This window comes from Phoenix dactylifera, unplaced genomic scaffold (genome assembly GCF_009389715.1).
Source record: "Phoenix dactylifera cultivar Barhee BC4 unplaced genomic scaffold, palm_55x_up_171113_PBpolish2nd_filt_p 000346F, whole genome shotgun sequence".
Classification (NCBI taxonomy): domain Eukaryota; kingdom Viridiplantae; phylum Streptophyta; class Magnoliopsida; order Arecales; family Arecaceae; genus Phoenix; species Phoenix dactylifera.
Window position 1 is genome coordinate 1 of NW_024067805.1, and position 72,089 is coordinate 72,089.

At 39.2% G+C, this 72,089-nt stretch overlaps 4 protein-coding genes and 1 pseudogene across 4 annotated transcripts; 3 read left to right on the forward strand and 2 right to left on the reverse strand.

The window, feature by feature from the left end:
- Positions 1 to 6: 6 nt before the first annotated feature.
- LOC103700679 (thaumatin-like protein 1) lies at positions 7 to 849 on the forward strand. Its single transcript, XM_008782574.3, has one exon. The coding sequence runs from the start codon at positions 110 to 112 to the stop codon at positions 617 to 619; it is 510 nt and encodes a 169-aa protein (XP_008780796.2). The 5' UTR covers positions 7 to 109; the 3' UTR covers positions 620 to 849.
- Positions 850 to 8,522: 7,673 nt separating this feature from the next.
- Positions 8,523 to 10,546, forward strand: LOC103715408 (annotated as a pseudogene).
- Positions 10,547 to 22,344: 11,798 nt separating this feature from the next.
- On the forward strand, positions 22,345 to 23,515 carry LOC103715407 (thaumatin-like protein 1b). Its single transcript, XM_039118417.1, has 2 exons — positions 22,345 to 22,497; positions 22,586 to 23,515. The coding sequence occupies exons 1-2, from the start codon at positions 22,443 to 22,445 to the stop codon at positions 23,254 to 23,256; spliced, it is 726 nt and encodes a 241-aa protein (XP_038974345.1). The 5' UTR covers positions 22,345 to 22,442; the 3' UTR covers positions 23,257 to 23,515.
- A 3,492-nt stretch (positions 23,516 to 27,007) lies between these two features.
- Positions 27,008 to 42,978, reverse strand: LOC103715388 (putative magnesium transporter MRS2-G). The gene is made up of 4 exons (XM_008802998.3): positions 42,423 to 42,978; positions 39,938 to 40,380; positions 33,687 to 33,974; positions 27,008 to 27,695 (listed from the first exon to the last, which is right to left on the reverse strand). Exons 1-4 carry the CDS (start codon positions 42,775 to 42,777, stop codon positions 27,411 to 27,413), a joined length of 1,371 nt encoding a protein of 456 aa, XP_008801220.2. The 5' UTR covers positions 42,778 to 42,978; the 3' UTR covers positions 27,008 to 27,410.
- Positions 42,979 to 67,813: 24,835 nt separating this feature from the next.
- On the reverse strand, positions 67,814 to 69,113 carry LOC103715387 (probable aquaporin TIP1-1). Its single transcript, XM_008802997.3, has 2 exons — positions 68,813 to 69,113; positions 67,814 to 68,713 (listed from the first exon to the last, which is right to left on the reverse strand). The coding sequence occupies exons 1-2, from the start codon at positions 68,943 to 68,945 to the stop codon at positions 68,094 to 68,096; spliced, it is 753 nt and encodes a 250-aa protein (XP_008801219.1). The 5' UTR covers positions 68,946 to 69,113; the 3' UTR covers positions 67,814 to 68,093.
- Between the last annotated feature and the right edge of the window lie 2,976 nt (positions 69,114 to 72,089).

Genomic DNA, 72,089 nt, shown 5'->3' on the forward strand with positions numbered 1-72,089 from the left:
GCCTGGCGTGCTGACCAACCCCAACGTCCCGGCGTTCCCATCGACGGGCTTCGAGCTCGCCGCCTCAGCCTCCAACTCGATAACCGCCCCGGCCAAGTGGGCCGGCCGGATGTGGGGCCGGACCAGTTGCTCCACCGACTCGTCGGGGAAATTTACATGCCAGACCGGTGACTGCGGCAGCGGGCAGGTCGCATGCAACGGCAACGGTGGTGCCCCACCCGCCTCGCTCGTCGAGTTCACGCTGCAGGGCGATGGTGGGAAGGATAACTACGACATTAGCTTGGTCGATGGCTTCAACTTGCCGGTTTCCATCACTCCACAGGGCGTGTCGGGCTGCACCGCCCCATCATGCTCGGCGAACATCAACGCCGATTGCCCGGCAGTGCTGCAGGACACGGTATCCGGTTCCGTCGTTGGCTGCAAGAGCGCTTGCCTGGAATTTAACCAGCCCCAGTACTGCTGCACTGGAGATCATAACACCGAGGCAACATGCCCGCCGACGAACTACTCGGAGTTCTTCAAGAATAAGTGCCCTCAGGCTTACAGTTACGCTTATGATGATAAAACCAGTCTCTTCACTTGCACTGGGGCTAATTACCTCATCACCTTCTGTCCTTGAGAACGTTTGGTGCATCACCGAGTCCTTGTTATCTACACTATAGTAATAATAGGAGAATAAAGCCCAAAATCATTGTTTGTTGAGGCTCCCACGTCGTGCGGTCATCCTCTGCACGACAAAATAATGCTTATTTCAAATAAATAAACTTCTTTTTTGCTCCTTACGTTTGAGGGAGAGCATCCTCCCAAATTGTATGAAGGGCAATAATTGGATTGCGACAATTTAGATAATTTATGTGCACTGCAACTGCCAAATTCTAGTTTCCCGGCCCATGTCAGTCGTCATCTACAGTTTTCGAACCCGATTCCATGCTCCAAAACTAACACCTGTCTGTAGTTATCTATAGATTCTATGTGTGCATATATGTGTGCTCATGTATATATTTATATATTTATATGTATATGTGTGTCTGTGCATGCATGCATGCTCTAATCAGTTCAAACTTTTGATTAGGAGAGAGGAATAATAAGAGGGTATAAGTTAAACGTAGGTGTATGATGGGAATCGCAACCGTCTGCACTTCCTCTAATGTCATAACATCCATCAAAGAGTTCCATCTTCACGCCCATTGCATCTGCCCACCAAAATTGCCTTTAGGTTCGAAAATCTAGTGTAGTGTTGAATGTGAAAGAGTTCCATATATCTTTATGTTTAAATTTTGATAGGCACGATAATTGATGTGTTAATCAGATTAAAATTGCTCTTTTCTTGTGGTTGCTTGTAGACCTTTCTTGGGTCATAGGATAAAGCTAAACAAACAAGCATGATGTGTAGATCCGACAAGCACGGTGCTGATGTCACACACCACCCACCCAAATCCTGGTCTCCGTGTGAATTCGATATGGGGCTGCTATCATGATAGGCACTCTTTCTGTTTTAACTGAGTTGGGATTCCTATGTCCGTATATGCGTTTTTGATATTATCAAAGATTGCCACTCAGGCTGATTTATATAATAAATTAGAAATCACTCTGGAGGGAGAGACTTGTTTTTTTTTTTCTTGCTGGAAAAAGGAGGGGGGGGGGGGGGGGGGGGGGGGGGGTGGGAATGACTGTGTATTGGGCACGCCGAAAAGAGAGACTTATTCAACCAAGTATAGTATAACATGAGATCAATCTAAATATTCGATTAGATTTTTTTTCCGCTTTTTTGAAAAAAGTGTTTGGGAAAAATAATCCTTTTGGCTAAAACACTAAAATGTTATAAAAGACACGATGAGAACGAGAAAAGTAAGAATGCTGGCTAAAACACTAAAATGTTATAAGAGACACGGTGAGAACGAGAGAAGTAAGAATGTAGGAATTCCAAAAGGATAATAGGGGGAGAAAAAAAAGGGGGTGAGAAGGGAACGGTGAAATTACAATGGTGATTTAGGAAGCAATAAGGAAAAAAAAAAGAAAAAAAAAGAAACTTAACTTGCCCCTAACAACAGACAAGGCCGACCCGAGCGGCCGGTCTGGCTCGGGCTGGTCGCCTCAGGCCTCGGCCCAAAGAAGGCCTCCGAGAGGCGAAGAGAAGATAACCACAGAAGAAAGGGAGAAAGGCAAAAAGGTACCGACTTGCAATGAAATAAAGAGAGGAGAGGAGAGGAGAGAAAGAGATTGAGAGAAAGAGAGAGGGGGGGGAGAGGGAGGTTCCTTGCTTTGTTTTCTATGTCTGATCATGACCAAAAGGAAGCAAAGCCCCATATAAAACGGGAACAGGAGCTGGCTACGAGTCATCCCCCTTGATGGAAGGGAGGTGGAGAGTTTCCTGGCCTGCAGAGGGGCAATTTGGGAAGCTGGGGACAGTAGTTTTGTTTTGGGTGGAGAGAAAGAGAGAGGAGGGATTTAGTTGGCTTGATACACGTCTGAAGCCACTCATCTTTCGTCCCTTCTCTTTTTTGGTTTTGGTCTTGGTTTTCCTTCCCTCACATTACTCCTGATCCAGCTGGGCCATCAGGAAGAAAGATAGGGGGATTGGAGATGAACTTCTTGGAGGGTGGAGAGTCTTTTAATTTTCTCCTCTCTGTTTCTTCTCCCCTCTTGGGTGGTAGAGAGAGAAAAGGAGGGAGGGGGTTGAATGGCTGCTGTGCTGTGATGTTGCAGTTGTTGCTTGGGTACTCACTTGAAGGGGAGATGGTGGGATGGGACTTTTATTAATTAGATGGAGTGAATTTTCCATAATGCCCCTACTTTCTCTCATGGGGAGGTCCCTTTCTGGACAAACTCTTTCCTTTAACTTGAACCATGAAGTGCCATGGGATAACCATTTCCTATTCTGCTCTTGCTTGACATGGTAAACAGTATTGTCAAGCATCATCCCAGTTATTTAATTAGTTTCATGAGCCTTCTTTTAGAGTAATTACTTTTCTATGCTTCCATTCAAGAATTATATTAAACTAAAGAGGCTTTTTGTCTACCTTTGCTAGAATCATGCATTTTTGTTGAAATAGTATACTTAACAGCTATCTATTTTCATATTATTTTTTAAAGTATTTTGTACTTATTAAAATTTTTTATTATTAAAAAAAATGAGGTTTCATTCACTGAATTTGTCTTAGGCCTCCAAATATATTGGGCCGTCCGTGAATGAGAGGATGTAGGACTAAAGTTTTAGGCTCCGATTTCATGCGTGCAAGTTCCTCCTAAATGGCATTAGAGGATTGGTGTCTTCTAACATAATTTTTTTTATTAGAAAGTATGAATCATAACAACAAACTTTATGTACTATTATTACTTTCCACGAGCCAACAACTTCCCACTAATTAGTCCAAGTCCGTAGGATGACTTAGAAATTCATAAAATTGTATACTGTGTCTAGTCTTTCCAACCAGTATAAGTGTGAACCATTTTTTGTTCCATTACTTTCACAATCCGATTTAGTCCAAGTTAGTGAGATGCAAATGGCCCGCTACCCAAGCCTGGACTCCTCTCTCTTGGTGGAGAGAAAAAAATTCCACAACTCAATAGTCTCAAACCTGGACATCTCTTTTCCCTTCCATGCACATACTCCATCTTCTTCACGAGGCTCCTGTAAATGTTGAGTCTAGGAAACGTCAGATATATGCAGCGTTTCCACACGCCAAGAGAGTGTCTTCTGTATTTCGAAACCCATGAGCTCTAGGTGAGCAAGCTTTATGTTATACCAAGGCTCGCCCTCTAACCACATAGTCAAGCAGTATCCCCTATAAATACTCCTCACAGACCTCAGAGTATTAGCCCTCTACATAGTGTTTAGTCCATAAACTCGACATGCTATGAACCTAATAGCCTGACAAGTTCCACTTCTCAATGCCCTTGATTATTCTGGCAGTACCAGCCATGTTGCTTGGAACAAGCTTCATTCAAGGACCAAGCAACTTCTTCCATCTGGCATAGCCTAGCATTCGCAGGAACATCAAGAAACAGCCTGCCGATGTCCCTCCAACAAAGGGAAAAAAGAAGGGCTGGTACTTGGGAGCATCCAATTGACATGGAATGTTCATTGCAAATATCCCGACTATTAGTGTGTTAATAGCTATGACAAAGGATGCAGTGGTCAATATCAGCTGGAGCTGGATGAGGTCATTTCGTTTGGTTGTCGAGTTGGATGTTCACATAATCCTGTGTGTCATCTATGTATTCTTGCACCTGTTTAATTTTTTTAAATATATATATATGGGGGTTGATAACCTACTCTCTGTTATGGTAGGCTATTAATCTACCCATTTTTCATTAGACAAAAAGTACCCTTACTTTTTATAACTTTTAAGGGCACTTTATGTCTTTTTACAATCTCACATTTACTCATCCTCTTAACCCCTCCAATTAATGCTCTCTCTCCCTCTCTCTCTCTCTCACACACATACATATACATATAAATATACATACATACATACATACATACATATATACATACATACATACATACATATATACATACATACACATACATACATACATACACATACATCCATACATGCATACACATACATACATACATACACATACATACGTACATACATACACATACATACATACATACATACATACACATACATACATACATACACACATATACATACATACATACATACATACATATATAGACATACATACATACATATACATACATGCATACATATGTATGTACATACATAAATACACACACACCGGAGAGAGAGAGAGAGAGAGAGGGAGAGAGCATTAATTGGGGGTTGAGAGGGTGAGTTATGGTGAGATTATAAAAAGACATAAAGCATCCTTAAGAGTTACAAAAAATAAGGGTATTTTTTGTCCAATGAAAAATGGGTAGATTGATAACCTACCATAACAGAGAGTAGGTTATCAATCCCCTATATATATATATATATATATATATATATATATATATATATATATATATATATATATATATATATATATATATATATATATATATATATATATATATATATATATATATATATATATATATATATTATTAACAAAACGTTACAATAACATAAGGTCATCAGGAAAAAAGACTCGCCATCAAGAGAACATAAGATCTGCAGTTATCCAGCAAACAATAATTTTCTAGCTATAATCAGCTGTAGGTAGCCCTCCATAAGCAGTCCACTTGCTATGATACAGATTATTGCACGTACAATCATGCATGAATATCCGAAAAAACACAAGTAATAAGGGTTTTCCCATGTTATTGGCCCTGGATATATTAGTTTTTCATCATTTTATTGCTCTCAAGGCCTCAAAACACCACCATTGGTCCAACAAGGGCAAAGGATTTAAGGAAACAAGGAAGCATGTTTAAATGCATAGGTCAAACATTTGGCTAATGGTGCAGAAAGATAAGCACCGAATTGCATCAACAGTTAAGATGAACACTAGAAATAATCAAGCTAGATACCTACTTTTCAAATGTTTTGTACAGATGAGTTTGGTACAACTATTCCCTGTTGGTAACTGTTGCTTCATCCTGAATCAGGTGCTAGCAATGCTGATCAAAGAAAAAATAGAGAGCGGCATAGGTTTAGGTACCTTAATCTTTATGGATTTTCATCATCATCACACCACTATTCAATAAAAATAGATTTCGACAGATATAGATATAGTACTGAGCTATAGTAATAAAAATCTAAGTTATATTACTTCTACTCCTTGGATAGAAACTACTATAAATTAAGATAAGATAAAATGTATTGATTTGGAATATTGAAGAATTCTTTTGTAGACTACAAATATATTATTTATAATAAAATATAATAACTTGCCACTTTGATAGTTTTTACTTATGTTTAGCCTTTACTTCTAGTAATTTTAAGAACTGATGCCAGCTGGCCTTCCACCATGCATATTCTTTAGCATGATCCTTCTGCATCAACTATCAGATCGATAATCAAATTATATCAGCCTTAGCTTATCCTGACATAGCTCATATTGGGCATCTCTCTTTATTCAGCCTACCATATAGTCTTCTGCACTTAGGAATATCTTTGAGACCACTTTATCTACCTCGGTCTATTCTTTCTACTGGTCATCATGGTGGTTATGTACATCCTGTCTTAAAACTTTGAGCACCTTATCTAATTCTTCTTCAATACTGCCACATTTATGGTGATCCTTATATGTTAGAATGTGGTGTAAACAAATTCAAAACACTCTAAACAAGTGTCAATAATAAGTTATCAGCTATCATTTTAAAAAACTGTGTCTACATTATTTCAACAATAGCTACATGAGTTACCACTAGCCAAAGCGCATTATTTAAAAAAAAACATGATAAACTCTTTTTAGATTATATTCTCTTTTAATGAATCTTCCGATTTGGTATTTATATTGTGGCATAAATAATATATAAATTAAAATCCAAATTTATTCATTCATTTAATTGTTATAATCTTTCTAATCAAATAAATTTTGATTTGATAGAGAGGCTATACGTCCGGTTTGACTATTGTAAGTTATATCCATTTTCTAGGAATTTAATTTAGTTTAACAACAAATAATTATTCAATTATATAAGCTACACATATTTTTTCACATATTTATACCATTTATTAATTAAATTATTATCAAGGAGAATATATATATATATATATATATATATATATATATATAGTTTACATTTTACATCTATTTTATTTTTTTTACTTTAAACTATTTTTTCTATTGCACATACATAAGCATGTGTATTATAACTAGCTCTATATAATTGTCTAAATCCTCTTTAGATTTTTTTTGCTAACTCTTTATTATTTTCTTTAAAAGTACAAAAAATTAAAGTAATGTTGCAATATGGCGAAATTAATATAAACATATTGCAATTGACATAGTTGGATGTGATCTTTGACTATAAAACATTTCTTGCTTTTTAACATGATGAAATACACTTAATAAATAAGATGAAATAGAGATATCTAGTTTAAACAAATTATGATTTTGCCAACTAAAATAGCTAGTGAAATGTTTTAGCTTTTGAGATATTAACTAACTTGAAAAACTCTTCTTCCTACAAGAATGACCACATTAGCACATTTAGAATGGAATAACTTTACACATGAATTAAAATATATTTTCTTTCCATAGTTTCCAAGAAAAAGATAGGTGACCCATCAAAGGAGATGCCTCAAAAAGAGGAGTGACAACTTGAGGTTTTCTGGGTAACATGAATTAGCTGAGGATATTAACTAAGTAGACAATATCGGGATGTGTAACGAATGATATCATAACAATTTATTATATTAGCATATTTCATTTCAAAAATAGCTAGAAAAAGGAGCTAAAACTCATACCCAATGTATCATTTAAGAGAAGTATTAATGGTGGAAATTCATGCATATAGGCTCAATTTATGTAGAGCTCTCTATTCACCATATGAATCTCGGTATTAATAATGCTGATAAAAATAGCCGAAGTTTCATATTAGCAATTATTAAAATTTATTTCCTATTGTATAATATAAATTTGTCTATTTAAGCCTTCGATTTATTATAATTATTATGCTACTATATTGCATTTTAAGAATAATTAAAAAAAAGAAAAAATTATACCTCATGCATCGCTCAAGTTATATGCAAGTATTATGTAAATTTATGCTGGGTCGACTGGGCTTGCAAACTAGTCCTGATTCCTACTTGGGCCAAAAAAGTATGACCTAAGCTCAGCTTCTCCTACAGAACTATTTTGCGCCAACTAACAATACGAGCTGAGCTGAGTGGGCCATGGGCTGGTTTGGTTGCATCCCCAGTGATCCCCTGTACTTCGCATTGTCTTAAGAGTGGGCTATGGGCTGGCCTAGACCGGTCAATATAGCAAGGAGGGGGATTCGAGTACGGCAGTCTCTTGGATTAATGGCACCGAGCTTTTTCAACATCGAATATCAGTCTTCTTTATTCAACCATTTCGGAATTCTCATGCATTCATGTTCTTTAGGAAGTTAATTACATTGCAGATTGGCCGACCAATTTTGCAAGCATTAAACGGGCTAAAAGGATCGGGATTGAAGGATTTCCATGTATTTTGGCGTTCTTCATCAATGCGGATTTAGGGGGCACCTCTATCATCCGCCTGTAATGAGTTATCCTCAATCTCTGTTTACCAAAAAAAATAATAATAACAATTATAGAATGGTCTGGAAGGGGATTGGCTATGAATTCACTCGATAATGTAATCTCCACCCGGTCAACAACTTCCCGCTTTTGTAGGCGTTTCAATAAAATTTTAATAATGGTCTTTCCAACCGAGCCCAACCGAGCCCACTCCCTTTTCCTTTCCAAGATGCAAGCACTCCCACAGCCTTTATGCAACTCCCTCTCCTACAAATCTCTCCAAAGGACTCAGCCTCCCACCCGCTCCCCTCCTACTCTCTTGCCTTTTTTTTTTGTGGTAAAATTACTCTCTCCTTCAGAAGCCCATTAGAGCACTCCAAGCCCTTCTCGGCCATGGCCATGCAAACTCTTCTCTTCGTCGTCTTCTTCATCGCCCTCCTCGTTCAAGGTTTGTTTCTATATCCATCTAAAAGTCTCTAAGCTTTTCTCTTTTTTTCTTTTTTTCATCGTTTAATCTTTGTGAGTAACGACTGCATGTGTTAAAAAAATATATATAACTATATTTCAGGTGGCCACTCAACAACATTCACCTTCAAGATCAGCTGCCGCCAAACGGTGTGGCCTGCCACGCTGACCAACCCCACCGCCCCGGCCCTCTCGAAGACCGGCTTCGAGCTCGCCCCCTCGGCCTCCCTCTCGGTCACCATCCGGCCAAGTGGGCAGGCCGCGTGTGGGCCCGGACACTTTGCTCCACCGCTGCCTCGGGAAAATTCTCATGCGTCGTCGGAGACGACGGCACCGGGCTGGTATCCTGCCTTGGCTCCGGGGGAGCCCCACCCGCCACTCTCGTCGAGTTCACCCTGCAAGGAGACCACGGAAACGATTTCTGTGACATCAGCTGCGTGGATGGCTTCAATTTGCCCGTCTCGGTGGTAGGGCTGTCAACGGGCCGAGCTGCTCGGGCTCGGCTCGGGCCTGGCTCGATAAAAGCCCGGCTCGAGCTCGGCTCGTTAGTTAAACGAGCCCGAGCCCGAGCCCAAAATAAGACCCGTTTAAATCCGAGCCCGAGCCCGAGCAGCTCGCGAGCCCAAACGAGCCTTAACAATTTAATTGGGTCCCAATTAAATTTGGACTCAACCCAATTAAATTTTATTTGGCTTAATCAATTTCAATCCCAATCTGATTGAACCCAGTTGGATTTAGATCAGACCCAACCCGAGCTAACCCAAATCTATTTAATTTCTTTAAATCGGATTGGACTAGTTCGGGTTCGGACTCAACTCGTTAACCCAAATCCAACCCAATCCGTTAAATTCCCTCCACCGCTCGTCCGCTCCACAGTTCTTCTCTTTTCTCGGTTTCTCCACTCTCCAGAACCTTCCAGGCTCCAGCACCACCGACCACACCACCACCAGCGAGGCCCCTCCCCCTCTTTCTTCTCCATTTCCAGTTTCTCCACCAGTGAGGCCCCTCCCCCTCTTTCTTCTAGCGAGGCGACAGAGGACAGTGCTCGCGGCCGAAGTCGGCGGCCGCCGCACGCGACAACAAGGGGGGGAGGAGAGGCCCTCCTCCACCAGCGACACTGTGACAGAGGAGGGGAGGAGAAGCCCTCTTCCACCGGTGACACTGCGATAGAGGAGGGGAGGAGAAGCCCGCGGCCGACGCCCGTGCCGGCGGTGATCGCGGCCGAAATCGGTGTCTTTTCTCTTTTCTTTCCTTCTTTCTTCTCTTCTTCTTTTCTTTCTTTCTTTCTTTGCTTCGTTCTTCTCTGTCTCCGACGATGAACCGAGCTCTGCTTGGGGATGGCCGGATGGGAATGGGGTGAGGCGGGCTCGGGCTCGCTCTCAGGCTCGGGCTTGCTCTCAGGCTCTCGGGCTCTGGCAAACGAGCTTTACCGAGCCCAAGCCCGAGCCGGGCTGTGCCAATCGAGCCTGAGCCCGAGCCCAATACAATGCTCGGTACCGAGCCCGAGCCTGGGATTTTATGAAACGAGCCGAGCCGAGCCTGCGGAGGCTCGGGCTCGGCTCGGCTCGTTAACTGCCCTACTCGGTGGCTCCGCCCTCCGCAGGCTCGGCTCGGCTCGTTAACAGCCCTACTCGGTGGCTCCGCAGGCCGGAGCGATGGGATATTGTAATGCCATCGCCTGCTCGGCTAATATCAATGCGTTGTGCCCGCTGGTGCTGCAGGAGAAGGCGCAGAATGGCAGCGTGGTGGGATGCAAGAGTGCTTGTTTAGCTTTTAATACGGATCAGTACTACTGCAGGGAAGCCTATGGGGGTCCAGACGCATGCGAACCCACGAACTACTCCCAGCTATTCAAGAAAGCATGTCCTCAGGCTTATAGTTATGCCTACGACGATCTTACCAGCACCTTCACTTGTGTGGAGGCTGATTATCTCATTACATTTTGTCCTTGAGATTGGTGACTTAATATATTGAGGAATGCGAGTAGGAATGAAATCGTTGTGAAGCATTGAGAAATAAGAATACAAGAATCAATAATTCAATTATCCAGCTATCCCTTATATACAATCTTTGTCTATTTCATTTTAGAAATGGTCACATGATTTTCGACTTGTGAAAACCCATTAAAGAAATCGAAAAGCTATTTCAATTATGTTCCTCTTTAATCTATCTTCTGATTTATTTAGCTATATTATTAAACATAATATATGTAATTTAAAAATTGAGATTTATTTGTTTATTTAACTACTATAATCTTTCTAATAAATATATTCTAGGTTGATGGAGCGCCTAGGTTTGGTTTGACTATTATAAGATATATGTATTTTATTGGCATTTAATGAAGTTTGGCAAAATAAATTATGCAATTTTATGCTTTCGTTTTATGCCTACAAAGACTCATCCAGTTGGGTTGGCATACAATTGATTAAATATAATGTTCATTTGATCAAAATATTTCTCCTCGTCTGATGTATAATTTGCACCATTTATTTTCTTTCAGTGCAAAGGGCTAGTTTTGTCCATGCAGCATGTTTAATAGTCTTTTTTCTCTTATGATTTTTGGAGATCTTTTCTTACTGCTATATAAAAATCTCAATATTTCTTATACATAAAATTTTCATGTAATTCAAAGAATCACTATATTAAATTTACATTTGAAAAATAACTATAGATTTTTATTTTCTTGCATCCAAAATGTACAATCCTAGAAGAGCCAACAATTGCCGGCCCAACTTATAATGCTATGTTTATTTTTTAATTCTAAAGTTTTACTATATTATGCCTAAGATACATTAATGAGTTGAGCTAGAAATTAACATTATTCCATCATAACATTTTTGTTGTACCATGGGTGATTGGCCTAACTGAGTGGGAAAGAGAACACTCTCAACAAGAGCCAATAGTAAGTTATCGGCTATCCTATAAAACTTTATTTCTCCTATTTCAGCAATAGTTACATGAGCCGGCACTTGTCAAAGCCCATTATTTGAAGGAAATTGATAAATTCTGTTTCAATTCTGTTCTTTTTTAATTAATCTTCAGATTTTTCTATATTGATACATAAATAATATATAAATTGTCCCAAATTTATTTGTTCATTAGTTTTTTATAATCTTTCCAATCAAATAAATTCTTATTTGATAGAGAGCCTACATGTTCGCTTTGACTACTATAAGCTATATATATTTTCAAGGAATTTAATTAAGTTTGGAAAAAAAATAATTATTCAATTATGTGAGTCACATATATTTTCTCAAATTCACATACCATTCATTATGTATCAATGCATATATACTTTACAATTTACATCAATTAGAAATTTTTATTACTTTAAACTATTGTATTTATTGCACATGCATAAGCATGTACATTATAATGTAACTAGTTCTATATAATTTGCTAAATCATCTTTAGATATTTTGATAATTATTTTGATATTTAGATGAATTAAAATAGAATAAGTGAAGTAATGCAATTTTTTCCATTTAATCATCATTTAACCTAATCAAATGTGACTTTAGATTTATATTTTCATATTTTTTTATTGACATATATTTATCATAATACCCTCATAGTTATAGCACCACAAGAATTAAAATTGGCGATAAAGATATTATTTAATAACTAATTACAAATTGAACAACTCTTTACAACTAGCCAAGTTTTTCTAGTTTTAAAGCTTGAGCACCCTTGATTTGTTAGTCACCAGACCAAGGATCTTCTCTAGATTTCTAATCTTAACTAGACAATCCAATTAGAAAGGGGCCTATAAATAATCTGCAACTACTAGCTTTATCTTACATCTAGCAAAATCCATATATAAGATATTATCATTCCTCCTCTACTCTCTCTCTATATATGTATCAAAGCTAGTATGTAGGTGCCCGCACAATAATCACAATAAGGCTGGTTCTAACTAGATGACCAAGGTCTGACTCAAATAATCTAGGCCGTTGTATATAATCTACCCTCTCTAAATTACTTAGTGCCAAAAAATCATGTGATCAGAGATCGTTAGTTTATACATCCTATAGTCAAAAAATATGAATTGTTTATAACATTTAAATTGTTCATTTTGACCAGTGGAGAGATAAACTAGGGATCTCCAAATTACATAATTTTTTGATAGTAAGTATTTAGAGATAATAAATCATATCCAACGACTCAGATTATCAGTATCTTGCTTCTAGTTATCCAAGTAGGACCAACCTTATTTAGGTAGTTGTTTGGATGCCTATATATAAAATCTTCTAAGGCATGTTTGGTTAGAGAGAGTTAGAGTTAGAAATGAAAATAGAAATGAGTAACTCCAATTCCAGCCTTTCGGTTAAAAGAATTCTTATTCCCATTTCGATTCTGGGGAGGGACGAGAATTCTCCATTCCTCTAAAATTCTATCCTTGCTATCCCCTAGTATTCAAATTTTGTTCCGATTCTAATTCGAATTGTGGTCACAAGCCAAACATGTCGGAGAATTTTGCCATTTCGATTTTCATTTCAGTCCATTCCAATTTTTATTCCAGACGCGAACCAAATATGCTCCTAATATGATTGTATATATGTATGTGTATGTTTGTATGCACGCTTATGTATATACATACACGAATGTATATGCTAGATAACCAAATGATCTCAAAAACTTAAGCTTAAAGTAAGTCAGGCTTAAAACATCGACTCACGAGTTATCCACAGCGCACGGAGATTTAAATGGGAACAAAATGACAGCTATGTAATTAGAGAAGAAATTAGCTTAGAGGATTTGTTAGTATCATATTAACTAGCCACTAGACTCTAATAGCTTAAACAAGTAAAGACTGGATTATCGATGCCATCAGGCTTAACAATATCTATGTCTAGATATGCATTCATGTATAAACACTGATGTATACACACTTAAAACTACAAATAGCAGGCCATCTCATGCAAAATAAATAGATAACAAAGGTTTTCCTCTTTTCAACTTTATGTTTAATAAAATATCTAGATTTTTGCATTTCCAATCAACCCAAAATACTTTTTGATGCAACAAGTAACTTAAGCTTTATCCCACTACTTGTGAGGGTTGGGTTTGATTTATGCATGTAAAGGCCTATACCCTTAATTGTGGCAACAAGTTGGCAGGCATAGACCCAAAATGCATAAGTTTCATTACAGAAGACCTGAAAAATTTATAATGGTAGATTACAGATAAAATTTTCAGACGGATCTTGATAGCTTGTTTCTTTATTTGGCCGTATAAGTATAAACACATTAAACAAATGTTGATGCATCTTAACTAAATTAACTAAAATGTCACAAACTCTGCCGCCCATAATTTAATAGCTTTGTAGGATGATTTTTGCTTTCTTCCTCTGTTATTGAGAATTATAGGAGTGACACGAGGAGCATAAGCACACTTTGGGCTGTGAATCAGACCCCTTTAAAATCCATGAGAGGGAGGAGAGAGAATAAGAACTTCTTGAGGGATAATTGGTTTGGATTCAAAAATAGTTTATCTCATTCATTAAATGGCTTAGTTATATAGTATAGATGCATGCTCCCATGTGACATCAATGACGAACAACTCTCAGGATAGTCATCATAACAACTCTCAATTATCCCAAGTTTCTAAGAGTGACTTAACTATAGGCCCATCTACCAATTGGACATTCAAATATTAAAATTCATGGGATAGATTTCATGCATGGGCTCATAACTTGGACTTGTCTTGTATGCTTCTTCTTGGGCGTCTAAGAGATCGTAACAATCAGTAGCCTAATAGCTACATTGGTTTGGGTGAGGATTTTTTTTATGAGTTACTTAGCAATGGGAATAATTTAGTGAAAAGAAAAATGAACTTGACAAATTTAAAATCATAATTATAATTTGTTGTAAATCATGTCCACATTTTTATTTCATAAAACAATTGAAATATGGAAAATATATAAAATTTCTACAAATTTCTCCCTTTTTTTTGGTACATTACAAATTTCTCTTTACTACTATAATTCTTGGAATGAAATTCATTGCTACGCCGAAAAATTCCGATTTAAGATCTTTAAAACTAGGAAGAGGATTACTGCACCTCAAAAATAAGAAGAGGTCCATGTGCATTCCCCCTGCTAATTCTTGGGTACCTTTGATTCACATAAGATGAGGTGTGGTTGTTGTCTTTAGACTAATCCAACTAAAGATATTTTATTATTTGAGTTAACTAATAATTGTGCTTTTATATTTGCTTGATTCATGTCTCTTAAAGGAGTGAACCAGCGCTTGTCTCGGCAGTCACACCTTTCTTTATTTTTGGTAATAAAAAAATTCTGGATCCAATTTTTGGACTGCGCATCTTACAAAATTAAAATTACGATAATTATGAGTGAGTCTTTCTTTTTCTCTTCCTTCAGGAAAAAATTATCTTTTGAAGGACATCGGATGGGGGAGAAGGACATATTCAAGAAGGGAAGATCCGAGGACGTGAAAAAGTTTTAGGCTCCAGTTTCATGCATATGAGTTCCTCCTATACGGCATTAGGGGATTGGTGTCTTCTAACAAAAATGTTGTGATGCAAAACAGCATTAAAGAATCTAAGCAGGTGTTTGTGCACATGAAAATGAGCACCTGAAGCTTTTTGTTTTATTATTGCAGAAAGTATGCATCATAACAACAAATTTTATAACTGATTATTACTTTCCACAAGCCAACACTTCTTGCTAATTAGTCTAGTCCTTGGGATGACTTTGGAATTCATAAAAAAGCAGAACAATTTAGTCCAAATCCATGCGATGGCTGCAAATGGGGACAAAGAATTCCACCGCAAGTAGCCCACGCGCGCATTAGCCCAATGGAGGTCCAAGCCAAAATTGGCGAATCCGATCCGGAAACGTTTAACCGGGCGCGTTGCGATTATCACGCGCAGGGGGACCCTGAGTCAGGTTTCTTTTTGCCGTTTTATTTTTTGAATTGTTTTGATAAAACGTCGCGTCTTTAAAACGTCGCACCTCTTTCGTAAAACGATATGTCTTTTAAATACGCCTCTTCATTTCTTTTTAAACCCTATCAGATCCGATAGAGTTAATCAATCAAAAAGCCTCTCTCTCTCACTGTTCCTCTGTTCTGTTCCCGAGAGGATACTCTCCTCTGTTCTGTTTCCGAGAGGATACTCTCCTCTGTTCTGAGCGCTTCTGGGCTGTTCGACAAGATCACTGCATCTGCGAGTGTGCGCTTGGAGTGATCCAGTTGTTGTATCCTGGAGGATAGGCCGCCATTACCTGCTACACCGAGATTCAATCTCCGAGGGGCGCGATCTATTCTTAAGGACAGTGGGAACCACCTGGACATCTCCGTATTGATGAAGCGAAAAAAAGTCCACAACGCAACGTCTCGAACCTGGAAGTCTCTCATCCCTTCAATGCACGCGTACCCCATCTTCTTCATCTTCTTCCCCCAACCCTATCCAATGACTACAAAGTCAATAAGGATGGCCTAGCGCACAAGGTTTTTGCAATTGTAGAGATATACGTAGCCTTTCCATACAACAGGGCAATTGCATGGTCATGTCAAGACTCACCCTCTAACCATATAGTCAAGTAGTATCCTGTATAAATACTCTCCATGGACCTCAGCCTCTCTTAACACCTCTTCTCCGACCTTTGGAATCCAACAAACCCAAGCTTTCCTCATAAAAATATTCAACAACCAGTGCCTATAGCGGAGTTGTAGACGGCGATGCTAGGGGCATTGTAGGCTTTGACGCTTGTAACCCAGATCAATGTTGTTGTAGAAGAGCCTATGGAATCCCAAAAACATACAAGTCAATGAACTACCTATGCAGATCTCCAAGAAGACACGTGTCTATACTTAGCTATGGAAATCGCAACCATCAATGCTTTGTATGATTCATCCAAGCTTTTCTTCACATGTATTGGATATATCCAGCATCATTGATTCAATCAGAGAGAATTTTTTTTTTTTAACCTATTCAACTTAAATCTCTCTAAAGAAAACTAAAAGAAAATGGAGGAATATTGAAAGAAGGGCTTTAAGTCTCACTTTCTTTCATTGATCTTTCATACTTCTTAAATTAATTAGCTACATAGCCTCTATTTATAATACTAGTGAGGTCCCTCCTTTCACAATTTAAGTTGGATTCCTCTTCTAGTTCGAATAGGATTAGATATCCTAAAATAAATATGATTAATAAAAATATTCTAAAAAAGGCTAAAATTTTTTAGAAAGATTTTCATTTCTACATCAACTCCGCTTTCTATTGCTCTATCTAATTCTTTTCAGATAGAGAGCTACGCCCAATCAAAGTCTTATCCGAAAAGAAAAGTTTGATTTGACCAGAACATTTCAGAGTCTGAATGTTAAAATATTGGCCCAATTCAACTTTCTAGATGTCGGCCAAAAGTTGTAGATCTCGAAAATATACCCAATTTTAAAAAAGAAGATCATCTCAATCGGGCATCTTATAATCAAATTATGGCATCCAAAAGTTTGGCATTCGACTTGGCTTTTTGACGTGGTAGATCTCGCTTCTGAACTAGTTCTGCTCGTAGTAGCCAAAGTATTCCACATCGAGTTTAGTGACCCTCTTAGATATCTATAGTGGCCAAAGAATTTCACATCGAGTTTGATGATCCTTTTGGATACTCGTAGTTGCCATAGTGATTCACATCAGTTTGGTGATTCTCCTAAATGCACATAATGGTCAAAGTGGGCCACATCAAATTTAGTGATCCTTCTCGATCAATTATTGTCTATACATTTGAAAATTTAGTGAAATATTGAGAAAATTTTTATCTTTCTCGGTAATAGCTAGACACAATAATTCATATGTCAAATATAAGAAAGCATTTCTTTTCTTGCGATTGTTTCTTGACCTTTTGCTTAAGTCCCGAGGAAAAGCCAGGCATACATCCATGCATTTGTAGATTTATACCACCCACAAGCAGTGCTATTTGCATCTCGCCCACCCAAAACCTAGTCTCCATGTGAATTGAACTTGGAAGCAGATATTAGAAGGGGGCTATTTATGGTCGCTGCTTCGAGTAGGTTCATTCTTTCTTGCCCTAGATAATCCAATGATCGCCGTGTAAATTGTGCCTGTAATTCTCTACATGATCGGCATGTCACATGACTTAAACTACTGAATTATCCATGTCTGGTGATAGTTTAAGAAAGAAACCAAAATGAATATGTTAAAAATCCCCACTTCATGAGGATTGGCAGGGTTAGTAAAATCTCTTTTTTTGATACAAGAGATCTGGGTTAGATTTGTTTACACTTAACATTATCCCCAAAAAGACATATGTCCTATTTGTTGACAATTAGAAAACATAGGGATGAACATGAACATAGAAAAATGACCGTCATCTTGGCCTTCACATCATGATGGGGAAAGCCCCTTTACTAGTTGCTCCTTCATAAAAATGATGAAAGTGGATTACCTTCTGCTTATCTTTGCTTGAGATGCATCACATCTCGAAGCTTCTGGGTATGACAAACACCATTGAATTTGTTGCACTTGTCTTCTTGGTATTTTGAGCATGATGTAATGAACACTAGATTCAATAACCACCTAAGCTAGCTCCTATGTCAAAACTAGTAGATTGAACGCCAAGTTTGAGGTAACAAGGTAGCACAAGGAAAATCCACATAAACGATCTTTACCTATCGGAAATCAAGCAAATAAATCTGAGCAAGAAGATCAAAGGAGAACTCTTTTACAAAGTCAAAATCTTTAATCAAAATAATAAGATGCTTCATCGTACATGATATAATGATTATGCAGCATGGATAATGGAACAAGTTTGCACCTCTATGCATTAAGTATTAAGAAAATCAAAAAGTCATTTGAAATTTCAAAGAGAAACGTCATAGAACCATAAACCCAACATTCAACCATCGGACTGATAGCTCTGATATTAAATGCAACCCTACGAACTGATGGCTACATAATAGCTCCTAGCATTGGGTTTCTCATGTAGACTTTATATTCAAATTTTTGTTTCTTGGACTAACACCATTTTGGGCCGAGCTAGAGAGCTCCAGTTTCTTACGAGACAGCCCGTAATTGAGCGGGACACACTTGTTCTGCAACATGAAGAGTGGATCACCTCATAATTTTTTTAAGAAAAGAGGGAGGAGATAGGAGGTTTTAACCCAATATATTAAGATGCAAGGTATAATAGCATACAAAATGAAGGGGAAGAACGTTGAGCTCCACCACTACAGAAAAAGTGGTCTTTTCCGACATTTTTTACATCCTTTACCAACGCTTATAAGCGTCGTAAAGACCCGCCCCACGCTATCCAAAGCGTCGCCGACACCTGAGTGGGAAAAGTTTTTTCCGACGCTAACGCTTAAAAGCGTCCCTAAAAACCTCAAAGCCGACACTTATAACCATCGGCGTTAGCCTCCATTTTTTTAAAAAAAATATTTTCTTCACTGGCTGAACCTGGAGACCGCGTGATTTAATAATAATAATATTTCTTAGCGTGGGCTGCAGGACTGATTGAGTTGTCTAAACTTTTCAAGGCTGAATTGTTGTTCAAAACAACAAAAAAAAAAATTCAGATCGAGTATGCGGTACATTATTTCAAAGCAACAACCAAATAATCTTGCAACGTCTTACATACCACCTAAAGAATTGATTAAACTCCAGCTGTAGGTATACTATCAGCTCATTATACCACTTGTCTCCTCATAACAACAAACTCTACTATGAATCCGTCAGAACAGTAAGGAACATAATATCAAACCAAATCAGAACTCAATAGAGAACGGAGAGATGAAAACCAACCAAAGATTAAAACGGGAGGGAAAACAGGATTGGAACAAGGAGTAAGAAGGATAAGGGGAGGGGCAGGATAAGATTACATGCATGTCGGCAACGGCGAAGGAGAGGCCGGTCAAGGGATGGGGGGCGGGCTGAGGGGGAGGGAGGAGCTCGAACCGCTCGACGAACAGCCCCGAAATCCTGTTTGATGGCATGCTTCAGCCGCTGCGTAATGAGGATGATGCCGGCGAAGCCCAGCCCGAGGAGAACCCATAGGTTGGTCGACGCAGACATGGCCTGTCTCTCTCTCTCTGTTTCTCTTGCCCTTCTTATTCGGTGCCTTCTGGTGGTTCAAAAAATGCAAGGGGGAAGAGGAGATGGATGCCGCCGCGGAGAGTGGGGCAAGGGAGCGATGTAACGCCAGCAGCCTTTCGCCTCTTTAAACTAAAAATATGCGACGCTTATCAGCTTCATCTCCGTCTTCCCCCTCACCATCTTCCCTCCTCCTTTTCCTCCTCCTCTTCACCTGGAGTCAAGTTTCCAAAAATAGAAAGAAAAATAAATAAACAAGGAGAGGGGAAGAGATCTGAACACCTGGAGTCATCTTTCCTCCTCCTCGCTTGCCTCCAGATCGGGGCTCGAGATGGAGGTAAGAGAGCAGGAGGAGGCGGTGGATTATCGGTGCTAGAGGAAGGAGGAGAGGAGAGGAGAGGCTTATAAGAGCTAAGGCATCGATGAGAGGGGGTTGATATTTGATTGGATTTGGCCTCCGACGACACTTATAAGCGTCGTCGTAGGTCCTTCCTTTCAACGACGTTTTTTAAACATTATTGATTCTCAAGATTTACCGACGCTTTTTAAAAGTGTCGGCAAAGTTTAGCGCTAAACCAAACTTTCCGAAAAAAGCATCGCTAAAAGTCCCTTTTCCTGTAGTGCACTAAGTCACAACTGCTTGCAATATATGGATCGCCTATGATTCAAAACTAGGTCTCTCCATATATTTTTTAGCTCCAAAGCAAAAAGGATATGATCTCAACCCTCAAAACCTTGATTAGCTCAAAATAGAAAAAATGTCTATTCATGTTTTCGAGAAAACTTCCCTTATATCTCACAAAATTATACTAGTATAGGGTTGAAATTACTGTTCTAGCCTTATGGACATGAAATTGACATGGAGCGGATACCCTCCATTCTACTTTATTCAAGCAGGCCGACTAGCTTCAATCTCACTCCCACAATCATCTTGTTGCTAAATTTCTAGACCTAGTTGGCCATCTTGATGTGAGCCTAAACATAATGCACAACTAACATGTGAGAAAAATTCTTGAGCCTCTCTAGGGATTATGGAATGTGATACCTGAAATGCCTACAATAGCACAGGTGGCACCATGATAGCAATGCCAATGGTAAAGATGAGCCAAAATTCTCTTATGCGCGCACGAGAGAAGACTATATGAAGTGATTTTTTCTTTTTTTTTCACATAGCTTATCGCATCCATGAAAACCAAAGAGTTAAAGCCACGAAACTTGGGGAGCAGGAAAGAGGCTTCATGGACAGACGCGAGAGACAGACACCTTCATGAGGAACAAGATTCAAAGGAGGAGAAAGGGACTCAAAGAGAATGAGAAAGGGCTAATGGATGGATAAAGAGGGAAGGATGGATTGATGAGGAAGAATAGAGGGATCTGGGTGGATGGCCTCACAGACAATACTTCATTTTTTTTCTTTTTTTCAAAGTCAAGGGACAGACAGACTTCATTAGTATGAAGAGTTTCGTCACACTTTCACTCTTATGTATCCACCTTAAGATGGATGTGATAGGATATATATCAAACAAAGGAAGACTACTCTTTCTGATCTTCTCACGTGCATACACAAGAGAAATTTTATTTTAAGATGATGCTATACGTAGGTGTACTTGTAGATTTGAAAATAATGTGAGGCATTGAGTGTAACAATTTCATAGTTAATAGAAAAAATGATTCCTTTTTTTTTGAGAAGCATATAATTTCAATGAAGAATAATAATTTAAGTTTCTTGACCCTATATAAGTACTCAAGTTCTATCTATCAATATGGGACTAAACATATGTCCGCATGGTTCTCACACTTTCCCCGTTCACTTAATTAAGCTTATCAAGCAAGCAAATGATGAGCTTATTCCCATTCTCGCTCTCGAATAAAACCATGATCGTCGTAGCTTTACCCTTCGTATGATCCTACAATACATGTTGAATGAGTTCTTGGAGTTTTTAATAATTATGATCACTCCTAGTAGCGACATTAAGTGACTTCGGCTTCAAGCCCCAAGAACAAAATTCTCTATTCCTTCTAATTAGTGCTCGGTGGGCTTTCTTTAATAAAATTTTCGAATCCATAAAATATTGGATGCAATTTAGTGAAAGACAGGAACATGATTATTTTTAAGTATATAATATTTAATTTCATTTAGATAATCTTTATAATTTATTCTATTATTTTCGTAAAACATTCAAAATAGATAAATCTATAAAATAGATAATAGTGCATTCTTATTCTTCCACTTCTCCTAAAAAGAAAAATTGATCAATCGTCCAAAGAATACAAGTTTTTAGGCATGCTTTGTCGAAAACCAAACAAATGAGAACTCAACCATTAAGGTTCTCCCTCTTTCAAGTAAGTGACAAAAGCGCATACGACACGACACACCCGACCCAAGGACTTCCCGCTAGATTAGGAACGCACGAAACTTCTTTTTTCTCCCAACGCAACTTCCGGTTCCTTTACTCTTCCCTAATGCGACATAATCCAGGTCCCCAGGCTACGTACGTAGCCGGAGCAAGAATTCCACTAAGCAGGCCAGGGCTCTCTCTGTTTATAATCGCAGCCGGTGGGAAAGACCTCCACCAGTCGAAAAAGAATTCTACAAATCAAACAAGGACTTTTCGCCTCCCTTCCATGCACGTAGCCAAACTTCTCCATCTTATCATCCCCGTTCCATCTACGGAGTCAAAAAATATCCCCTATGAATACCCCCACAAACCTCAGACGCTCTCACCAACTCCTCTCTTGCATTCGAAATCCATCCAGTGCAAGCCTTCCTAGTCCTCAATGGCCAACCCATCGCTTCTCCTTGCCATTTTCTTTGCTGCCCTCTACGTCCAAGGTTTGCTTCATGATCCATTTTTAAAGCCTCCGAGCCTTGTTTTCGTCTCCCTTCTTATAACATCTGGCTAACCTCTAAAATTTTTCAGGTGGGCTTTCAACTACGTTCACCGTCAAGAACAACTGCGCCAAAACGATCTGGCCTGGCGTGCAGACCAACCCCAACGTCCCGGCGTTCCCGTCGACGGGCTTCCAGCTCGCCGCCTCGGCCTCCAAATCGATGAACGCCCCGGCCACGTGGGCCGGCCGGATGTGGGGCCGGACCGGTTGCTCCACCGACTCGTCGGGGAAATTTACATGCCAGACCGGTGACTGCGGCAGCGGGCAGGTCGCATGCAACGGCAAAGGTGGTACCCCACCCGCCTCGCTCGTCGAGTTCACGCTCAAGGGCGATGGTGGGAAGGATAACTACGACATTAGCTTGGTCGATGGCTTCAACTTGCCGGTTTCCATCACTCCACAGGGCGTGTCGGGCTGCACCGCCCCATCATGCTCGGCGAACATCAACGCCGTTTGCCCGGCAGTGCTGCAGGACAAGGTATCCGGTTCCGTCGTCGGCTGCAAGAGCGCTTGCCTGGAATTTAACCAGCCCAAGTACTGCTGCACTGGAGCCTATAACACCTCGGCAACATGCAAGCCGACGACCTACTCCGAGTTCTTCAAGAAAGAGTGCCCTCAGGCTTACAGTTACGCTTATGATGATAAAACCAGTCTCTTCACTTGCACTGGGGCTAATTACCTCATCACCTTCTGTCCTTAAGAACGTTTGGTGCATCACCGAGTCCTTGTTATCTACACTATAGTAATAATAGGAGAATAAAGCCCAAAATCCGGAGAGGGAGAGCATGCTCTCCGAATCATCGTTTGTTGAGGCTCTCACGTCGTGCGGTCATCCACCTGCACGACAAAATAATGCTTATTTCAAATAAATAAACTTCTTTTTTGCTCCTTACGTTTGAGGGAGAGCATCCTCCCAAATTGTATGAAGGGCAATAATTGGATTGCGACAATTTAGATAATTTATGTGCGCTGCAACTGCCAAATTCTGGTTTCCCGCCCCATGTCAGTCGTCATCTACAGTTTTCGAACCCGATTCCATGCTCCAAAACTAACACCTGTCTGTAGTTATCTATAGATTCTATGTGTGCATATATGTGTGCTTATGTATATATTTATATATTTATATGTATATGTGTGTGTGTGCATGCATGCATGCATGCTCTAATCAGTTCAAACTCTTGATTAGGAGAGAGGAATAATAAGAGGGTATAAGTTAAACGTAGGTGTATGATGGCAATCGCAACCGTCTGTACTCCCTCTAATGTCATAACATCCATCAAAGAGTTCCATCTTCAGGCCCATTGCATCTGCCCACCAAAATTGCCTTTAGGTTCGAAAATCTAGTTTAGTGTTGAATGTAAAAGAGTTCCATATATCTTTATGGTTAAATTTTGATAGGCACGATAATTGATATGTTAATCAGATTAAAATTGCTCTTTTCTTGTGGTTGCTTGTAGACCTTTCTTGGGTCATAGGATATAGCTAAACAAACAAGCATGATGTGTAGATCCGACAAGCACGGTGCTAATGTCACACACCACCCACCCAAATACTGGTCTCTGTATGAATTGGGTATGGAGCTGATTATCACGACAAGCACTCTTTCTGTTTTAACTCATGAGTTGTGATGCCTATGTCCGTATATGCTTTTTTGATATTATCAAAGATTGCTATTCAGGCTGACTTATATAATAAATTAGAAATCACCCTGAAAAGAGAGACTTTTTCAAGTATAGTATAACATCATATCAATATGAATATTCGGTTAGATTTTTTTTCCAATTTTTTTGAGAAAAGAGTTTGGGAAAAATAATCCTTTTGGCTAAAACACTAAAATGTTATAAGAGACACATGGGAACGAGAGAAGTAAGATGGGTAAAACAATAAAATGTTATAAGAGACACGGTGAGAACGAGAGAAGTAGGAATGCAGGAATTTCAAAAGGACAATAGGAGGAGGAAAAGAAGGGGGTGAGAAGGGAACGCTGAAATTACAATGGTGATTTAGGAAGCAATAAGAAGAAAAAAAAGGAAAAAAAAAACTTAACTTGCCCCTAACAACAAATAACCAATTACATAGGAAGAAATAGTAAGAAAAGGATGTGCTAAATAGTTTGTCCTGTAGGTGGTAGTATTAGCAATTCCCCAAGTTGTCCAACGGCTATAAAATTGTCTGCCAGATTAGATATATTGGGTTTTTGTGTTAGAACCAATTTGAAGCGGTGTGATTGCACTACAAAGACAAATGATTCACCAATTCCTCTTCCAAATTCTTTTTTGGAGATTGTTAGCTATCAGAATTTTATTATTGCATTCTAGTCAAATGAAGATTTCAACCTTCTTATGATTTGGAAGCTTTCATATGATTTTCAAAATAAGATAAGATGCCACTCTTAACAAAGAAGTTGCAGCAGTTTCTGACTGAGAAGGTTTAAGTAGAATACCATTCCACTAGGGCCGGCTGGTGTTGGAGAGGTAGGATCCTTGCAGAAGAGTAAAGAAGGATTTGATGTTGATTGGATTGTCTTTAGTGGAAGGCTGTCTGGATTTTGTAGCCAATTGTCATTGATCAGCCCTTTAGACTAGCTAGGTTTGGCCAAGTTGTGAAGCTTGAGCACCCTTGCTTCCAGCGACGAGACAAACGATGCTTCCATATATTTCCAATCAAACCAGTATACAGTTTGATTGGAAAAAAGACCCATACGTAGATAACCCGCAACTGCTACAACATATTATCTTTTATCTTACATCTAGCCAAGATATTACCACATTCTCCCTCTACTCTCTATATATGTACAGCAAAGCTAGCATGTAGGTGCCCACACAACAATCCAAATAAGATTGGTCCTGACAGGAAGACCAGAGTTCGGACAAACAATCTTGGTGCTGGATGTAATCTACTATCTCTAAATTATTTAGTAGCAAAAAATCATATAATTAAGAGATCCCAAGCTCATGCATCTAGTAGTCAAAATGTATACATTGTTTATATATTTAAGCTATTCAATTTGACCGATGAAGGTATAGATTAGGAATCTCCAAATCACATAATTTTTTAAAAGTAAGCAATTAGATATTGTAAATCATATCCAACCATTCAAATTATCGATACATGGTTCTTAGTTGCCCAATTGGGACCGACCTTATTAAAACTGTTACATGGACGCCCATATATTGACTTATATGTATGCATGCATCATCATCAAATGTATGACACTTTTTTTTTCTTTTTTGTTATGAACAATGTTGTCACACAGCCTATAATCCTTTTGATGATGAGTTTGTTTACATCACTATAGTTCAATCTTAGTAAAAAAAAATATCCTTTATGGATGAAATTGTTTTATTTTTTATGATAGAAAATATTGTCACAACAATATAATCTCTTTGACGATAAGTTTTTTATGTCACAATGGATTAATCTTTAGTGACGAAAAATTTCATATTGTGATAAACTTGTCAATTACTTATGACGGAAATTATCTTCACCAAATACTTTACCATTTAGTGACGAATATATTTTTATCATAATTAATTTATATTTGTTGATAAAATATTTCTATCATCACCATCTACCTTTAGCAATGCACTTTTCATAAGGAGCATGAAGATTTTTTTGTTACCAAAATTTTTTTATGACGAAATTAATTTTTCTGATGATGCTAGGCTCTAATAGCTTAAGCTAATAAGGAATGAGTTGTCAATACTTTCAAGCTTAACAATATCTATGTCTAGACATGCATGCATATATAAACACTTATATACACACCTAAAACTTAATATAGGAAGTCATCTCATGCAAAATAATTAGATGGGAAACTTTTTCCTCCCTTCAACTTCATGTTTAGTAAAAGATCAAGATATTTGCATTCTTAATTGACCCTAACCGCTTTCTGATGCAACAAGTCACTTAGATTAGATGCTTTCTCCAGCTCCTTGCCAGGCTTGAGTTTTATTTAAAGGCCCTATACCTCTAATTCAGGTTGACGAGTATAGACCCAAAAGACATAAGTTTCCTTATATATAGAAAACTTAAAAATTTAAAGTAATGGATTAATTACATAAGATTTTAAGGTGAATCTTTGATAACTTGTTACTTCACTTGGCCCATATAAGTATAATCATCATTGGCAAACAGAGACCAGAAAGGCTCCCTTAGATGATTCACAATGGTCAGACCAGCATCTCGTAGTGAAGGAAATTATGATATCCTGAAAAAGAAAATGATAGCAAATAAATGACAACGTATTTCAAGGTGTCCCATTCTTTACAACAGCCTGTGTTTCAAAATAATCCCCCCATGCATAGCTGGAGAGCTGTTTGATCCCAGTCACCCTCAAACAAACAAGACCTGACCCATCATGGCTTCCACAGCCAACTAGCAGTCCCTTGAACAAGTGCCATGCTAAAGGCCTAAAGCATCAAATATGAAAAACAGAAACAAAATACACATGATGCGAGTAAAAGTTTAATATTCCAATTAGCAGCCCCTACGATCTTGATATCGCACGGAAAAGCACAAGGTACATGACATGGTTCACATATGCAAGTACCCCTACTTAACAATTAAGAAAGATATAAACATAACATGAACCACTAAATGGTAATACAGCTAGAAAGAAAATCTGATTCAACTGATGGTAATATAGCAGAAAAAACACGTTCTTGTATATGGACGTTAAAAAGAACAAAATAAAATAAGTCCGGAAGAACATCGTTTATTCACTTCGATCCACCCAGGACTTCTCATGTTAACCATGCAGCAGACTGAGAAAGTCGTAGCTGACCATATTTGCTTCTCAATGCCCTTGATTATTCTGGCAGTACCAGCCATGTTGCTTGAAACAAGCTTCATTCAAGGACCAAGCAACTTCTTCCATCTGGCATAGCCTAGCATTAGCAGGAACATCAAGAAACAGGCTGCCGATGTCCCTCCAACAAAGGGAAAAAAGAAGGGCTGGTACTTGGGAGCATACAATTGACATGGAATGTTCATTGCAAATATCCCGGCTATTAGTGTGTTGATAGCTATGACAAAGGATGCAGTGGTCAATATCAGCTGGAGCTGGATGAGTTCATTTCGTTGGTTGTCGAGTTGGATGTTGACATAGTCCTCTGTGTCATCTATGTATTCTCGCACCTGTTTAATTTTTTTAAAAATATATATATTATAAACATAAGGTTACAATAACGTAAGGTCATCAGGAAAAAAGACTCGCCATCAAGAGAACATAAGATCTCTAGTTATCCAGCAAACAATAATTTTCTAGCTATAATCAGCTGTAGGTAGCCCTCCATAAGCAGTCCACTTGCTATGACACGGATTATTGCATGTACAATCATGCATGAATATCCGAAAAGACACAAGTAATAAGGGTTTTCCCATGTTATTGGACCTGGATATATTAGTTTTTCATCATTTTATTGCTCTCAAGGCCCCAAAACACCACCATTGGTCCAACAAGGGCAAAGGATTCAAGGAAACAAGGAAGCATGTTTAAATGCATAGGTCAAACATTTGGCTAATGGTGCAGAAAGATAGGCACTGAATTGCAACAACAGTTAAGATGAACACTAGAAATAATCAAGCTAGATACCTACTTTTCAAATGTTTTGTAGAGATGAGTTTGGTACAACTATTCCCTGCTGGTAACTGTTGCTTCATCCTGAATCAGGTGCTAGCAATGCGGAATGCAATAAGACTAGATTCAGCTAGAACTATCATATTTGAGATTGATGGTTTGATCAGGCAGATAAAACTAAAAATAGCTTCAACATGGAAGATGCTCCACCACAAGGCAAAAAGAATCATTGACTTAGCTCTTGCAAGGTCAAATATTGCTGCCCATTACCAAATAACACATCTTTTTCTCTGGCTATAAAATTATCACTAGCAAACATGTACCAGATAAAGAGAATCACTAAAGAATAGCAACTTCTTTTTTAAAGCAAATTCTATGTCAATTCTTTTGAGACTGTCCTTGCGATTGCTTGACTGACAAAAAGGCTTGCTTTTAACCCAAGTCCCCTTGTTAGGTCAATCAGAGAATTTTCTTATGAATTACGTATAGCAAACAAGCAAATTCATTTCCTATGACAAATGGATGCTCATAAGATGGTTCTGAAAGGTTTTCTTTCAGATTATGAACAAGAGATGGCCCTTTTTCTTTGTTCATAATTTAAAGGCTTAATATTTACTCATAACATAAAGATTGCATATGAAATCCTAACAAGGAGCTCATTTTATGGGATAAACCATTATTAGAACTAGGATATCTATGCTCCCTTGGTCAGCTAGACATTCTGCCACTTTGTCCACTGATCACCTTATCGTTGAAATAAAAAGAACCTAAAATGATTTCTTACCTTTCATATGCGCTCTATAAATGGCCTAGGAATTCCATTTCACTATCGGCTTATGGAGTTAGCATCTATCACTAGCAATCACCTTTATCCCTCAAACATCACCAGTATTCCCTTCATAACTACATTGTCTGCTTCCTTCATGCCAGTAATGAAGAAAGAACATAGGGCATCTCCCTCAACAAGAACCATCCTTGCTCAGGTTTGTATTATTATATTCAGGAGCTTCGCACTGCATGTCCTACTTATCAGTTCTTTGTATGATCTCCACCTCAATGCCCAATCTCTTCAGGAAACCTGCTTCCTTTTAATCTTAAGTCTTGCACTGCATAAACTAAGTGGCAAGCAGGAATGCTTCCCTAAGCACTCTCTTCTTCGTTTTTCAGCTTCTACAATGGAAAACATAGACATGTTCTTAAAAGATGGCCAAATGCCAAACATCAGATCTGGTGCATGATAGCCAATCTAACAAACTGCTTTAAACATTTTCATTCACATTATAATGGGACAAAATCAGACCTCCTTCCAAAGATGACCCTTGATAAAGAAAAGACATGAGAAAAGGATCTTATTAAAAAACTTCAGAGCAAAATGTTACGAAATGTTTCTTGCCTTAATCTAGATGAGGAACTTTAGGCAGGCAATAAAAATTCAACACCTTGGTTTGCCAATGACACCTTCATTCTTTATGATGATAATAAAAGACATTGCTGTCTTGTAATCTATTCTGAGAATCTTGAGTTAATGGCCAGTCTCAGAATTGTCTGATTTCGAGTATCTGGCAGCTGATGGGGGTGCATGGACTTGTTAACCATCTACTGCTGTTGTGCATGACATGTCCTATTGATGGGCCAGACTGTCAACACCCTTCTTTATTCATTATCTCACCCAATAGAAACATTCTACGATGCCATTATGAAACCATTATACAATTTCTCTCGAAATAAGCTGCATGCCACCAATGCTGATAGCATAGTAACAATAATCAACATCCCCAAATGAGAGATAACAATATTCAACATTCCCAAATGAGAGCAAATCAATCTTCTCAGGACACTCTTACCTCACAATAGATATTTCATCAAACCAACAATGAGGCCAATCACTGAATAATGGCCCACACTACAATGGAGGCATGTGGCATCTCCTCTAATCTGGGTAACCCATTGCTGTTCCACACCTTTACATTATGAAAACTGATGCTCACACTGCCAAAATCCAAATTTCCACAAGAAGATGGGCATCACGATTGATAGATACTACAATTAGACATTCAGTCCACTAGAATCTCACAATTGCTTGCTACTACAACCAGACATCCAATCACCTAGAATCTTAAAACACTTCATAAGGACTCATCCTTCCTCATGCTTCTAGTATACCAAGAAAACACGAGAGTGAAATGTTGACCATAAATAGTTGTATAGCCCATGTATGAACACCTTATTTTATGGCTGTAACCTGTTCAAATCACTCACCCAGGATGTCGCCCCTTGTTGCAGAATATTTTATCTGTCAATGACTTCAGAGTTTCTTCTCAACTATAAAGCTAAGATTGATTTTTATTGAGTTGTACATTTAAAGCAGACGCCGAAAACAATACTAATGTTTGTGTTCGCAGAAAATCATTTTGTTTACATCTGCATCTAATTTACCAATAATAGAGCATGAATTAACAAGGATATTGTTTTAGAATTTGCTTCCTTCCAGTTGAAAAAATATCCAACATTACTTGAAAATGAGCAGGTGATAGAATATATGCATTCTCGTGTGAAGGCATGTAGTGGATATATGAAGTTACAGGACTTGCACCCATGAGCATGTCAACACACAAGAGGTGCTAGTTTAATCATCGGCATACATAAACACATACAACACCATGCCCTAAAAAGTTATGGTGAAAGATATTCTGCAATCATGGATAGAACTATAGTTATTCTAACATAAAAAGAGGACAGTAAACTAGAAGAGTAACTATGCTTGAGGATGCACAATCAACAAAATGGGATCCTAAGGGTTTCAAAGCACCCAAACAGGATAGGCCCGTGCAAAAGGAGGGGCCAGCAGCCAGCACCCATTTAGAGAAAGGATTGGAGGCGGCTTAGGACTTAGGTTTTAGTAATTTAGTAAATCAAACCTAAAGCCACTGGATCACTCAAATCATATCAAATTTCAAATATCTTATATGATATTTAATTTTTATAATTAGGGATCTTTGAACCAATAGTTTGAGGACCTTCAACCTAAACCCAATCTGACCAATTGGATGGCTTAAGCAACCACGAAAAAAGTCAGACAGGTCCAAGTTAGATCTGATTGATTGAATGGGTCAGGGTCATATTTGCCACCCCTAGCCATGATTTTCAATCTTGACCCGACCATATCTTTAGTCATCAACCATCATAGCAACCTTCATTGTTGCCTTCCCATTGCACCAGTAGTTATTCTCAATTCTCGATGTCTTATTGATTTAGCAAGACACCAAACTGTCATCGCACTTAAGCTCATAGCCTCGTACACTTCAAACATAATATCCCACACTATCATCAAAGAATCCTTCATGCCAGCCCTTACCCCATGATATAAATGTCCATGCCATCTCCCCTTAGCTCCTTACTCTCTCCTCCTCCCTCAAACATGGTGAGCCAACCTAGTTGAGCCTGAGGTAGCTCATGTTTCTATAAACCGAGCTCTGAGTTGAGCTCATGCTGAGTTCAAGTAAGGAAAGTAGGATAGCCAAGCCATAACTTTTTATGAAATAAACCAAGTAACACCAAATGAGCAAAGAAAAAGTTGAATTCAATAAATAAAAGGCAGGAAAGAGAGTTTTGAACCCTACATAGTTAATTGTTTAGAACTATACCGGTTTTCAAGACTAAAGCCATCAACCTCTTGGCTGTCTCTCCCAAAGGTAACCTCTACTTTATTCCTATGAATAGAACATGACTCGAGCCAAGCTCGAGGCAAGGCTAGGTCGATCATGTTTGACTCATTTAAATCTATATGTCACGAGGTCTGGCCAAGGAAAGGAGCCTAGACTAGATGCTGACAGCGAACAGATCCACCAGACATGACAATGGCAGTAGGAACTACAAATTAAAAGGCTAACAAGGGATGCTGGAAATAGGATATGCTGGTTAACAAAGTTCACTTGCAGTAAAACAAATAGGCTAGTGAAGTTGCTAGAAGTAAAAAGACTAGTATAGCAATAGATAGTAGCTATTACTGACAGGAGAGGGCTTTAGAGGCCGCAATGATAGATCAAATAAGATCTAATGAAGGCTACGAAGCAAGGTCCACAATCTCGGTACTTTATTGATTCAGTTCGGTTCAGTACGGTATACTTCTACACCGAAATAGCTCTCTATCCATTTTTTTTAATTTTTATATCGGTACACCTCGGTACAGGTCGGTACGCCTTGATACGAGGTAGTACGCCTCGATGCGGGTAGTACGCCTCAATACGGGATAGTACGCCTCGACACAGGACGGTACAAAGCTTGTACCGATTTGAAGCTAAGTTTCGTACCGATTTTCATCCGGTACGGTACAGTATGGTACGCTTCGTACCTGATGGTACGGCAGACCATGCTATGGACATTAAATGAGAACGATGTAGGGTGTAAAAGGAATGAGACTAGAGGAACTCATGTTTACTATAGATTTAGCTATTCATGAATAATATTAACAATTCAATTATGACAAAAGCAAAAAAAATGGCAGGAAATGACAAAAGTGGAACAAATACAACATTACTACTCTGAAATAAAAAAGGGAGAAATGAAGAGAAAACATCATGAGGCTTTTCCAACTAGCTGAAAGTAAATGGAGATTGATATTTGTTAGACTTAATTCATGTCAAATTCAACCAAATAAATGGCAGTTGGAACACACATATGCATGTTGCTCCCATAAGGTGTCACAAACATATTACAAGCCAAAATAGTGAAAGTGAAGGTTCATATGAATCATTTAGAGGTGACAATAGGTGTTTAGCAGCGAAATGAAAAAGGCTGAAAGGTGTTACAAATAAATGTAGAATAGGTCAAAATTGCAAAATTCCATCAGCTTCTGGATAATCACACAAACCCAAAACCTCGATATGAGACAACAAAGAGACAAATTTTGGAAGTGAGGAGCTTTTTTAGTGTTTTCAATGGTAGGTTCACCAGATCTGGTGATAGCTTGGCAGTCATTGCTTGCTTCACTAGAAAAGGATCCTCTGATTGTGATACAATCTAATGTCAAGAATCTTACAAAGATAATATGGTCTTCCACTGCAAGATCTCTGAAGATTCAACAGTGGATGAGGATAACAATTTGAAGCTCTGATATATAAAGCTTGGGAAGTAACAATTGGTGTGAATGCATTCTTTCATCAGGATGTCAAAGCATATAGACTATCTACAATACTACCAAAATATAAATAACTGAAAAAATAATGAGCAACCTATCACACTAGGATGCTTGTTCTTCTTTATACAGACTGTACACATGTCGATATAGATCATGTGCAGATTCATAAAGATAATAAAAGAATAAATCAACTGGACCATAAGAAACTGGAATATGCTGTCATACTTAAGATGGAATAACAGGCTACTATGCTACCTGTTTTCATAATAGATACTACTTTTCTACGACAAATAAAGTAAATATTCAAAATTGTTCTACATGTTTCAAAATGAATGACAAAAATAATAATATCATGCATTTTGTAAAGATAGCAATGTATTCTATCACCAAAAAGAAACATGTATATACTAACCGACAAGATTTTATTACGGGTGCCATCCAGTTGCATGAAATAAGCCTCAAGCAGCATCTCTAAATCCTCAACATTATTATCATCTGAATAAATACTGGTAACCATGCTTGCATTCCCAAGGATATTGGAGCTGAGTCTTGCAAGGTTTGGTCCTGCAGCAACAATACTATTTGAAGCTGCAGAAGCCATCAAAGCTTCACATTGTTGATTCTGGATCTGCTTTCTTGTTAAATACAAATGTGCCATATCTTCATTGTCATCTAAAAGATGTTCGATTTCATCCCTAACCTGGTAAAAGAGAAGAGTACCACTTACTCTTGTGAAAACAATTACAGCATACATTACAAGCACTGACCAAAACACTAGATAAGTTCTAATACCAGTGGATCCAATAAGATCACAGTAAATCAAATAGATTTGCAAAGATCTATAAAAATTCAGAGAAAGATTACAACGCACAAAAGATGATGTGATTAAAAAAAAATCTTATACCAGTACATTCAAGTGTACAATCTATAAGAAGTAACACGTCACATGTGCAAATTCTTCATTTTGTGATATGCAGCATTTCTTGAGGACCAGGATAAAGTAAGGATTGATTAGATATTTAGCTCAATCTGCAGAGCAGATGCATCTTCTGATGTCAAAAACATAGATCTGATGGAACACTTCAGAGCAGCAAGCCTCCTTCAAGCTCATGATGCTTATGCCTAATTATTGATGATGAATCCTGTTCAATTCAGAAAGCCATTGAGATAGATCCTTTAAAATCCTGCCTATTTCCATTCTAGTTTAACAGAGGTGCTTAAACAATGATGAAATCCTAAGAAAAAAGGGCTTTGTTGACTTAAGAACCTATCTTAAAGCTCGTTTGTGATTAATAAATTGAGGGTTTTTTTGTGGGGGTACCTCCCCCTTTTTTTCAAAATCTCCTCAATCTATAGATTCAATGTTATGGTATTATACCCCCCTTCGGCCTCCGGCCTCGTCCCCCTCGGGAGGAGTTGTTCAAAGTGAAAGTTTCTCCGACACAACTCCGATCGGAGAAACTTCCCTACAGTTTATAGTCCGATATTGGCCATTACAGATCATGTCCCTCCAATCCTTTCCAAAATCTCATTACTATATGTATGAACAAACATGTCTCATGAAAGGTAGTCAGGATGGTAACCAAGTTTTCCAATATAAGAGTACAGAAACTTTCCAAAACATGCAGCAGTGTAGTCTAAATTATCTGAATAAAATAAGTAAAGCAGCTAGTTATTTGAAACCACCATGCTCTTCTAGCTATGGGAAAATGTAAAAATCAGTCAGCAAACTAGTCCTATAACAACGGCATCATCAAGAAAGCCAAACAAAAAATATCACAATTATAATTTGTAATAGGATAAAATTTCTGAATCCAGCCTAATTCCCAGTATGCCAGTTTCCATTATCCAGCAAGGAAAAGAAGATGACAGATGAGGCTATATGAGTATATGCAAAAGTTCTTTTGAACAGTTTTACCATTGAATGCCAAAATAATATCCAATAAATTCCAAGATGCAGTTAATCGTGTGACTACATTTATGGTTTCAGGATACCATAATTTTCTGAATGAACCCACAATGTCGTCAGGGAGATAAGGAAGCTGAGACTTTGAAGCAATTATAAATTATTTGGAGAAAGATTCGTCGTCTCGGTACTAGACCCCGTACCAGTGCCACACTAGCACATTGTCGGTACGGTATGAAATTTTTTTTGGCGTACCGATACTCGGTATGCCACCCGTACCAGGTACCGGTACGGAATATTCCATACCGCCTAATTCGGGCCGGTACGGCATACCATGATTTACAGAGTTTTATTAATTGATTGTCCATCAATTTTGGTTGCTTTTACCCATTAGGTTACCTACACAAATTCCCCGTGTGCCATTCTCTCTCTATTGAGACATGAAAAAAGATGAAGGATGCAAGATTTTAGTAGCAAGAAATTTCTATGTAGGGTGACTTACCCATTTTGGAAACATCACAAAAACTCAAACCCACATCCACTCCCTTACTTTAGATAATGTTAAAATATTAGCCTCCATGCACCCAAACCTGAACCCACTCCCACATCCACTCCTGAGATTTAAAATTTTGATAGGTCATTTTTCCTCCCATTGGAAATAAAAACAAGTATCACTTGCTGCTTGACCATTTTCACTAAGAGTATATGTTTTCTGCATTTTTCCTTTCTTTAAAGATAATCACAATCCTTTCACATGTCACTTGACCATGGAAGTCATAAGGCCTGCAACTGAACAAGCATCCTTGCCAAAATGCTTCTAAGGACCTGTTTGGTTATTTTGGATACTTACCCAAAATGTTGCCACATGAAATGATGCTTGACATCCTATGAGTGAGGATTCTTTGAGTTTAGCAATCCCAACAAGTGTTTGGATACTGAAGAAAAAATTTACCTAGCCAGTTAATATCAATAGATCATATAAGATGTATGTTATATAAATTTGAGATTGTATATCTTCTTACTTTCTTTACTAAATTAAGCATTTTCCTCAAATCAAAACTCAGATCCAGATTATCCTTTTCTTCCACTGTTTCTGAGAGGTGGCAATGGTGGTGGGGCTCCGGCAGTGAAGCAGAGGGTAGTGGTGATGGAGCTCCAGCAATGGGTGCATCACGATGAGGCTTTGGTGGACACAGAGGTGCATGCAAGAGAGAGCTAGAGAGAGACAATGGTTGTGGGGCTCCAGTGAAGGAAGGTTGCAATTACCATGATGGATCTCCAATAGCCGCCGAAACGAGAGAGAGCAAGAGATAGGCAGACAAACAGTGGTGGTGCAGCTCTGATGAAAGAAAGCAGAAGTTGTTGTGACAGGTCTCAAGCGGCCGCTGAGACCATGGAGAGAGAGGTGGTGGCTAAACTAGGTGGTGAAACCAGCTACTGGAGAAATGCTAGCAAGCTTAGGAGTCCTGAAGGCCAGCAACAAGGCAGAAGAGAACATGCCCTAATTTCCTCTCACCTCCTATTTTTTATGTTTTCTCTCCCTCAAGCCCTCGCACCCAGCACTCAAAAGCATCAAACAAAAAAAAAAAACAGGCTGCAACCTCTTTTTTCTGTTTGACATGACCAGGTGGATCCAACAAGGCTGGACCTCCAATTCAGGCATCCAAGCACTTGATCCGATCCAACACATGCTGTTGATCCAGATCCTCTACTTTCTTGTGTGATCAATGCCTATCCAAACAAGCCCTAATACGGTGATTTTTCCTAAAGGCCTCCATCAGGACAATCCCCTTTCCACATTCCACAAGTGCCAACTTCCATATTTAGTTACTAAAAGAAAATACTGCTACTTAAGCAATAAAGGAATTTAGCATCACTCAAGCAATAGACACAAATTGTGGCCAAAATGACACTAGTGATCTGGCTAACATATTGCATAAACTACTTATGGAGGGCGTGTGTCAAATAAATCTACACCCATTTTTTTCCCTCCTTGTTTCTAAGGTATACATGCTAACTTCATCAAATTGTTATTATCTTTTTCCACCAAACAACAGACCTCCCTCCTCAATATGATTGATAATTCAACTGTTGAGATAACATTTCAAGCAATTCCCATCACTCCAGTATCTGGCAACAAAACATGCCACTCACATCTGTGAATGATCCTTGAAACCACGATGAACTAGTCTTCCACCTTTTGCTGTATCTATCCAACAACAATGTATGTGTGTACATATGATCTATTCATTCTTCTACATTTTCATATTCAAATGATACATATTCCATATCATCTCAATTGGACAATAAGCTCTTGGTATCAATGTTGGACACACAACATGGGTGCTAAGTATTCAAGTGTCCAAGCATCCAGAGTAATCCGACACAGGAATTTATTAGCAGTCATACATGTGGACACATCTTATCTTATATATGATGAACACACAGTATCTACTGATATATGTATATAATTAGGCCTGAAAATGGATTGAATATTGGTATATTAATATTTCTATCCATATTTTTCAACAAACATAAATATGGATACAAATATTAAACGGATACCAAAATTAGTATCCATATTTGTTCTAAATGAATGATCTAAACATGTACAACAAGATCGAGGGATGCACCGGTCCGAAGGAATAATTAGATAGATGTAAAAGATAGACCAAAAATCATATAGGATGAACTAGTACGGAAGGACCTAATATTGCTACATCTTTTAGAAAGTTTGGCCTTAAATAGAATGGAATGAAAGAAAAGGATTCATCTAACTGACCATAAGTAGTTTGGCACTAAGGCTTGTTGAATTGAGTTGAGTTGTTATTTTTTCTAAAGAGATACGAATATATTAAGTATATCCATATTTGTTCTGAACGGATACAGATGCAAGTATGTTAGCTATATCTATATTTTTTTGTCCAAACATGAATATGTGTCAGATACTATGTGCATATAAATTGAATTTAGCAAAATTCAATGGTAAAAACTAACATTAATTATATAATTACAAAGGATGGAAAAGAAAATTCACCATGTAGATCGCACATGATACACAGGTAACTAAATATCTAAGGCGTAGTTACTAAACCAACACGAAGACCAACTTGGTCAAGGGTCCAGGTCACTATTCCGATCTAATTTGTATTAAAATATTAAAAATCAAAAATTATTTAAAATAAAAATAAAATATAAAAATATTAATAATTTTTTTCATCAAATACCATCGTTATCCTTTCATTACAGCATAAATAAAAAAGAATCATTAATTAACTATTTTAAGAGAGAATAAGAAAAACTATATACAAATGTAAGAATACATAGAAGTTATTAATATTTATAAATAATTTTGACAATACAATTCTGAAAATATCATAAAGAATAAAATAAAGTATATTATATTTATTTTTATCAAAAAGTATTTTTTACAAAAAATAATGATTAAAATATGAAATATCATAACATACATCAGATTATTATTTAGTGACTTGAATAGATATAAATAAGAAAAATAAACTACTTATATAAAACAAATATGCATGTAGCTTAGTGGTAGAGCACTTGTAATCTAAGTGAAAGGTCACTAGTTCGTAAAAAACAAGACATATAAGTCGATATCTGATTTTATATATCTGATCAGGTACCAGAATTTCTATCCCAATCTGATCATAATCAAATATGAAAATAGATAAGGTTGAATTTTACTAGACCCATTTTCAGCCCCATATATAACAAATAATAAGCTAGATCCATGCTCCTTAAGTTCATAACCTTTAATAAAAGGGTTTCTAAATTGTATGTTAGAATTAAAAACTTTCATATAGAAGTGCCGAAAGCAGACACATAATGATGATACATTATAACTTCTTGTATGAAATCTCAAAGAGTCTCATAAAGTGTCCCAATTGTCCGACACATTAAAAATCCAAAATTTGGAGTTTCCAGGAAACAATACTCAGTATATTAAACAATATGTAAATCACTACACTAAAATGTAAGTACTAGATGAGCATGAAGTGGTCAGGTTAAGTGAACTGATAATTTGAATTTCACCTTGCATAGTTTCTAAGAGTGCTCAAAAAGTTCAAAATGCATGACGGAGAACACATCAAATTAATGGACTTCATGACTAAAGAAAGAAACGGAATAACTGATAGGCAATTTCACAAATAATATTTCAGATATTTTGAGAAAAACAACATTAAAAATTAATGCTACCCTGGTGCAAATCAATATCAATCATTAATCACAATGTTCCATACTATGGTACAGCCCCATACCGACACACAGTTCAGTTGGCACGAACAATGCCTCGTAGTGTTACGGGTCAGTACAGGGTAGATACAAGCCATATGGGCAGTACATATCAATTCTATATCCTGATACTTCAATCTTTTCTTTATATTAATGAATTATATGCCCAAGATTCGTCATATCGGCCGGCACCATACTGTACCAAATGTACTGTACCATATTGGTACCGAATCGATACGCAATCTCGTACCGTACCAACACTTGGTATGTCTCATCGTCTCATATCGTACCGCATACAGACACTGTAATAGAATGGTACTAGTACGGAATCCGATACCAAAATGGCAAACCTTGGATATGCCTTTCTCCAAGAAGATGAGAATAAAAGGAAGCAAGTGGTAAAACAATAGAAATGTCATCAACTTACAAATTCTTCAACACCAATAGACAAAGATTATATAGAGAACATATCTTAAGAGCTTAGGCACAAGATCGGATACCTTTTGAACACGTGCAAGCAAACGAGTAAGATTGCTTTTTAAACTTCGTACACGCTCTAGATTCTTGGTGCTAACGTTCATGGCTAGTTCGTCCAGCACAGGATAAGCAACTCTCTCAAGATCAGCAACATTAGAGTCCAAATATGAACAGACTACTTCTAGCGCAATCTCCAATACCTGAAACTCAAATGGAAGCTCACATTCACCTTCAGATGCTTCATTAACATGCAGCCATTGTCCATCAACTGAACACATTTCTTTAGTTTGTTTGTCTGTATGGTCAGGCTCATGAATTCGAAATGGACTCTTAAGAGGGAGTTGTCGCCTTAATTGATCCACAAAAGGAAGAACTTCCTGAGACAGAGGATCCAGTAGCAGGACTTCTTCAGCAGTAACAATGGCCTTAATAAATTCTAGGTTGACAACCATTGCTTTTTCCCTGGCTGGAATGTAACCCAAAGCACCAAAGGTGAATAATTTAACAAAAGCAATTCAGTTAACTTATAACAGTAGGAAGCAAAACTATATGCTACATTTAACAATAAGTTCCAGGAGGGTCCAAATATCGCAGTATGAAAGTAATCCAAGTAAGAATCATGAATGACCATGGTTAAGATTCAGAAAAAAAACTTAATAAATAATCTAATGTATGATACCAAAAAAAACTCTTATATTTTTTCAATGTCATGTCTCTACTTGCACTGACTATTTTCATCAACAGCAGATGTGATTTTTCTAACTAAACTTGATAATATCTGACGTTACTTTTTGCCTACTCTTTTGCACATGAGGATAGGTACATAAAGATATTTTGGTATATGGTGGCATGCATAGGCACATAAAGATAAAAAACTTCATAAATGGATTCACAACATGCATGGTGATATACGCTAGTGAGCAACTTTATTCAATTTATGTTTAATTTTAAAAAAAAAATAATAATAATTGTTTTGTACTGGTGTGTAAACTGTATTGAACAAATAAACATATGCATTGCATTGTTAAACTATACTACAGAAGTTTGTTAGATGTTGTTTAGTATCCGCACTGCTTTGTTTCAAGTAAATTTTCACATTAACTAGCACAAGAAAACAATATTTGCACATTAGCAAGTTACAAAATTCATGATAAAAATTGTAGAAGATATGTATTATATTCGCACACGCCACACATTAACAACATAATATTGCAGATATTGAAAGAGATGGTTCATCCTATGGGAAGCTCATGAAGCAACATTTATGCATAGGGACAATTCATTATGGCATTCTAATAAACATTCTAGCAACCATACTTCCACTCCAATCCAAGTGTATTTGCCATCTTTATTCTCAATGACAATGGATCCCCAAATCACTTGGATCCAGCTCATGAATAAGCCGCATCTCCTAAGAGGCATAGTGGTTGTTTAAACTTGCCATGGTTTCAAAGAACTAATGAGACACCAAAAGGATTGCGATTAGCCATAATATCAAATTATAAAAAGAATTCAAAGCCTCAACCTCTCAAATTTAATAAAGCAGAGGACCCAAATCTTGAAACCCTGATGCAGAATAACATGGAGACCTTCTCCATGAATGGAACCAAGATATTTCCCAAACAATCTACATTAGCAATGTTTAAATTTTTAAGAAGCATTATTCTTGAAACAACCTTATAATGTGAACAAAGTTGCACGTTGAAAAGTGGGCTCCTAAGCTGCTATGCATGCTTAAAATGAACAATATATAGATGCAGACGTTAAGATGGATCCATGATGAAACTAAGAAGAGGTGTTGAAACATTGCATGAGACAAAACCTTGATTAACATGACAAATTGATGATAAAGTATAAACTCATATTGAATAGACTGAGAAAGGGATGTTCATGTACAACAATGACGATGGAAGCCCTTGCCAAGAGAAGGAGACCTTGCATGTGTGACCAGGGAAAGACGGCAGAAAGCAACAAAATCTTACATGCGTGAGAAGGGAAAGACTGCAGAGAGCAACAATGCAAGATGAAAGGATAATTCATGAAGCCAGACAAAATAACTATGAGATAAGTATGTTCATAGTTCACTAACAGGCAACAGCATTATCCTACAAATAAATCATTATCTCCTGAACTTGCCACCGAAAAAAGGGAACCATGTGCAATCAAAAAGAGAGAATATCACGAGTCTTTGATATGTAATTCAGGATTTACTCCTAAGCATCATGTTTAAGGTGTCCGAAACAAAGTTCCAAATCTTGGAAACCCATATAGCTGTCTTTCTTGCCAAACTTGAAGAACAGAAGATTATTTATGGCGGCTCAAGTTCATTAAAAATGCAAACTTTTTTTTTATACCACATATGAGAAGACCTTGCAGAAACTAAAACATAACAATATAACCTCCCCCATGTGCACTTCTCCACAAGACCAGCCCAAACTCCAGGGACAAAAAGCATTAGGAGATCCAGCAATCAAAGAACAACAAAGAAATCGCGGGGAAGGGGCTCACCGAGGATGTTGGAGGAGTGGGAGAAGACGGGGCCAAGGATCCTGAGGTCACGGGCGGGGATGGCAGCGCGCTTGATGATAGCGTTCTTGTCGCACTCCAGGATCTCCGACTGCCCGTCCCGATCGAACCTCATCCACAGCCTGGCCCCGGTCTTCTTCTTCGCCCCCTTGGCCCCATGCGGGGCGGCGGCGGCCGGCGGCGCCGCCTCCGCGGCCAAACTCCCGGCGTTGTTCTGGAGCACGTTAGCGGCGGCGGGGTTCGGGGACGGCGGCATCCGCTGGAGCTCGAGCCGCTTGGCCGATCGGATCCGCCTGGAGAGGAAGGACAAGGGCTTCTTCCCGGATCGCTTCCCCATTGTCGGCTCCTCCCGCCACCATCGAAATCCCTCTCTCACCTTAGGGTTTGGCCTGGCTTCTCCGGCGAGGAAGAGGACGGCGGAGGAGGAGAAGGAAAAAACCTAGAGAATCTCTCTCTCTCTCTCTCTCTCTCTCTCTGCTCTTTTCTTTTCTCCTCCCTTCAGTTTGTGCTTATGGACGGCTCTCGCACGCCGGCCTTTACCAGGAATCCCAGATTAAATATTACGCGGTTTCAGAGTATAATGTATTCCCGGGCATCTCTGGGGCATCTGATTCCTGGATCAAAAATCCTGGCCGTTTACTCAAATATTATTAGTTCCGGTACAACTCAAGTATTATTATGCATAGAAAAAATTCAAATATTATTATTAAAGCCCCGACAGTTACTGTCCAGGTTCGTGACAAGGAGGGCTGTTAGTTTAGGTTTACGATTCGGAGAGGAGCTGGATTCTGTTTGTAGTTACTTGAGATTAAAAGTCTCCGACTCAAGTTTATGAGTATTATCTTCGCATAATATTATTTATCTGAATACTTTTTAAACTTTATATTTATTTTTATATCCTTATAAAATATTATTTTTGTACATGTACTTCTAATTCTTCTAACACTATTAATAAAAACAATATTTATTTTAATTAAAAATAAAATAAAATTTTAAAATTACTTTCTTGCCCTCCATCGCGATCGTATTATAAAAAAATTTTTACACATCTACTAATATTTTAGTTAATTTAATTTGAAATTATTAATTTTTTAATGGCATTAGATAGTATGGTTCATATGCAAAAAAAAAAGGATAAAAAATAGGTAGAATAACAAAATAAGTGTTTTACGAGAGTATACATGTAAATACCAGTTTTAGGAAGATATTTATGTAAAATTGGAATTTAAAAAGATATTCATGTAAAAAAAATCTTACATAAATATCATAAAAATAATAAGTTTGACTTAAAAGAAAGATGACAATTTAACGGGACGTAATCTGTTAGTGAATTGATTGCTGATATGTTGATAATATATATCCTATTATACACTAATAAACTTTATACATGTCAATGTACGGACCAATTGGTCTACGTAATTGAGCCAGCAAATTAATTGGAAGATTATGGGCGCCGGCAGACCAAATTGGTAAGGTTGTTGGGCCGTGGAATTGAATAACCTGATTCTGAATCTGAATGGTTGAGTGGGGATTAACCCTCTCCCTTAAAAAGAAAAAAAATTAAAAAAAGGGCCAACAGCAACAATAACTAGAAGATTGGAAATCTTATTCTTGATGCATATATATAATTTAATTCTATCAGAATTTAACAGAGTTACGTAAGCTCAAATCAGGTAGGAGAAATCCATGCCCCAAGGTGGAGGGATGTCAACTAAGCGAGTTGTGGACCCGGTTCGACCCCACGCGGACTACTTTATTCAAAGGCTTCAATTAAGGTCCACTCTCACAGGAATAGGAATCGTGGCCCCTTTCTTGATCAGACCAGCATTCCGCTATTGGCCTCAAAAGCCACCGAGGCTCGTATTCTTCGTTGATGGAAAGGCGAGGCGAGATGCCACCAAAATATTATTAATAAAGGAATGTACAGGGCGATAGCAGAGTGTGGAGCAAGCTCTGCCGTTACAGAACCTTCAGACCAAAGGAAGACCAAAAAAATGCGCGGGCTATGCGGGGATCGGATGCCTTCTGCCTGATTTGCCCGGTGAAGTCGCTATCTGATCTGCTATTACTTAGATGGTACTGGTGTGACGTACTCACACGGGATTAGGGCTACCACACTGGTGGAGCTCTGCCACGAGTGGAGAGGATATGAGTAAAAAATATTCTATCCGCGTCGAACACTCTCCAGCGGAGAGAAGACCCGGTGAGAGTTGCTACGCGGGTGAGGTTCTCCTCACCCCCTCTTCTCTCTTTTTTAGCGCAAAAAAAAAGACCAAAAAAGATCAAAAGAAGAATAACGACTTTGGGTGACAAAAAAGAAAACAGAAAAAAAAAATATATAATTTTAGAAATCCTGTACAGCTCATATTATTTTTTTTAATGTAATACTGTATCGGTTAGTATTATTTTTATTTATTAGTAAAATTTTATTAGAGTAATTTTAGAAATCACAAAATAGCTTGTATCGGTAAATATTATTTTTCTTATATAGAGTATATATACAAGTATATATAACTTTTTGAGATGTACCGAATGCAATGAAATAGGAAAATAATCTTGAATGATCACTGTTCCAGAACCTTAACTTACCTGAATCAGTTGGCTAAACTGAATCAGTTGTAACAGTCACAGTTCAACTGCTTCAATCTTGATTCCTATATAAGGGACTGTAATAAACTCTGAAGGATATAGATGTATTCCATGAATAAAGAAACTCTTCTTCTTCTCTCACTGAAACTTCTCTCTGAAACATCCTCTGGTTCATTTACAGTGACTTAGAACTCTTCATGGTATCAGAGCCAGCTGAAATACCTGAGGTTGAGGATGAGGAACCATCAAGAAAATCATAATATCCGCTTGCTTTGAACAATCGGGTGATCTGGGATTTCCAGGTGAGAAAATTCTCTGCTGTGAGCTGAGTGGGAACCAGGGAATTTATGCGAGAGATTAGAAATTTCAGTTTGGGTGGTATAGTAAAATCTTCAGAATCCCTTGTGTCATCTCTTGATCTCGTAGTATCCATTGAATCTGGGTCGGTTTGTTCATCAAGTTCTGGTAGAACTACCTCCAAGATGAATGAATCGGAAGACATAGGTTGTGATGAAGCTGCAGCTCTTCATTGGTTGATCGGCAGCAGAAGGATGAACTACTTCTTGATTTTGGAGATTGAAGAATAAATTCTTGAGAGCATCAGGCGACTATTGGGAAGGAAGAGGGTGGGAATTTGAGGGGAAGAAGGGGAATAAAACTACTTTGTTCTTTTCTTCTAATATTTTAACAACAACAATGGCAGTGCCATGCACTTCATTACAGTGGCAAAGAAACAGAACGAGGTGTTTGTAATGCTGCAGAACAGAAAATTTGAAAGAAAACGGCAACTTTGGCCGGAAAAGAGTTTGTCTCTCATTCTGCGAAATCCAGAACAGATGTGCAGCATCAGATCTATCTGAGAGCATTGATTGGATTCTTGTGGGGGGAAAAGATGATCGGCCGATTCAATTGCTACATTACAAAGCACACAACCCCCAAGATTTATGCCAATTTTTCTGCCAACATTTTTTCTCGTGTTTAACTTCCTCTTCCAGCATAACCAAAGAAAGCACTTGACTTTTAATAGGATGCCGATCTTCTATAAAGTGCCAGCAAATGAACACCTGATACGCCTCCTGTTTAAGAAATGAAACAAGGATTCTGAAAAGAGGCTCATCTCCATTCGTTTTCTATTTCAACTAATCTTTCACCCTTTTTTAAGACCAACCGCTGCCAGTAAGGAAGAAAGCTGATTAAAACTCCTGGAAAATTTCACTTTTTTAAAATGAACCCTAATCGAGTATCTCGTAATTGGCTTCAAACTCCTGGAAAATTTCACTTTTTTATGATAAGCAAAGTAAGCTTATTTCTCCAAATACGCAGATCATAGGAGAGAAACCTCCATCCCAGTTTAGCGAGTGAGGAAGTATTAAGCTGACTAAAGGCTTTGACCCCATGCGTGCCTCTCTACTTTTGTAAACATACTGTTTTCCAATTAACCTTACGAAAAATACTTTGATATTTGGATGAGCCCGACTAAAGAGAAGATCTCCGATATGTGTCAATTTTGTTTTAATCACCCAAACTGCAAGCTTGAAGATCGACATGAAATAGAGCGGCAGCGACATGAGCACTGAATTGACCCTCCAAAAGAAAGGAGAAAGGAATTTTAGCATTGTTGACAACAAACTGCAGGCCCAGATATCATCTGAAAATTGTAGAGAATTATCTTCAAAATAGCAATATATTCCTTCATAGCTTAAGCATTTTACAGATGGAATCTATAGCGAGTATGAACAATTAGGGACATAGAAGGCCATCTTAATCGACCGATGAAAAGATGGGCTATTACATCGGCAAACTGTTCCCCGCTACCCATGTCTCAACGTACCATGTGCATGGCTCCAACATGGTTTGCCTTCTGCTCCCAACTCCAAAGCCCCGAACGTCCTTCCACTCCCTCCGTCTTGGCATTGTGGCCATCGGCGAAGCCCTGTCTTCCTTTCTCTCCTAGCTTCGTCGTGGTAGCCTTCATTTCCTCTTGTGAATCTGTGGCTGAGTTCCACATGTCAAAAACTTGATCGATGGCAACTAAGTAACGGGGGTTTGGCCTCTGGGCTCATTGAGGCCTGGTAAGAGGCTTATCACCTTCCTTTAGCCCTCATCCACAGAAAAGATCCAACCCCAATGCCTCCATTCACATTCACTGCAATCTTGCATGAGAGGATGATGTTTTGTATCCAGCCAATCTATTTCGAAGGAAAGTGCCTAGCTTTCGAGTGGCCAACTCTGTCAAATTCTTTTGAGAAGTCCAATCTACATATTACTCCATCCAAGTCCGCCTTCCTGGAATGATGCAGGATTTCATTGGCACAAAATGGTTATCCATTATTGATCTTCCCTTAATAATAGCAGTCTGAGCAGGATTTATTTAGTCATTCATGAAGGGTCGTAACCGGTCTGCCTGCACTTCTATAATACTTTTTTTTGCAGTTATGAATCAAACTTATCAACCTACAGCCAGTTGGTTCTTTTTTTTTCCCTTTTTTTTAAGCTGAAAACGGCAATATTCTACATAACGTGTACGGATACCGCTAAGAAAATTAAAAAACAACACATTGTGAAGAGCACTGGGCAACAAAAGAAGCCACCTAATCTGCAGCCCCGTTGGCCTCTCTGAACACATGCTTCACCTGAAACACCATCCCACCACAAACCATGGTCCGGATATTTCTCAACAGCGGATGGTAATTGCCGACCTCCTTTGAAACCTATAGAATCCAGCCAATAACCGTAGCAGAGTTACCTTCCAGAAGGATCTCCCTCTCCTGCAAGACATGCCTACAGTCAGTTGGTTTTTTGGCAGCTTCTTTTTTAAGAATTAAAGATGAAGTAGCATAATTAATACCGGCAAAATCAATATTCGTATCGTAAAGTTGCTGGAAAAGGAAAAGAAGATCACCTACTACATATTTCTAAAAATGCTAAAAAAACAAATTGAAAATCCATCCAGCCTTGGACTTTTATTTCCTCTGAAACAAAATTCTGCTTCCATGATTTCTTCCAAGGTTAAGGGGGACCCAAGACAACTAAGATCTGGTTATGAAGAGTGATAGAGACAACCCCAATCGAGTGCAATCTAGGGGACCGCCGAGACATCAAAGATGCCTTTAGAAAAGCTCTATGAAAACCCTTTTAATGTCCTCTTGGTCCAAGAAAGTTGATCCATTCCTTTCAACATTAACAAGCTAATTGACCTTTCTAAGGAGGTTGGCAACTTTGCGAAAGAAAGCCATATTATTGTCACCCTCAGCTAGCCACTTAATTTTTGCCCTTTGTTTCCAATAGATTTCCCCTGCCTTATAAATTTGACGAAGCTTCTATTTGGAAGCTTCTAATTACAAGCCTCCCTGGTCTCTCTCTAGAGAAGAGAGCAAGCCCTATTCCTCATTCCTATCAATTCATTGTATCTGACCAAGTAATTTATCCTATTCCTGCTTAGCTGAGCATCTGACCTTAGATGACTAATGTTTAGGGGTGCAAATGGGTCGGATCAGAGCGACCCCGATCCAACCCAGTTTCTTGTTCGGATCCTAATATTAGATCCAAACCTAATCCAATAGAAGATCTGTTTGAGTCCACGGCTAAATTTCTAACCCAGCGGGTCATCGAGTTGGGTAAGGGCCATGTATAACCTAGCCCCAACCCAAAAAAAATCGAGTCCGGGTAGGATCCGGGTTGGGTCTGGATCAATTTCGAACAATCTAGCAAGAGCCTCTATAGCATAACTAACTACCTATACCAAATTGGCCAAAGCTACAAATACTGCCACCCGTTCATAGGTTCAAACATTATGTTTTTCTAACATTATGTTTATAGGTTTGCAAAATATTCAATTATACAAAGTAAAGTAACCCAAAGGGAATGATTCCATAAGATTCATGGATTATATGGTATCTAGTTTCTGGAACAAGATATAATTTACCAATAAGAATTTCAAAAATGGCATTTGAACCTTGCATCTCTCTTAGACGAGTGACATATAACTACATAGCCCATACCAGAAGATCCAGTCCAGAGGATAATACTATTCTTTTTAAAAAAGAAGATAACATTATTCTTTATTTTCTTGACGAAGTATGTGATTTTAATAGATTTGATCATTCTTCTCCTGATCCTGGAGTGTCCATGGGGACACTGATTTGGATGGTGAGACCTATGCTTCAAGATTGACTGATTTTAATAAATCTCCAACAGATTCCAACACAATCTCTGGATTCTGTTTTAGAATTTTGATGGACGACGGAACCACATGAGTCTTAAAATCCTCATGCTCCAAATGCATGAAAAATGTTTAAAAAGCTTCATGAAAAGCTCTTGACGGCCTATCCTTTGCATATAGAATTGTTTTCATATACAGTTCAAGGAATATCGGCTGCATTAAGAAAAAACCCAGATCCCAAGTCTTCATGCGGGCCCTAATAGTATATCCGGGTTTGGGTCTAGTTGGGTCGGGCTGTAGAGTAAATGATCCAAAATTGTTCCAAAAAACAACGAAGCGGGTTGGGTCGGGTTGGAATTTAGTAAACCTAGACCCGATCCGAAAAATAAAATGAGTTTAATTTTAGAAGCCAATCTAACCCCATGAGTCATTTAAAATAGGGCGGATCGGGTCTAAATGAGTTGGGTCAGATTGGATCATAGGTCAACCCGACCCATTTGCACCCTTACCAATGTTTTTCAAGGCATATCTAGTATTTCTTAGTTTAGAGATAAGATTTATAATTGCACCCTTTGAAGATCTTGCAAAGCTCTAAGCACTGTAAACAACACCCATGATACCATCATTAGACATCCAACTTCCGTCAAACCTAAAGATGTTCAACTTAGGAGGCCCTTTAAGGGAGAGTTTAATTGGGACATGATCAGAGCAAGGATTAGGCAACATATATTGACAAGAATGAGGGCACAAGTCATCCCATTCCACGAAGACCAAAAATCTATCAAGCTTCGCCAAGATGAGTGTTGCCATTGGTAACCGGCTTGCATTAGGCACCAAGCGAGTGGAGCATTAGTGATGGAGGGCTCAGTCATCGGCTGCTTGGATTATGCTGGGTTGAGACCTAAGGCAGGCGACAGTTGACGGAATGCTAGTCCACGACCGCACTCCAATCTAAAACAGTACAGACAAAGAAGTCCTCTTACCATGGTATGTCCGGTAGAGGTTATGCCAATGCCTAAGTCAAGACGATACTCAGAAAATAGCAAAAGGTTCTCAGTAGTCTGTCAGGGTACCGAGTACTTAATTGAAAGATCCCCTAGAGAATTGGTTGTATAGGCAAAGATGAGAGCCTGTCACCATAGGAATCGAGCATGTAGATTGCCAGGCCTTTGCACGTTCCAAACATTAGGCGCGGGCGTTCGCATGCAAATCGCGCCTTGCCTGGTAGGTCGACATGATTTCGGAGATCGCCTAAGATCTTGGCTAAGGTGTCACTAGCTATAAGGAGCTTTTGAAATCTAGCCACATGCTTCCGGGCTTGCCAAGTGGCTAGCTTTGACCGGTGGTGCACTGGCTTTATGGCGAGCTTTGGTTCGACGATACCTCTAATGAGTTATGGTCGGTCTCGATGCACATCAATGAAGTTTCCTTATGAAATGATCTGATAAAAGAGAGGAAAGTCTTGAAGATATTTTTGTACTTGTGGGTTCCTCTTCCTTTCATGTATCATAACTCCCCCGACAATCCATGGCCCATTGAAGGATGCTTTAATTTCTTTCAATTCATCCCATCCTCTGTCAGGCCATAGACCACAGTGGTTCAACTTACATTAAGAATTATGTCCATCTGCTGAACGGTATTCGAAGTGATTCTCATCTTCGAATACCCTTCTTCTAAACGCCAAATCTGGCATCATTCCAACCCCCAAGAATTCTCCTAGCAGTTCCTATAACATCACATAAGACCCATGAGTTAATTTGTTCCCCTGTCAAAGATCTGAGAATGAAGCCAGCCTTTGATTCACACGTTTAGCCCCCACCACATCCATTCAATATTTGCAAGCAGATGTGCTTGTTTCAAGATTAAAAAGAGCTGCAATTAAAGATTTATTTATCCTTGCAACAAAATGAACAGAGCTTGGTTGCTTATTGTAGGTGGATACTATGCCAATGAATTTCTGATTTGATTTTTATTTCTTTATTTTTTTTTCTTTTGTAAATGGACTATCTTGATATGAGACCTACATCTTTGATTCGCAGTTATTCATTTGATATAGGGATGTCAATGTATCAAGTCCATGCTATCAAATTCTAGCCAATCTAATGTGCATCTAGACAAAATTTTGAAACTCAAATTCATTAGTTAGAAGTATGACCAAAGACAACTGTAACAATCCAAAATCTTATCCAAAATAGCTAATCGGAAGGTATTATTTGGGTTCCTTGATCTTGTATAAATATCTAAGATCTTCTCGGCAAATAACCGATGTGAGACTAAATACACGCCCACACGATTCCTCACATACTCCCCTCACTTAAATCCCAACGTTCTCGTCAGGCTAAGTGTTCAAATTCATTCAAGTCTAATCACATGCACCACGATAGGCTTGTGGTCAGCCTTCATTAACTCATGCTGTAGTGTCTCCTAGTCCACATAAGCTATGGGCTGAGTTCGCTTTGTAACAACCCAGGGTCTCACCCAAAATGGCTAGCCGGAAGGTATTATTTAAGTTTTTTGATCCTATATAAGTACCCAAAGATCTCTTTGACGAATAACCGTTGCTAAGGGTTCAAATTCATTCAAATTTAATTACAAATACCACGATAGGCCCGTGGTCAGCTTCCATGAACCCGACTGCAGTGTCTCCTAGTCTACATAGGCTATAGGCCGAGTTCGCTCTAATACCATTTGTCACAACCCAAGACCTCACCCAAAATGGCTAGCCGCAAGGTATTATTTAAGTTCCTTGATCCTGTATAAGTATCCAAGATCTCTTTAATGAATAACCAATGTGGGACTAAATACACGCCTGCACGGTCCTTACAACAACAATTTGAGTTTGTTATAAATATCATAGAATCTAAGCTGACTTTAGACAAACCTTAGTGAACTCAATATTGACTTAATAAAACTTAGTTTCAAAATGTGGTTATAAACTTGTAAACCAGGCCTAACCCACATATCTGACTTGGAATGAGGTTAAAAGAATAAGAAAAGAAAAACCTAATGAGACTTATCAAATGAAAGGACAGATTCTAAGCGAAGTTATATCAACATTTGACTGGGACTGGTCTAATTGAAACCTTGTTAGTTTGATGGTACAAATATCCAAGTCATAAAAATTTTCTGCTACCATCGAGCTCTTGCTCGAGGGACATCACCTCTTACCCTTAATTAACAGAGCTCCAATTCCACAAGTTTTAACTTGATTGCCGGGGAACCTAGGCTCCAACATAGATGGGGTGAGGTGGGTACATGGAATAGCCCCTTCTGATCTCTCTTACGCATATATAGATAGATAGACAGACAGGCAGACAGATAGACAAATAGAGGATTTGCAGCTAAACCAACCAAAAGTTTAGGCTGCTTTTGTCCAATCTTATTGCCTTCTAAAACATGATCTACTTATTCCCTCCATAACATTATTCAAAAAGATAAAACTGATGAGGCAAAATTATTTCGCACTTTTATAGCATGATTGGGCCACCTTCAGAATACTTGTGCAAATCATAACCTCTGATGGTCTAGCTTACAAAATTTTTGGAATTCTTCTTAACTTTCAAGGACTCTCACCTCTTAATCTTCCTTGTTCAAAATCAAAGGAAATAATATCCCATTAAACTAAAATAATGAAAAACCAGCACCTGATAACTGTCGAACTACGCCTCGATCCAACCTTTCAATAATAATAATTAGCAACAATCTAGCAAATGATTTCGTTTTGAACATGTACTATTCCTCCATTACTTTCATAAAAATCCAAATCTTATCTTCCTTCCTTACCATCTTGTTACAGGGAAAAAAAATTACCACAACTTCCATAAAGGCACAATATTAATTTCTTAGAGAAAGATATCAATCTTGTATGATCAGACCATGATTAATAATCTGAATCTAACTAAATCATTCAAAAGATTTATACTAGCTCAGAAAATTTAGAACATCTGAAATTGGATTACAGGCTGTCGGATTTGGTTTCAACTGGAAACTCTACGTATATAGGTCAAATATGAATCATTGCCCCACAGATCAATCTCCAAATGGACCACTGTCAGTCTACCATGGTTGGACTGAAACAGCTACTACTTGACTAGCTAGAACCAATCAAAAAGTCTAATTTGTGTAATAAAAAGTTACTGGGCAAGAACCCTTCAGGGAGCTCTTCTTAGAAAAAATGCCAGGAGTTTACATAACCTTTACTGTCTATCACACACATATACATATATATATACACACACACACACACACACACACACACACACACACACACGTATAGGTGTATCTTTTAAAAGTAGCAAACTTGAGTAACTCTTATTTATTCAAAACCTAGTTCAAGCTCGGTGCAGATCTGATTTGTGTTTTGATTATTAACGTCAGGCCTCTTCCAATGAACATAATTTCCAATACCAAGCATAAGGCCTCAATAACACCAATAATGGTAGATGATAAATGCCTCAAAAATCATTAAGAAAAAGGAACTTATCAAGTAGATAAAGTATTTTGTATTTGTACCAATGATATGGAATCAAATCCAGTTTGGGCTTAAGCGTAGCCCAGATTGATTCCATTCTACCTACATCCAGATATCAATCTTGAGTTCAATTTTGTAGCTGTTTGATAGAAGGGACCAAGGCAACTCAGGTCTTTTTGGTTCATGACTGGAATCAGAATCGGAATCAAAATTAAAATTGAAATAGAAATCAGAATGACCATATTTTCTGATGCATTTGGTTCGTAACTAAAATCAAAATCAGAATCGCAATATGATTTGAATACTAGAGGAGAGTCAGAATTGAGTTTTGAAGGATTGGGGCATTCCATTTCCTTCTGAAATCATCCTCATACTCGATGTAGATTACTTCAGCCACTACGAGTAGGGTTGAACAGTGTCCATGAGTAAAAATAACATATCGAAAAGCTAAATCGTGTATCAAAGTTCCGAAGACCATAACTTGGTTATACGATGCCTAATTGAGATGCTCTTTTTTTTCTTTGAAATTGGATAGCTTTTTGAGATTTATAACTTTGTGTCAATCCTTTAAAGGGTAAAATCGTTCCGAAATTCCATCGTTTATACCTCAAAATAGGCTGGTCAAATCAAAACTTTTCTTTCGAGAAAGACTTTGACCTAATGTTATCTCTCAATCCGTGAAAAAATTAGCCAGAACCACAGATGGCAAAGTTGATATACAAATCGAGATCTACATTTTGTAAAATTTTTTTTTTCTTAATTATTTTTATTAGTTATATTTATTTTTGGAGTGTTATTCCTATTAGAACAAATAGATAAATCCAATCCAAATCGTAAAAAAAAGAATCTCACTAATATTATAAATAAAGATTACTCATCTCAGTTTTTGGATGGATGATCAATAAAAAAAATAGGACTTAAGCTTACTTTCATAATTTTTCATATTCTTTTTTTTTTGATATTCAAAATAATTTTTTTTTCCTTCTGAATTGAATCAGAAAATGAGAATAAAATTTCTTCTAACTAATTATTTTTTAAAAAAAAATCATCTGCCTTCCCATTTCAGTATCAAAAAAAAAAAAAAAATCCCTGCTAATGTCGTAGTAGCAAGGAAGAGTTGGGGCTAGCAAGCGATAAGGCTTCTTCATCCCGGGTAGTGAACACTTATCATCTTGAGACCACGGATTTATTGAATGAACTGCAGCGACATAATTCCCCACTTTTCTGACAGCATAAACTATAAAGCGACCGGACGAAAAGAGTGATATCAGCGAGGTGCGATTTCACGTGCCTCTATCGGCACGGCTGAGAGCGACAACGAACGCAGTGAGAGCCTCCCTTGGATGCTGCCATGCTCCATGGATTCAACGAGGGACGGACATTAAAGCCAATGATGCGAATAATTTTAATGATGCGGCTGTTGGGGGAGGTTGGGAATTTGGACATAAAACATAGTTTAGAGCGAAGGACATCTTTTGCCGTTTTTCTTTTATATATTGTCATGTTGTAACAAAGCCAAAAGCCTCAAGATAATGAAATCTTAATGTTAGTCTCAACGTGATTTGCGAGATTTGTAGGGCCCCTTGGTTCATCGACAAAGACAGTGCTACAGTGCTGGCTAAAATTAAAGAAAGTTTCTAGGTGAATTTGGTTCAGCTTATGTTCGAGGTTATGTTTGGTAGGACTTTTTAATGTCATCTGAACTGAACAACTAGAGCATGGGCCAATATCAAGAGGCCGCTCTTTTTGGAGTCTTTTAAAAACTATGCATGGTTAAAAGACCCACTATTGCTAGTTAAGAAAGACTAAGCATGAAGGAAGTGTTAGCAATATCTCACCTAAATAAGCAAATTAAACTATAATTGTAATTGTTACGGGGGAACTCAGCCACCATGCCCCACGTGACCGACACGCGCGCCCAAGAAGACTACAGCTGCCCCTTGATCCAGTAACCCGACCCCGAGTCGGATATCTTCGGCTTCGCAGCCCGACCCCGAGTCGGCTGCCCCTTGATCCAGTAACCCGACCCCGAGTCGGATATCTTCGGCTTCGCAGCCCGACCCCGAGTCGGCTGCCCCTTGATCCAGTAACCCGACCCCGAGTCGGATATCTTCGGCTTCGCAGCCCGACCCCGAGTCGGCTGCCCCTTGATCCAGCAATCCGACCCCGAGTCGGCAATCTCTCGACAACGACAGGCTGTTCCCCTGAAGCACGCCACGACCCTCTGCTCCACTACTCCCTGCAACGGTCGTATCCGGCGCTGCTCCACGATCTCCTGTAACAGCCGTACAAAGTGGAGCTCCACTACGCCCTGTCACGGCCGTACCCAGCGCTGCCCCACGACGCCCCGTAACGGCCATGTCAGTGGCAACTCCATCGTGCCACACGATGACCAACCCCCCAGAAGGACCCCCCAGCCTGGTATATATGCTGCGGGGGGTAGAAGGGGGGGTAAGCAAGAACTTCCAGTGCATTCTCCTACTACCTGCAATTATCTCTCCTTCTCCTCCAATCTCCTCTGACTTGATCGTCGGAGGGCCCCCACTACCCCAGTGGTGGTGCGAGGCTTGCTTGCAGGTTCTCCGGTGGAAAGTGGAGCGTAATCAACATAGGGGGGAGTGGTGGTGCGAGGCTTGCTTGCAGGTTCTCCGGTGGAAAGTGGAGCGTAATCAACACCAACCAAGGCGACTCAGACGGAACCCCGTTCACATCGCTGTGCCAATCGTTCTCGGTTTGGACCACCAGCAACAGTTGGCACTAGAGGAAGGGCCCGAATCTCAGAGCGATCGTAATGGCACGGCGAGGTGGTCGTGGAGCTTCCAATGTCTCCGGTCGCGGGGCCTCTCGCGCCTCCGGCCGGGAGGCCGCTGCGTCTCCAACACATTCTCAGCAACACTCCACCGTTCCACCCTCCATTCAGATGGTCGAAGCCGCTCAGTTCGACCAGTTAGCCCAGCAGGTTCGCACCCTCGCGGAGGCAGTGCAGAACCTGCAGGGTGTGATGTCTCGGGCGCCGTAGCGGGCCCAGGAGCCGCTGCTCCCTGAGCGCTCACCTGTCCTCCTCAACCCGCGCTCCTTCCTCTCCCATGGGGAGGAGCGCCGGCGCGAAGAAGACTCTCGAGCACGGTCCATTCTGCCGGGACCTTCCCATCGGAGCTGCGCGGGGTACGAGAGGCGGGCCCGGGCGCGTTCCCAGACCCCCCAGTCCTCAAGGAACCCGCGCTCCAGTCGGTCCCCCTCTCGGTGCTCTTTGTCTCCCACCCATCGGTCGCGCTCTCTGGACCGGCGGGTAGACGATCTCCACCGACAACTCCAGGTCCTGAAGGGCCACTCCAAAGATTCCTTCGCCGACTTGGAGATCTCCTCCCAGCCGGCGCTTGCCTCGAGGATCCTGCGGACCCCGAATCCGCCGGGGTTTAAAATGCCGGCGATCGAGCCCTATGACGGGGCGGCGGACCCGCGAGATCACGTCGAGAGTTTCAGGACTCTTATGCTCCTCCACGGAGCATCAGATCCTCTCCTCTGCAAGGCCTTCCCAGTGACCCTCCGTGGCCCGGCAAGGGCGTGGTTCGCCGGCTTGGAGGCTAACTCAATCCAGTCCTTCGACCAGTTTACTCGCCTCTTCATCACCCATTTCGCCGTCAGTAGCCGGCGGCGACTGGTCTCCGACTCCCTCTTCGATATCCGGCAAAACGAGGGAGAAAGCTTGCGGGATTATCTTACCCGCTTCAACAAGGCTACGCTGGAAGTCCGGAACTTGAGCCAGGAGGTGGCTCTTTCAGCCCTGAAGCGTGGCTTCCGAAAGGGCAGACTCACCTTCTCCCTGGACAAACGCCTGCCGCGGAGCCCCCGGAGCTGTTGTCTCGGGCGAACCAGTATGCGGACGCCGAGGAGGCGGCCGCCCACCGGAGCAAGGAGGCCGCCGAGATCCCTCCAAAGCTCGGGAAGAAAAGGCGAAAAGAGGCACGCCAGAGGAGGAGCCCGACGCCTCAACGTCGGCGCAGAAGCCTGTCGCCGGCGAGGAACCACGGCGCCCTACGCCCTCGTTCTCCGCCCCGACGTTTCAACCGGTACACTCCTCTCCTGACTCCCCAGACCCAGATCCTCATGGAAATCAAGGGGCGGGAGGACCTCCCGGTCCCGAGACAGATGAAGAAGATCCTTGGGAGGAGGCCCTCTCGGGCGTACTGTGAGTACCACCGGGACCACGGCCACGACACCGAAGACTGCTTCCAGCTTCGGGACGAGATCGAGGCTCTCATCCGCCGAGGGCGTCTCGGTCGATATGTGAACGACCGACGTCCCCCCGCAGACTCGCGTCCGGCCGACCTAGCCCCTCCGGAGCCTCGGGAGCAGAATCGACCCGTCGCGGGCGTGATTCATACTATCACTGGGGGCTGCCCCCGGCCCGAGAGGAACGCAGGGGGCTCGACTGAAGCATCAGGGGCAGCCGTCGCGAAGAGGCAGAGGGTCGGTAATGTAATCACTTTTTGTGATGAAGATGTAAAGGGGGTTCAGACCCCCCACGACGACGCCATGGTGATCTCCCTCACTATGGCAAACTATGATGTAAGGCGTGTTCTTGTGGATAGTGGAAGCTCAGCTGATATTTTGTTTTACGAGGCCTTCCAAAAGATGAGCTTGTCCAGACAATTGTTGCACAAAACATCCACCCCCTCATAGGAGGATGGGACATCCTCTCCTCAGGCCCCGGGAGTGTAACATTGCAGGCCTCGGGAAGGTGGTATCGAGCCATGAACCTATCTAGGTCTTCGGCGACCAACTCCGACTTAATGCGGTCTGCTCTCACTTCGTCCATCCCTAATGGCCAGTGAATCTACGGTCAGGACAGGGTCAAGAAGGGGGAAAGGACCGGAACGACTGGAGTACACTAATACAAAAGGAGAGTATGGAGAGCCCTAAATTAAAGAATGGGGCAACTCACCGGAAGAGAAGGAAGAACGGCTCCGAGAGCGTCAAAGGAGGAGCAAGCGAACAGTCCGACGGCGATGACGGCAGCGCAAAGGAGAAACTCGAAGATGTCTGTAAATAGAAAGGCGGACGGAGGAGGACCCCCGGTTAAATAGGCGGAAAGGTGGGTGACGCCCCGGTGACGCCAGAGGACGCCTGGCTGCCGAAGGGTCGCTCGCGCCCCAAAGGCGAATCGACGCCATTAAGGAAGGATGTCCGCCGAAATCCTCAGACTGCCAGGTCAGCAACAACCGCCATACGCCATAAAGAAGACGGGGAGCTCGAAGCGCGCGCGCCTCTCCGAGGGATGGCGGCAATCTCGAAGCATCACTTCCTTCACCCGTTCCCCTTCTGGTTCCAGGCTCGGAAGTGGGGGGCTACTGTTACGGGAGAACTCAGCCACCATGCCCCACGTGACCGACACGCGCGCCCAAGAAGACTACAGCTGCCCCTTGATCCAGTAACCCGACCCCGAGTCGGATATCTTCGGCTTCGCAGCCCGACCCCGAGTCGGCTGCCCCTTGATCCAGTAACCCGACCCCGAATCGGATATCTTCGGCTTCGCAGCCCGACCCGAGTCGGCTGCCCCTTGATCCAGCAATCCGACCCCGAGTCGGCAATCTCTCGACAACGACAGGCTGTTCCCCTGAAGCACGCCACGACCCTCTGCTCCACTACTCCCTGCAACGGTCGTATCCGGCGCTGCTCCACGATCTCCTGTAACAGCCGTACAAAGCGGAGCTCCACTACGTCCTGTCACGGCCGTACCCAGCGCTGCCCCACGACGCCCCGTAACGGCCATGTCAGTGGCAACTCCATCGTGCCACACGATGACCAACCCCCCAGAAGGACCCCCCAGCCTGGTATATATGCTGCGGGGGGTAGAAGGGGGGAGGTAAGCAAGAACTTCCAGTGCATTCTCCTACTACCTGCAATTATCTCTCCTTCTCCTCCAATCTCCTCTGACTTAATCGTCGGAGGGCCCCCACTACCCCAGTGGTGGTGCGAGGCTTGCTTGCAGGTTCTCCGGTGGAAAGTGGAGCGTAATCAACATAGGGGGGAGTGGTGGTGCGAGGCTTGCTTGCAGGTTCTCCGGTGGAAAGTGAAGCGTAATCAACACCAACCAAGGTGACTCAGACGGAACCCCGTTCACATCGCTGTGCCAATCGTTCTCGGTTTGGACCACCAGCAACAGTAATTAATTGAAAAATTTTAAAAAAATAATATATATATATATATATATATATGTATGTATATTATTCGGCATCAAAATATTATAGTATAAAAGAAATCTATTCTAGCACAAAATAAATCTATTCATTTAATAAATTTAAATCACAAAATTGCAAATCCTATAGATCTATTAATATTAAATTTAAAATAAAAGTAAGAAAAAATAGCCTGATTGAAGGCAGGTCGAAGCGTGTAGACGCTGTCCCAAAGAAGTGTTTGCCCTCATGTATAGGTCTCCCAGTAATCCTCCTCAGAGATACGACGAGCCTAAACTTTTTCTTTGGTACATCTCGGAAGAAGCCAGATCGAACCCGATTGGACTTGCAGATCTAGCGAAGAACGAAATAAAAAGAATAAAATAAGCTTTGCTGAACAAAATTGCAAAAATAAAAATCAGAAGTGGCTAAGAGGAGGAAGAATTTTTCTTCAGATTTTTTTTAGTATTTTTCTCTATTTTGTTGCATACCGAATAAAATGAAATAGGAGGTATTTATAAATTTTTTGTGCAGGGGTATATTGATCTTTTTGCTGACGCGTCCACGCCTTCCGTGAATACGTCCGTGGTAATATCATGGCTAGCGGGCGCTAACACGCGTCCGCAAAACGTGGATGCGATTGGCTAGCACCCGTGAACACTAGCAACTGCAGGCACCAGTGGGCGCCCGCTAGTCACACTCCGGTTTGTTTCTACCCATTTAACCTTTTAAGGTTGGTTTCTCACCGTGGTGATTTATCTTTATGGGCTAAGCTCCATCCCCCTCGACAACTCTACAACTACTGTTCTAGACAAATCTTTTGTAAACTGATCAGCCAAATTATTTTCTAATTTTACAAAATTCAAAGCTATAATGTTATTTTTCAATTTATATCTTAATAATTTATGATGCACTTTTAAGTGCCTGTTCATTTTTACATTTTGCATTTTCTTGGTTGCACTTATCTATTGCAGATTTACAGTCATAATATAAGGAGACAGGTGGTAAAGGCGACTTATCTACAGGAAGGTCTATAAGTAGATATCTAAGCCACTCAGCCTTAGTGCTAGTGGTGTCTAAGGCAATTAGTTCAGACTCCATGATACTCCTAGATATCAAGGTTTGTTTGGTGGATTTCCAAGACACCACAGCATCTCCTAGGAGAAAGATATATCCTATGGTAGATTTAACATCAAAGGTATCGTTGATCCAGTTGGCATCACTACAGCCTTCTAGAACAGCAGAAAACCCACTAAAGTGCAAACTATAGGACTTGGTACTCTTGAGATACCTAAGAATCCTTTCTAATGCTGTCCAGTGATCTCTATTTGGATTAATAGTATATCTACTAAGTCTATTTCCAGCGAATGCTATGTCTGCCCTGGTGTAGTTTGCTAAGAATCCTAGTGAGCCTATGGTTTGAGTATATAGGCTTTGAAGAACAGAAATTTCTAAGTTCTTCTTAAGGTGTGTAGAGGGATCAAAAGGAGTAGAGACAGGCTAACAATTGGTATAATTATATTTATTAAAAATCTTGTCAACATAATGACATTGGGATAACTCAATACTATTTGCACTTCTAATTATTTTGATATTTAAAATTAAGTCAACTTGTCCTAAGTCTTTCATATCAAACTTATGACTTAAGAATTGGTCTACTTCATCAACTATTTGAAAATCTGTCCCAAAGATCAGTATATCATCTACATAGAGGCACAATATCACAAATTTATTTCCAACTTTCTTATGGTATACACATTCGTTTGTACTATTGATTTCAAATCCAAATGTCGGTATGGTTTCATCAAATTTCAAGTGCCATTGCTTGGGTGCTTGTTTAAGACCATAGAAAGATCTGATTAATCTACAAACTTTCTTTTCTTGGCCTGAAATTATAAATTCCTCTAGCTGGTCCATATAAATTTCTCCATTTAAGTCTCTATTTAGAAAAACTGTTTTCACATCCATCTGATGAATCACTAATTTATGGATGGAGGCTAATGCTATCGGGACCCTAATAGTAGTAATCCTAGCTACAGGTGCATAAACATCAAAGAAATCTACCCCAGGTCTCTGAGTAAAATCCTTGGCAACTAATCTAGCCTTAAATTTATCTATAGACCCATCAGGCCTAAGTTTCTTCTTAAAGATCCATTTGCACCCTATAGTTTTATAGCCAGAAGGAAGATCAGTCAGTTCCCAAGTATGATTTTGGATAATTGGCTGCATCTCATTGTCCAAAGCTTCTCTCCAAAATGATGAATCTAAAGATTTTATTGCGTCCTCAAAAGTAGTTAGAGAGTTCTCTATAAGAAAGGTATAGAAGTCATCTCCAAATATTTTCTCTATCCTAGATCTCTTACTCCTTTTAGGTTCTGCTTCTACTTCTATTTCTCTTGTCCTTATTCTACTAGAGCTACTAGCTATACCACTATTTACTCTAGTCCTAATGTGTCTTCAAAATATATTGCATCTCTGGCTTCTATGATAGTATTGTTACTAATATCACTTTCTTCTAAATTAATCATCAGAAATCTATTGGCATTACTATTAGCTGCATATCCTATGAATATGGCATCCACTGTTTTAGGCCCTATTTTCTTTCACTTTTGCCAAACACCCCCACACTTTCAAATAGCTAAGATTAGGTTTTCTATATTTCCAAACTTCATATGGGGTTAGATCATTATTTTTGGAGAGAATTCTATTGAGGATATAACAGGTTAAAACTAGAGCTTCCCCCCACAAATTTTCTGGTACTCTTGAGCTTATAAGCATGGAGTTAACCATATCCATTAAAGTCCTATTCTTCTTTTCTGCTATTCCATTTGATTGGGGAGAATAGAGAGCAGTCACTTCATAAATAATTCCATGATTTTCACAAAATTGAGTTATATCATTAGATGTATATTTACCTCTCTAATTTGATCTAAGAATTTTAATTTTTTTTTTTGTTGGTTCTTGGCTTCGATCTTAAAAATCTTAAATTTGCTGAGTATATCATCCTTGGTTTTAATTAGGTAGATGTAACAGAACTTGGATAGATCATCTATGAGGGTCACAAAGTATCTATTTTCTCCTCTAGAAGTTCTACCAAAGTCACAAACATCACTATGGATCAATTCTAATAGATCCGAATCTCTATTAATAGATTTAAAAGGCTTTTTAGGAAGTTTGGTTTCTACACAAATTTCACATTTCTCATAGTTCTTAAGATAACTTTTTGGTATTAAATTTAGGTTCATTAATTACTTAATTATATTATAATTTACATGACCTAATCTACCATGCCAAATAGAAGGAGGTTCTATGTTTATGATCAAAGGATTTTTATTTATTGAAGAAACTATTTCATTCAACTTAAACAATCCTTCACTTAGGAATTCTCTTCCAATAAACATTATACCATGAGAAATTACAACTTTATTTGACTCAAAAGCAAGACGATAGTCTTGCTGGACTAGCAAGGAACCACTAATTAGGTTTCTTCTAACGACCGAAATATGTTGGACGCCATGCAGGAACAGGACTTTTCCAGAAGTAAGTTTTAAGTCTACATGTCCTACTCTTAGCTCATGCGCCTCCTAGCTGTTTGTCATGATCACATCTTCTTCACTTGAGACCTCGTAAAAAGAAAACCAAGAGCGATCCGAACAAATATGAAAACTAACTCCGGTATCAATCCATCAATCAAGTGCTTGTAAAGTCATGTTAACTTCAATAATGAAGAAAACAGATCTGAAAGCTTTCTCAGAAGAGTCGACGCCAGAAGTCACCATGTTAACTTTAGCACTGGTTGTGTATAGACCATTTTTCTTGGATTAAAGAGGTGCAATCTTCTTATAAAAGCACCGGGGAGACAAATGGTTGCTCCAACCATACACATAACAGAAATGAACATCACCTTCCTCCTTCTTATTCTGCTTCTGGGATTGGATAGGTTTCCAATTGTGGTGGTTAGGATTTCTAGGGTTGGAGAGTTTCTTTTTGTAATGCTTATTTTTGAAGGATTAATTCTGATTTTTTCTAGGTGGAGCCTCTACATTATAAGAATTATTTTTGTGTCTAGTGGAGGTTTTACTCCTGAGCCTATGCTGCTCTTCAATTCTAATGGAGTTCAAAACTTGGGTTAGGGTGAGACCTTCTTGGGTACGGCTCAAAGGCTTAGCAAAATCAGACCAGAAATTCGGTTGTTTATCTATCAGACAGACTACCTGGAATGATTCATCCAAATTGGTTAAATTAGCCCTAAGCTAGTGGATCAGTATTTCAAAATCATGAATTTGGTCATTCATAGGCTTTAAGTCCACCATTATAAAGTTATTGAAGTCGGAGGTCTTAAACCTCTTTATCCTAGTATCATCAAGACCATATTTGCTATCTAGGGTGTTCTAGAGTTCTTTGGCACTCTTGGCTGCGTAATAAATGTCATATAGCCTATCAAAAAGGGCACCTAGGATTCTATGGATGCAATGATAGTCTATCTCATCAGGTGTTCTGTAGGGTGTGCTGGTGGAGACAGAAGGTTCAGTGTGGGAGAATGATGAACTTCAGTTTGGGTTTGGGTTTTAGCGAGTAGCAGATCGTGAAGTAGTTGGGTTGGACTCATTATCAACTTCAGTAGTGCTCTCACCTATGGCTGAGATCAACCCTAATACCACATTTGGTTCTGCTACCACCTAAAGTTATGGCCATCAAATTTTTCAGGTTTAGCACTAAGGTAGTCACTAGTGTTATAGAGGCCATAGATTCAAGGTTATAATGAAGGGACAAAAACCTGAATGAAGACAAAAAGTTTATGTCAAAAGATTTTTCAAAAATTTGTATTGAATTTTGAATGTCTAGTTGATATATCCAAAAAATAATAGCCAGATCAGCTTCAGATCGGTAGTGGAGCACTAGGCTCATTTAAGTATCAGCCTTTCTTAGACACATATGCCTTTTTGACAAGCTTTTCTTTGATACTATTAGTTGGTGGATATAATCACTAGAAATCACACAAATTCAATTTTTAGAAAAGCCTAAGTGCAAACTTAAATTTGTTATTATGGATTAACCAATTTCCGAATTTTTTGTTTGAGTTTTTCGAATTAGTAATAATTGATTACTAATTTAGTGCTAGCAAAATAATTATTATAATTGAGATCTAATATGTCAATTCAATGAATTATATATTAGAATTGATTTATTGCCTTATTAGAATAATTGATTACTAATTTTGTGCCAGCAAATCAATTATTATAATTGTGATATAAAATGTCAATTCAATAAATTATATATATTAGAATTAATTTATTGCCTTATTAGAATAATTGATTATTAATTTTGTGCCAGCAAATCAATTATTGTAATTAAGATCTAAAATGTCAATTCAATAAATTATAAGATTTATTACCTTATTAGAATAATTAATTACTAATTTTGTGCTAGCAAATCAGTTATCGTAATTGAGATCTAAAATGTCAATTCAATGAATTATAAGATTTATTACCTTATTAGAATAATTGATCACTAATTTTGTGCTAGTAAATCAATTATTGTAATTGAAATCTAATTTGTCAACTCAATGAATTAGTTATTGTGGATCAACCATTTTTCAAATTTTTCGTTTGAATGGGATCTGAAAATTACTCCTTGAGAAGTCCAAATGGAGGTATGATAGACCTCTTGGAGATTAAGCGAATTACTACCTTTAGAATAAGTGATTATTAATTTTGTGCTAGCAAAACAATTATTGTAATTAAAATCTAATATATCACAATTGCAGTAAAAGATTTAATGAATTATTTATTATTAACAAAAAAAATAAAGAAACACTTCTTTGAATTGTTAGCAATATATCACCTAAATAAGCAAATCAAGCTATAATTGCAATTAATTGAAAAACTTGAAAGCAGGTCAAAGCGCGTAGACGCTGTCCTAAAAAAGTGTTTGCCCCCACGTACGGGTCTCCCGACAATCTTCCTCAGAGATACGATGACCCTAAACTTCTTCTTCGGTATGTCTCGAAAAAAGCCAAATCGAACTCGATCGGACTGGCAGATCGAGGAAAGAACGAAATAAAAAGAATAAAATAAACTTTACTGAAAAAATTGCAAAAATAAAAATCAGAAGTGGCTAAGAGGATGAAGAACCTGTCTCCAGAATTTTTTTAGCATTTTTCTCAATTCTTTTCGTGCACCGAATAGGATGAAATAGGAGGTATTTATAGAGTTTTTATGCGGGGGCATATCGGTCTTTTTTGCGGATGCGTCCGCGGTAATATCGCGGCCAGCGGGCGCTGGCACGCGGATGCGGTTGGCCGGTGCCTGTAGATACTGGCAACTACGTGCGCAGTGCACGCCCGCTGGCAAACGAGCCAGCGGCCCGAGACACCACATGCACATTATTTTTTTCCGCAGAAAGTAGAGATAAAATGGAAGAGTAAGTACATGATACTTTATTTTCAGCATATTCTCCATAACGTGACATTGTATATGGTGAACATCGTGATAACTCTTATCAATAGCATGATTATGTGATGACTCATATAAGTGTGTGTTTAGTCCCACATCAATTATTCGTTGAATAGATCTTGAATACTTATACAGAATAAAGGAACCTAAATAATATCTTGCAGCTAATCTTTTTGGGTGAAATCCTGAGTTATGACATTTTTATATGCCTTTTTTTATTTTTTTCTCCTCTTTATATATATATATATATGTATATACCTATGTATGAGTGTTTGTATATATGTATATTTGTATATATGTCTGCAGGCGTTCAGTATTTATTTGAATAGGTGGCCCATAATTTTCACCCATGGCATTTGTTTTCACATCTCCAATTTTTTGACAGCGCCACTGACAAGCTGCAACACCACGTTCAATAAATTTAGCTAACTTATACTTTAAGAAGAAGAAACAAAGAAAAGTATTCCAAAGCTGCCATGTGGTTTCAACCTCAAAGGGAAAGTGACGGTCACTCTATGTTAAAATGAATACACACTATAGATTACTCTTCTCCAGAATCAAAATTCTACTCCGCGAATCCAAAAACTGAAGCACCCAAAAACTTTGTTTGAAAATCTTGAGTGGTATTTCGTCCACTGCTAGTTTGCAACTATTGAACATTCAATATTTTTTTTCTTTTGACTGAAACACTCAATGCATGCAGTGCCCCCCCATGTTGTCTGGTTGTATACATGCACAGACGTACATATTAATCATCTACTAATTACTGGTATTTGGAGTGTTTTTAGAGACAACTACATCGCATGTTTAGCGTTTCCTACTTGATGTGTCAAGTGGAATCATATATTCGGATTTGGGCAGTCAAGTTCTTGTCTCTTATCTTTCCATGGCTGCTTTAATTTTTAACTTTTTCCTTCATGCGCCTGCGGACCTCAAATGGCATCGATAAAAAGCTGCTCCTTGGGCTAGGCATGTCGCTCGTGATGGTATCCAAGGATACGGTACCTATTCTTAGAGTTGTTTGCATCCGTTGGTTAAGGACGCTCTTCTTAGTTGCTACTATTATTATTATTTTTAATTATTACTTGTAATATTAATTGTAAGGTTTATGTGATCAATTCTACATTTGAGATTCTAGATACTTACAAAATCAAAATACCAAATAATATTTTCTCACTGGCTATTTTAAATAAAATTCTGAATTATTACAAATAGTATCAAAACGAACTTCGCTCATAACTTGTATGAAGTAAAAAATACTACAATATGAATTCATTAGGACTGACTACAAACCGATCATGATACTTATAATTAAATTTAAATAAATTTGAATTATTAGTCTAATAATAAAATAAAAAAATATAAACCTAAATCATAGGTTCCGACAAGTTATTTTAGATGAGATCCAGACTTAATTATAGCCAAAGCTATCCAGTAAATAATAGTGAAGATGAAAATAATTATAACCAGTAGCATATACACGCATATTTATGGTAGAAAATTAATCTTAAAACAAGTAAAAAGGTAAAAGAGTGCAAGAAATGGCCTTTTATCAACAACATGATACACAAAAGACCATACCTTCCTTATCCCACACATGGACGGAAACGGACGCAAGTCCTTTTGAGAAGTTTTGATGCAACAGAGACGAGAAGAACAGATCGACCAAGACAAATTAAGGAGGTACACAATGGAAGGAAAAAGGAAAAAAAAAAACAAGAGCCTGAGAAAGCCCTTTGGAGACCAAGAAGAAGAAGAAGAAGAAGTAACAACAGAAGAACGAGCAACAACTGTTTCTCAGTACTCAACGCTGGGGAGCTGCTCGTGGGTGTGGGAGATGAAGAAGAGCTCGTAGACGAGCCCGGCGAGGCCGCCGCCGATGAGCGGGCCGGCCCAGTAGACCCAGTGGGCGTCCCAGGACCAGCTCACCAACGCCGGGCCGAACGACACCGCCGGGTTCATCGACGCCCCGTCGAAGGCCCCGCCGGCGAGGACGTTGGCCCCCACAATGAAACCGATCGCGATCGGTGCAATCGTTCCGAGGCTCCCCCTCTTGGGGTCCAACGCGGTGGCGTAGACGGTGTAGACGAGGCCGAAGGTCATGACGATCTCAAGGACGAGAGCCTCCCATACGCTGACGCCGGTGAGGCCGAAGGTTCCGGTGGAGAGGCCGCCGGTGGAGAAGCGGAGCAGCAGGCAGGCAACGGTGGAGCCGAGGAGCTGAGCGATCCAGTACAGGATGCCTCTCAGTAAGGTGATGTTCCCGCCGATGAAGGCACCGAAGGTCACCGCCGGGTTGACGTGCCCGCCGGAGATGTTGGCTGCCACCGACACCGCCACGAACAGTCCGAAGGCGTGAGCCAGCGCCGCTGCTATCAGGCCAGCCGGCGTCGTGGCACCACCACCGGTCAGCTTACCTGCGGATCAGGCCAACCAAAAAATGAAACAGCAATCAATTTCTATAAACAATGATTTCAAGACTTTATTTAAAACAAGGATGAGGAACAGTATCATACTGAAAGCCATGCCGGAGCCCTGGCCGGCGAAGACGAAGATGAGAGTGGAGATGAACTCGGCGAGCGCGGCCTTGAGGGCGCTCGGGTGAGTCGCCTCCTCCCGAGTCCCGATCGCTATCCGAGAGATCGGCATTTTTTTGGTATTTTTTGGGGGACTCTCCGCTCTCGAGCTCGCTCTCAACTTCCCCTTCTCTCTGAGGCCAGAGGGCCGGGGAAGGGCGCTTATATGGTGGGGAGGGAGGAGGGGAAGGACGGGGAATAGCCGGTTTGCCGGTTGGGGAGTGGTGATTGGAAGGAAAGGGTGCGCATATATTTTTATGGAAAATAAATAAATTGATGGGGCTTTGTGCAAATTTGTATTCTTTACAGCTCAGCATCGTCCTTTTTTTTTTCGGGAGCTAGCGCTGCGCCAACGTTTCCTGGTGTGGATTAGAAAGAGACGACACTTTGATGATGTGACCATGAGGTACAAGTGTACAGATATGTGTTGTCCGATTGTGGCTCCGATGTTTGGTTCATTACAGCAATTGGCTCTTTATATTTTATTTTGTGGAGCGGAAAGCCGTGGTGACGTGTCGGGCTTACTTTGAGCGGGTGATTGCTGTTCGTGACGAAACAGCTGAGTGGGGATGAGGTTGTCGGCTTTTTAAGGATAATATTAACTCTCTCCGTGGATGGATTAGACTAAAATTTTAAAAAAAATTAGCCTGTAATTGTCTGTAGTCTTAGTTTATTCAGCAATCAATCAAATCCACAGCCTGGCTACTGGCTACATAATTTATTTCATATTTTTTAAATTTTATATTGATCAGATTAGCTGTGGATTATATAATTTTTAAAAAATCTTTGAGATCATACAAAGAAATATTCAAATGATCATAAAAAATATTTGAAGATTTATCAAAATATACTTCTAAATTTTATTATTATATATTTTTTATTAAAAGATTACTACAGTATATTTTTAGAATATTCATAAAATTTTTAAGATTATGTAGGATTTTTAGAGCATATTTTTAGAATCTATTATTATATATTTTTATCCTTATATCTATTACTATTGTAAGCATTTGTATAAAAAATAATAAATATATATATATTTACTAAAATAGGTTATAATTTCCAACAACTTCAGTTTTATTTTATTTAATGATAAATAGCTTTTTTGTTTGGTTCTTATCCTATGTACCCGCCTAGAGAATTAAATAAATAAATATATTTTAAAGAAGATTGTTATATTTTTTCGTGCTATTTTTTTATTCCAAATCCCATGACACCTTTAAGAAGTGAGATGAAAATGTTGTCATCAGTTAGGTGATTATTTTGCCAACCCTGTAATTATTTTTAACATTTGCTATCCTATACAAAGATTTTATAAAAATAAATTATAAGCTTATGCATTTGATTGGACCTTAGAATTTAATTAGGAACATTTTTTAAGTCACCAATCGAATCAACCAAATTTTCTTCTTTCTGTATTTTTTTCAAAAAATAGTTTCTTCCGTAACGCGCGCCAGAGACTGATGAGGCATAGGATGGATTTGCTTCAACCGGAATCCTTGCCCGACCAACTGTTCATTCTGTCTTTACCTCATTCGCTGGAGAGTTTCGAGACCATTTTATCTGAGATAAATTGTATTGATAATGGCCCTTTAACCAGTTTTTCCATTCATTTTTTCCAGACTTATAAATTTTCTGATGCTTTGATTTGGAATTTTGAAAATCATAATATATTCACAAGATGTTCTTTTTTTTCTTAAAATAGTCATATTGGCCCCTTAAAATCTAATTAGAAATAAATTTTTAAATTACCAATCCAAACAATAAAATTATTCTTCTTTCTATACTTTGTGTTTCAAAAAACTAATTTTTTTCATAATATATTTCTATCTTGGGAACCATAATATGTTCAGAATGTCTTTCTTTTTTTTTTCTTGATACTACAAAGAACTGTTGTATCCAAATCTATACTTAAATTAGTCAATTGGCCCTTAGAATTTAATTAGAAACATCTTTTTAAGACACTAATCCAATCAGTCAAATTGTTCTTCTTTCTATACTTTAAAAAAAAAAAAATCTTGCATAAGAGATTTCTTTCTTGGAAACATCCTTGACACTACTTATAGCCAAATATATACTTAAATAAGTCTATTAACCTTTATAATTTAATTAAGAATATCTTTTAAATCACCAGTCCAATCAATCAATGTTTCCTTCTTAATTTCTGTACTTCCTTTGTCCAAAAAATAATTTCTTTCATAGGATTATCCTCTGACAAGATGTTTCTTTTTTCTTCCTACCATCAAGCACCATTATATCCGAATCCACCCTTACACTAAGCGTATATATACATGTATATATATATGTTTGTATGTACGTATGTACGTATAATAATACTCTTATAGCTTGTACATCAAACAACCACCACCACTCGCCGCCGGAAGCGACGACCGGCGCCTGTTATTCCGAGCGACCCACAACGTTCTGGCCCATCCATGAAGACGAAGTCATGAATGGCCGGCGCCCTGTGCCTTTAAGAGCAGGCGGTGGCGATGAATTCGGCTCTCGGCGCTCGGCGTCACTGCGCCCCGGCGGTGCAGAACGTCGTCCTCCGGTAGGACCCGGCATTCGGATTCGGCCCGGTCGAGGGCGAGCGTTCTCCATGGGCTGCCGGTACAGTATATCTCCATTTATCTGACATGAAATTATTGGAAATCCATGCAGGTGACCCACACATACTGAAAAATAATAAATAAATAAATGTTGGTCTTCACCTACCACAACCTTGCCGCATCGACATTAATGTACACTCTGTCCATTCCAAATGAGTCCCTTGCTCATAAATTTCATCGAATAGGTGATTGCGATGGCTCTTTATGTTCCGAGTTTTCTCCACATACCTTATCCATTGAAGCTTCTAAGAGTTGGCATCCACATGGAACATGGCTGGTTTTGGTGATTTGGTGTCCTACGTGAAAGAAGTTTATAAATTTAAGGGTTAATCATGCTTTTAGCATCTAAATTTAGTTCGAATTTTTAATAACTTTCTAAATTTAAAATAAATAAATAAATAAATAAATTTGGCTTTTATTATTCTGCAACAGTTTTAATATCATCATTCTCCTCGATTTTGGTTATATGGTAAAATTCACTTAAAATAGTTGTTATGTGGCCGGTTGATTGACTATGGCATATGAATGATGACTTAACATTATATATAAAAAATTTTATTTCGATCATACGGCATATGAATAATAATATGGTATAATTTTTTATT

Coding starts and splice junctions, on each gene's coding strand:
- LOC103700679 (XM_008782574.3), top strand. CDS start 110: ATGTGGGGCCGGACCAGTTGCTCCACCGACTCGTCGGGGAAATTTACA.
- LOC103715407 (XM_039118417.1), top strand. CDS start 22,443: ATGGCCAACCCATCGCTTCTCCTTGCCATTTTCTTTGCTGCCCTCTAC. Junction 22,498..22,585: donor TGCTGCCCTCTACGTCCAAG/GTTTGCTTCATG, acceptor AAAATTTTTCAG/GTGGGCTTTCAACTACGTTC.
- LOC103715388 (XM_008802998.3), bottom strand. CDS start 42,777: ATGGGGAAGCGATCCGGGAAGAAGCCCTTGTCCTTCCTCTCCAGGCGG. Junction 33,975..39,937: donor TGCTTGCACGTGTTCAAAAG/GTATCCGATCTT, acceptor CTCTTTTACCAG/GTTAGGGATGAAATCGAACA. Junction 27,696..33,686: donor CCCGTAATAAAATCTTGTCG/GTTAGTATATAC, acceptor AAAATTAAACAG/GTGCGAGAATACATAGATGA.
- LOC103715387 (XM_008802997.3), bottom strand. CDS start 68,945: ATGCCGATCTCTCGGATAGCGATCGGGACTCGGGAGGAGGCGACTCAC. Junction 68,714..68,812: donor GGGCTCCGGCATGGCTTTCA/GTATGATACTGT, acceptor CCTGATCCGCAG/GTAAGCTGACCGGTGGTGGT.